Genomic DNA, 62,255 nt, shown 5'->3' on the forward strand with positions numbered 1-62,255 from the left:
TGATGGAGCCGGGATGGGGGAGAGGAGCAGGTGAAGATGGCGTCGGGCCGGGGGAGACGGGGGCGTGGGTCCCAGACACCAAGCGCAGAGAGACGTGGGAGCGGCTCTGTGGCCCGAAGGTGAAGGTCGGGGGCGCAGCCTGAGGGCCACCAGCCGGAGCAGGGAGGCCAGCAGCTGGGACGAACCACCCCCCACGGCGGTCCTACCTGCTGCTGCTCTGCATTGCGGTCACTTTTTTCTAATTCTCACCTGAGGATGTTTTTCCATTGATTTTAGAGAGAGTGGGAGAGAGGAAAAGACAGAGCAAAGCCTCGACCTGGGAGAAACACATCGATGGGTTGCCTCCTGCAGGTGCCCGACCAGGGCCCAGGCCGGGGAGGAGCCTGCAATGGAGGTCCGTGCCCTTGACCGGAGTTGAACCCGGGACCCTTCCGTCTGCAGGCCAATGCTCTAACCTCTGAGCCACACGGCCAGGCTGCATTTGTGGCACCTTTTATTGGACGTCAGCGTCTGGGGGATTTTCATTCCGTTGTGAATTGTGAGCTGTGCCCTGGAGTGCAGTGCGCTCCTGGGTCTTTAAGTTCTGCTCCATGAGCTCCGAGTCTTCAGGCCATAGGCCCCACGGCCGAGGCAAGAGCCTTCGAGGCCTCCTCTCGGTGCCCTGTGCTGGCGTGGCGCCCAACTGGCCCCGTGCCCCAGGGGTGCCCGCCTGGCCCTGTGCCCCGGGGGCGCCCGTGTCCTTTCCCAGCCTCAGGCAGTCTGCACACGCACGTGCTGACCACGGCTCTGCTGAAAATGTCAGGGGACATGCTGAACCCCCACCTTTTGCTTTTTTTATGCATCTCTCCTCTGGTACTCGGCCCTGAAATGCCAGTCACCATGGTCGCCCCAAGTTCTACACTCTGTCTCTTCTCATCGGGGTGCTGCCCATGGAGTCCCCCCATGCCGGAAGCCGGTCCACCCTTGCTGCTTGACACAGTCGCTGCAGGGAAGAAACATCTGCACAGCATGTTTCAAGGGACCTGGCGTATATGGCATACTGTTCTTAATATGTTCGCTCCCCTTTCTTAGTGCTATGTGTTTTAGCCACGGACACCTCTCTGAGAAAGGTTGTTTCTCCAGGTGGAGATATTTCCCTGGAGTTAGGGATTAACAGGACTAAGGAAGGGAATAAATCAGTAAAACCCCTTAACTAAGTGCCAGGTGGGTAGTTAATCACCTTAACTACGAACAATCACGCTTAAGCTACATAATCTTTACTTAGGATAATCTCCTTCAGTTACTTCCTTGTAGCTGAACAGAACAGTAGAGTAGTGACCTAGGAATGGAGATAACTAGCCCTAACCTTTGGAATAGAATGGATAGGATTAAAATCTACAGAACTAGATAGAAACAGGATTTTTGGCAAAGGTCAGATAAGAAACTATGGACATGAAACAAGGAACTGTAGAAGTTTAAGGGAGGACCCAGAACATACCATGATGTAACTATAGAGGCATGCTTATAGGATCAAATGGTATAAATACAGATGTAACAGGAGAATAAAGAGAGAACCTGGCTATGCTGATCATCTGAACACTGTCTCCGTGTCCTTCATTCTTCGCCGACGCCGTCCTCACCTTTGGGAACCCCTGGACCGCTGGGGCTGGACCCCGGCACCCCCTCCCTGTCTTCCCAGGGTGGCCTGGGTTCACAGAACTCACCCGTCGCCTTCCATTCAGGGACCCCGCTGGGCACAGCCGTGGCCTGCGGCCTGGGAAGCACCACGTGTCGTGTGTTCGGTCCAGTGTTTCGATGCCGAGTGGTTGCTCACGGCCACAGTGGAGGCTGCTGCTCCTCTGTCCCCAGCAAGAAGCTCCACAGACCCAGCGAGACGACTCAGACCCCGGGGGAGGCCTGCTGCTCTCCCCGTCGGCCGGCCGGCTCAGACCCCGGGGGAGGCCTGCTGCTCTCCCCCTCGGCCGGCCGGCTCAGACCCCGGGGGAGGCCTGCTGCTCTCCCCCTCGGCCGGCCGGCAGGGCCCAACGCTCACATGGGGCCACTCCACCGCGGCTTCGTGCGGTGACAGCAGCCGACCACTGCTGTCCAGTTTCAGTCCGAGTGCCTGTCGGGTGGGGAAGGAGGGACCAGAGCCCTGGTGTGAGGTCGGGGTGAGTGGCAGGGCTGTGAGTGGAGAAGTGGGACTTGATGGGAGAGCAGGTCTGACCGATGGCGGAGGGTGAAGGGCTGAATGGAGGGGGTCTCTGACCCTTCGCATGGCGGTGACAGACACGTCCACGCCCCGGAGAACGTTAAGTCTGAACGGTCTGTCCTCGGGCCAGTGAGTCATGGTCTGGTTCACACTGTGGGTGGGGCGCCAAGGAAGGAGACACCAGAGGAGTGCTTTTGGGGAGACGGGAAGAGTCCTGGGGTGTAAATGAGGAGGAGGAGGTCAGCAACAAAGGGAGACCCGGGAGCATGACTAGAGGGAGGGCGTCCTCACGGGCTACTCTGGCTCCGGAGGGAGGAGGACAGTGATCCGAGGGGCGAGTGGTGGGCGCCCCACCGCTGGGCCCGGTCTCGGCCGGCCCGGAGCGGGTTTTTGGCCCAGCGCTAGGCCTTTGTCTACCCAATATAAGCACTGCCTCCTGGGGCCGGGTGTGTGTGTGCAGAGCAGACGGAAAACGGGGCCCCACAGGTGGAGGGAGGGCCTGGGGGAGACTGTCTGGTACAGGGACACGGGCCAGGCCGGGGCAGGGACCGAGGCCACTCTGCCCGCCCCCCGCTCCCCATGGCCCCGTGCGCAGCCCTGTCCTCTCCTCACCCCGTGGCAGCTCCGGCCCCCTCCTGGGCCCTCCTGCCCCACTGCCGGCACAGGAGGTGCTTTTTGGTTTTTTATTTTTTATTGATTTCAGAGAGGAAGGGAGAGGGAGAGATAGAAACATCAATGATGAGAGAACCATTGATCGGTTGCCTCCTGCAGGCCCCCTACTGGGGATCGAGCCCGCAACCCAGGCTTGTGCCCTGACTGGAATCGAACCCGGGACCCTTCAGTCCTCAGGCCGACGCTCTACCCACTGAGCCCAATCAGCTAGGGCCAGACAAGAGATTTTAAACAAAGGTTCGAAGGCAATTCATTTCAACAAATGGTGCTGGGGCATGAGCTATCCATATTTAAAACCAGCAACGTCGACTTTCTCATATTGCCGTCTGATGGGTATAAGGGGATCCATGTGATTTTGATGCTCAGGTGGCTGATACGTTCAAGCGTCTGTTTGCTTCTCAGCTTGGGGTTTCCCTTCCACTCGCCCTCGGACCTCCTGCCCACTGGTTTATCGGTCTCGTCTCTCGCTCTCTGACGTACGGGCATTCCTTAACTCTCTCGCTGTTGATCCTCTGCTGCTTTTACTCCTGGCTGGCGTGGCTCAGTGGAGAGAGCGTCGGCCTGCAGACAGAAGGGTCCTGGGTTCGATTCCAGTCAAGGGCACGTACCTTGGTTGCAGGCTCTTCCCTGGCCCAGGCCCTGGTAGGAGCGAATGCATCTATGTCTCTCTCACATCGATGTTTCTCTCTCTCTGTCTTACCCTTTCTTCCACTCTAAGAACCAATGGAAAAAGTCCTCGGGTGAGGATTAAAAAAACAAAAAACCCTCCGTCGCTTTGAAATCTTGCAAACACCACCTCCTCTTCCGTGAGCCGGAGGCCAAGGCGAATTTTCCTGATGACCCAGAACCGAGCCCCAGGACTCCAATAACCACGCACCGCGCAGGCCGCCCGGGCCCACGTCACCGGGGCCCCTCCCTGGCCCGGCGGCCTGCATCGCACCCAGTGAGGCTCCCCGGATCTGGGGCTGCACCCCCCGCGCTCCTCCCAACCAGCGTCCTTAGGAATCTGCTCCGCAGCCGCGTGTAAAACTGTCTCTCACGCTCACACAATCCCAGTTATTTCTTTTCTATTGAACTTACTGGGGTGACGTCGGTCGACAGAACGATGCCGCTTCCAGGTGTGCAACCCGCAGCCCCGCCCGGCAGGTCTCCTTCCGCACCGGCCCCCCCCGCCCCCCCCCCCCGCGTCATCACCGCACTGTCGTCTGCGTCTATTCTAGTTATTATTATTTTAAATAAACTTTTATTGATTTCAGAGAGGGAGAGGGAGAGAGACATCCACGATGAGAGAGAATCACGGGTCGGCTGCCTCCTGCGCGCCCCCCACCGGGGACCGGGGACGAGCCCACAACCAGGAGCGCCCCGACCCGGAATGGAACCGGGACCCTCTGGCCCGCAGGTGGACGCTCTGTCCGGAGCCGCACCGGCCGGGCCAGGGCACGTCTCCCAACAATACACCAGACACGCCGTCCGCCGCCGGGAGGAGCGTGTCCCCGGCCGGCTGCCCGGTTCCGGCGGCGGGGCTCCGCTGCGGCCCACGCTGCGGGTGGCGGGGGGGACATGGCTGCCAGGAGAACCCGCCTCCGGAACGTGGGCGTCCCCCGGTCCGCGCGCCTCTCCCACCCCCACTCCCCACGACTCCCCGCGGCCCCTCGTCCTCTCCCCGGACTCCGAGCGCAGCTGCCCCTCCCGGGGGCGTCTCCACCGCCGAGGCGCGCCCGCAGGTTCGGCTCAACTCAACTACGACATGCCCCGCGGGCTGGGCTTTCGCGGGCGCGGCCTGGCGCGGGCACCCCTCCCTCCCTCCCTGCAGCCCCCGGCACCCCCGGGCCTCGGCACCCCGACCCCCCAAACCCCCAGGCGCAGTGCAAGGCCTCGGCCGGCGGCGCGCGGTCTCGCGGTCTCGCTCGGGGACCCGCGGCAGAGCAGCTTCCAATCGCCGCCGCCCCCGCCCCCGCGCAGGCGCACTCCCCGACGGCGCCACGCCCCTCCCTTGACGTCACGCCGTCCCGGAAGCGGACGGTGGGCGGCGCCCTGTCACGTGACGGCGGACGGCGCGCCTCAGCCCGCGTTGCCACGCAGCGTCTGGCCGAGGCCCCGCCCCGACGACACGTCACCGCCGACGCCAGGCGGGCGCCGCCATGTCCGGGGGCCTCGCCGCGGGCGCGCAGGTGTCTTCATAAGATGCCGGCTCGGCGGCGGCGCCCGGCGTCCCCCCCCCCAAGATGGCGTCCATGCGGGAGAGCGACACGGGCCTGTGGCTGCACAACAAGCTGGGCGCCACGGACGAGCTGTGGGCGCCGCCCAGCATCGCGTCGCTGCTCACGGCCGCGGTCATCGACAACATCCGCCTCTGCTTCCACGGCCTCTCGTCGGCCGTGAAGCTCAAGCTGCTGCTCGGGACGCTGCACCTCCCGCGCCGCGCGGTGGACGAGGTGAGGCGGCGCGCGCGGCGGCCTCCGGGGCCGGCCCCCCGCTCCCGGCGCGGACACGCGGGGCCCTGTGCGCGGCGGCGGCGGAGCGCGGCCCCGGGCCCGGGCGGGGAGCCTCTCGGAGGGCGGCCCGGCGGCTGCGCCCCACGAAGCGGCCGCCGCGCGGGGCCGCGCACGCCGGGGCCCGTCCCCGCCCGTGTCTGCGTCACGCGAGTTGGGGGCTCGGGTTGGTTTCCCCGGGACGCGCGTCGGGTGGTTCCGCGCGAAGGGGCCGAGCGCCAACCGCCGTCCCGCCCCCGCGGGCGTGTCCGCGGCGCTGCCTTCTCGGGGCGGCGCGCGTGGGCCGGTCCGCCCGCCGGGCCCGGGTCCGTGGGCCCTCGGCCGCGCTCTCCCCAGAAACGTCCTCCGTCGACTCGAGCGAGGAAGGCGGAGGGGGACCCCGCGGGGATGGAGCCGGTCCCCCCGCCTTTCCCTCCGGGAGGCGCCGCCGACAGCTCCGCTCGGTCGGGGGGCGCGGCCGTGCGGCTGGTGATGGTGGGTGTGGAGGCGACCGCCGTCTCCTCCGGGGAGTCCGGGGGTCCCGGCCGCGCCCCCCGCGCTCAGTCGCGATGCCCCCCCCCCCCCCGCCCCGGGACCTCTCGTCGTTCGGTAACAGCCTTTTTCTGAGGTTGCTTCCTTCTCTTTTATTTACTTTTTCTCGGTCTGAAGTTTCACACGTCTCCTCCCCCCACTTGACCCGCAGCGCTCCCGCCGGCGAGCCCCGCCCCGTCCGCGTCCCCTCCCGCCCTCCCCGTGGCCGTCCCCGTGGCCGTCCCCTCCCCGCCCCCGAGGCCACGGGCTCTCCCACGGGCTCTCCCACGGGCCAGGGCTCGGGCCGCTCCGCAGGAGGGAGCCCCAGGCGGCAGCGCGAGGGCAGGGCCGCCGACCCCCAGGACGGAGCGCTGGCAGCGGTTAAGAGTGACGACGTGAGTGACGTTTAGAAGCGGGCAGAGCTCAGCGTCACCGAGAACCGAGAACCGAGCGCGACATGTGCCCGTGTTTACCGGTGCGCGGGGGCGGGGCCTGGAGAGACCCCTTAGCTGGAGCCGGGCCTGGGCTCCCCCGCCCCCCGCTTCCCGGGGGTGGGGGGGCGGCCTCGCAGGAACAGAAACCCCCAGAGTCACAGCGGGTGTCTCCGCGGGCACATGAGACACAGCCCGGCACCCGCCTCGGTCTGTTGGTCAAACCATCAGACACTGGTTCCCCTTCTTCTCTCTGGGCCCTGACAACACACACGGGCCCCACCATCAGCCGGAATGGAGGCCTCAGACCACTGGCCGCCGCCTCCACGACCAGAGCACATTGCTGTAGCATCTTCATTCTCCCCTGAAACGTGCCCCGCTGCTCCTCTGCAGCCGGAGGGACTGAGCTAAGGAACCAAAGACGAGTTTCCTCTGAGGCGGGATCCACAGGGAGCCGCTGGTGGCGAGGCCCCTCCCGGGCGGCTGCCTGCCCCCCACGCTCGGTCCGTTTCCGGCGGTGCCGGTCCGGTCCGGCGGCTGGTCCACAGGGTTTCTCTCCGCTGCCTTCCCGGCCTCCTGAGCAGTCCCTCTGGCCGGCACCAGGCGCTGTCGCTAGAGCCGGGACTCGGGGCGAAGGAGCCGCACCCCCACCCGCTTCTCATGCCCTGTGTGCGGTCGGTCTCTAGATACCCCATGTTCTTTCACGTGTCAGGCATGTTACAGGCTGTTTTAGGTGAGTTTGTGATGGCGAGATGGCATCTGCTGACGTCTTACTAGTTGCCATGATCTCCCTGCAGAACCTTCTCTTCCTGTCCTTTCTGTGACGGTCTCTTCCCAGTTACTCCCCCCCCCCCCCCCACGCCAGGACCCCCCAGCATATTGTCTCCTTCTGGTCACAGGAGGCGTTCTCTCTGCACTAGCGAGACAGTGCTCCCTGTTGCTGTTTGTAGGTGCCTTTTATCTGCTTATGAAAATTCTATTCCTAGAATTTAAAAATTTTATTTCAATCATGAATGAGTTTTAACAACTCTGTTGAGATATGTAACTCACGTGCCATACCACGCACCCCTTTACGAGGCACAGTTGAGTTGGTGGTTAGTGTTAGAACATTGCCGTCAGCCCCAGATAAACCGGTGCCAATCAGCAGGCTCCCCACCTCCCAGCCCTCGGCGCCCGCTCTTCTGTTCTCTGGGTCTGGATTCCCCGGGTCTGGGCGTTTCCTACGTGGAATCGCAGTCTGTGGCCTTGGATGACGGGCTTCGGCGGCGGCGCGGTCTTCTCAAGGCTTATCCTGTGGGTGGTGCTTCGTCCTCTTCATGACGAGGGATGTCCCACTCGTTGACCCACCGCTGTCGTCACCAGCCACTCGTCAGCTGGGGGCACGGCGTGTTTCCACCTTCTGTGTTGTGAGAGATGCTGTGTGGAGACTCGTGGCAAGTCCTGGTGGACGTGGCTCTTGGTTTGCACTGTGGACGGATGTTTTCAGTCCTCAGGTGACCCCGGGGGGGACTGTGGGTCATAGGTCACTGCTCACCCTGCAGAGGAAGTGTGGCCCAGAGGGGCGGGCGGCCACGTGCTGACACTGTGGTGGGGAGGGGCTCCGGGTGGGCAGAGTGGCGCTGGGGGAGAACCCGGCCTCCGGGCATGGAGGGGACGGGGCCCAGCCCCGTGTTACCGCGGGGCTCTGGCGTGCTGGCCTCCAGGATCTGTGCTGTCCCAGGGGAGGGCAGGGCCTGGCTGCTCCTGAGGCTCCTGCTAGCGTGGGCGTCTTCTGTCCTGAATCCCAGCACCTGCTGACTCCAGGCCCACAGTGACCTCTGTGCCCTGGGGAGGCCTCCCCAGATGCGGGGCGTGTGGGTCACAACCAGTGAGCATGCCATACGCCTTCCCTGCCCGCCCAGGAGAGACCCGGGCCTGGGGAGTGTGCCAGGGCCGCCCACCCGGCCGCCGCTCCTGTCCTCACCACCTGGGCCCAGCTCGCCACACCCAGCAGCCTCATCAGCAGGCTCCCGAAACGGTGTGGCTCCTGGTGTGACTCGCAGACAGACGTGCGAGCTCCTTGCAGATGCCGTCAGCTTCCAGGGGTGGCCGCGCACGAGGAGCCTGGTGCTGCTGTGGGAGGCAGGGGCGCTGGGGCTGCCCCGCAGGAGAGTGGCCACCAGGCGGTGGGAGCACTAGATCTGAGTGGGCACTGCAGCTGGTGGAGGCTGGGGGGCAGGAGGAAGGGGACCGTGGTTCCTGTGAGGGTGGGCCTGGCAGGGGGCGGGTGCTGGAGAGGCTGGACGCTGCCCTGGGGACCCCAGAAGCTACCGGGAGTTTGAAGGGGCCCCTCTGTGTTTAGAAACAAAGGATGGTGGCCGCACCTGGTCTCTGCTCCTCCTGCACGCACTGCTCAGGGCAGCGGGCGGGCTCCCCGCAGGGCGGGGGCCCCTGAGGACGCCCTCTCCTCCCGCAGATGAAAGGCGCCCTGGCGGAGATCATCCAGCTGGCCACCCTGGACTCGGACCCCTGGGTGCTCATGGTCGCCGACATTCTCAAGTCCTTTCCCGACACGGGCTCGCTTAACCTTGATCTTGAAGAGCAGAACCCCAACGTTCAGGATATTCTGGGAGAACTTCGAGAGAAGGGTATGTTGCCCGTTTGGTTTGTGCTGGGAGGAGGGCAGCAGGCTTCCCGGGAGGAAACGTCTTTTTAAAAACGCACCTGGTCTCTGAGGGCTTCCTGGGCCGCGTCCTGCGCAGGAGAGCGCTGTGTGCACGCACCGCCCTCACGCTGCCTCGGGTCCTCGCGACCATGAGACGAGCCTATACCCGTAGCCTCCCGCCCGCACTTGCTTGTTCGGAAACTTGCTTACTTCTCTTCCTGTTCACACGCCCCCGCAACCCATGAGGCGCCTGCACTGCCTGTTCAGGGGGTGTCGCCAGTGCCTAGAACAGTGCCTGGCACAGAGCAGATAATGCGCAGAAGTGGTGTTGGAAGCATCAGCAGTTCAGTTGTTCAGAACAGGAGCCGGGAACTGTTAGAAATGACAGAGTCTGAAAGGACACGGAAAGGAGAGCCGCTCCGTCCCTCCGCGTTTGGAGAATTAGAGCTGGCGGCCCCTTAACGAGGGAGCCGTGTGCGCTGTGGGCCACGGCCTGACCGCAGCGGCTCCCAGCCCCTGCGCACTAACTCGGGGCAGACGGGCCTCGGAGCCAGGCGGAGGCCGAGGCCGCGCTGAGGCCCCGAGCTGGCCCGGCGGGTACCTGCTCCAGGACTCTAGGAGGCGGGTAGGGTGCCCCTCCTCACTGTGCTGCTTCTGGACGGACAGTGACCGAGTGCGAGGCGTCCGCCATGCTGCCTCTCGAGTGCCGGTACTTGAATAAAAGCGCCCTGACGACCCTCGCCGGCCCCCTCACCCCCCCGGTGAAGCACTTCCAGCTCAAGAGGAAACCGAAGAGCGCCACGCTGCGGGCCGAGCTCCTGCAGAAATGTGAGTGCCGCCCCGGCCGTCTGGGGGAGCGGGAGAGGCCGCGCTGGTCTGTCTGTGGCTTTATTCTTGGCTTCCTTTTCCATTTCACGCTCTAAACGGTCTTTTCAGAGTCCTGCATAAAGTTGGGGTTTTTAGAAATCTTGCTACACTGAACTATGTTCTAAAATCTATTTTAGAAACTTTAGAATTTTCAGGTTTAAGTATCTGTACTCTTAGTTGCAAAAATGAAACTTGTCCCGAGTCCCACGGGCGACGAGACAGGCGGCCTCGCCCAGGCTGTCCCTGCTGCCGTGACGTCGCCTCATTCTCGGTCGGGTGCAGGCGATCTGGGTTTGTCTGGAAAGGTGTTGGGGGTCTTAGCTGACGTCCCAGCTAGCGGCCGAGGGAGTGTGTGTGGCAGGTCCCGGCCGGGACGCGGGGGGCTCCGTTCCTTCAGCCACATAGCAAAACACGGCCTGGAGCCGAAACCGGTCTGGCTCAGTGGATAGAGCGTCGGCCTGCGGACTGAAAGGTCCCGGGTTCGATTCCGGTCAAGGGCGTGTGCCTGGGTTGCGGGCACATCCCCAGTAGGAGATGTGCAGGAGGCGGCTGATCGATGTTTCTAACTCTCTATCTCTCTCTCCCTTCCTCTCTGTAAAAAATTAATAAAATATATTAAAAACAAAACAAAACACACGGCCTTGAGTCGTGTGGCTTTGAGTGGCTGTGGGATGGATATTAACACGCTAAGCGCCACGTCAGTCACCGGTGCAGCCAGCACATCAGTGAAATCGGGGATCACGGGCTAAACGGGAAGGAAGACAAGGCTTGGCGCTTACCGTGTCAGTAACATACGTACATGCCCTGTCCCAGAGAAGCCAAATAAACCCAGCACCTGCCGTGACCTGTGGTTCAGATGGACAGTGCCCCAGGCGAGCACAGCCCCGCGCCACGCTGTCCGCGTGTGGACCCCCGTGCGTGGGCGCGCTGCTCAGAGTTGCAGGCTGCGTGTCTGCGGGAGGACTCGCCGCGCACCTCCTGGTGTGGCAGGTGGGGGGGCACAGTTCCCAGCAGGGGCGGGGCACTCCCAGTGGGGCCCGCTGACGTGCACCCTTCCCCTCGCAGCCACGGAGACCGCCCAGCAGCTGAAGAGGAGCGCAGGGGTGCCTTTCCACGCCAAGGGCCGGGGGCTGCTCCGGAAGATGGACACCACCAGTAAGGCCGTCCCCAGACTGCCCTGGGCTGCCTCTTGCTCAGGCCCTGTTCAGAGGGAGCTGTCCCTGGTGTGTCCAGTGACGACCCTCTGACAGATGCCGGCCGGCGTCGGGGAGGGAGCCATGGAGCCGGTGACAGCCGCTCACCAGGCGGTCAGGAAGGCCGGGCGAGGTGCTGGCTGCAGGGAAGGCCATTGCTGGTGCGGGCTGCCCACGGGGCATTCTTGTTCGGTGTTTTTGGCAAAAATGTCAGAGGTTGGCTGTGATGTCGTTGCTGGCTGAGGCCTTCTCTTCTGAGCAGGTGACCTGGCACCAAGTGCTTGTTCACTGGCCAGAGGAGGCCCCCCCACCCCCACCCCCGTCTCGGGCGCCACAGGGCCATGTGCTCAGGGCTGTGGGGTCAGGCTCGTGCTGCTCAGCACCAGCAGGCTCCTGGGACCAGGGCCTCGCGGGTGAGCGTCGTCCTCTCAGGCACGGCAGCGGCCTCTGGTCCAGAGAGCGCGGCTTGCACGGGCGGCAGAGATGGGCCACGGCCACTGACGGCACCGTCCTCCCCCAGCCCCGCTCAAAGGCATCCCGAAGCAGGCGCCCTTCCGCAGCCCCACGGCCCCCAGTGTCTTCAGCCCGGCCGGGAACCGGACCCCCATGCCCCCCTCGAGGACGCCTCTGCGGAAGGAGAGGGGCGTGAAGGTGGGCGCGCCCCGTCGGTGTCTGCCCTCGTGGCTGGCCTTGGCTCGCTCCACGCCGTAGCTAAGGTGGCCTCTGTCTGTCTTGGCAGCTGCTGCACATTTCTGAGCTGGATACGGTCGGTGCCGGCCGAGAGGCAAAGAGAAGAAGGAAGACGCTGGGTGCGTACCTGGGCCCCCGGGGTCAGCGGAGAGAGCGCTGCCACCGGCGGGGGCTCGGCCCGGGCTCACCCCCGGTGCCTGGTCTCCGTGGGGCTGCCTCTCAGAGAAGGTGTTTCCTCCTCTGCTTGGAAACGGGAGTGAAGGGCAGGCGGGGCCAGCATTTCGGGGCTACTCGCTGAGCTGCTAGAGGGGGGCTGCCGGGGGCACTGACGAGGCTCCGTCCGCAGACACGGAAGTGGTGGAAAAGCCGGCCAAGGAGGAGACGGTCATCGAGAACGCCACCCCCGACTACGCAGCCGGCCTGGTGTCCACACAGGTAGGCTCCCAGCCAGAGCCTCACATGGCCACTGTGCTCCCTCGTCCCGATCCTTAGCCACTGAAGTGTGTTGTCGGAGAATACATATATGTATATACATGTGTGCATACATACATGTGCGGTGTGTATGCATATGGACATGCATATAAGAGGCAGCGCTGGCCAGGGGGCCCCCCTGGCCTGTGCATGTCACGTGACACATGCTGGCGAGCTGAGATCACAGATGTGGCGCCTCGCCAGGCCCCTTTCCTGCGCGGGAGACCGGTGCCCGCCTTGCGGAGTCCCCTGCGCAGACTGTGAGCAGCTGTGGCCTGGAGAAGCTTCTCCATTGTGAAGCTGTCCTCTCCTTTTCCTACTGTGCGCACGTCACCTTCTGTCGTGTTTTCATAAGAAAACCGTTGTTGGACTTTTTTCTTTCCTCAAAGAGGGCTGGCTTGGGGCTCCTTCACCAAACAGGAGCCCAGCCCTCCTCTGCTGGGGCCACTCCCGTGGGGCAGCCCTTCCAGCCGGGGCGGCACATGCCCTGCTCCAGGGCGAGGCTCCTGGGGGGCACGGAGACCCAGGCCTCTCCTGGGAGGGACCATGCACTGTCTTCCAGAAACTCGGGGCTCTAAACAGCGAGCCTTCGCTGCCCTCCACCAGCTACCTGCCTGCCACCCCCAGCGTGGTCCCGGCCTCCTCCTACATCCCCAGCTCCGAGACTCCGCCAGGTAGGCTGTGGCAGCGGGCGGGGGCAGCCCTCCCGAGGCCCCCAAGCACCCACCTGCCAGGGCCCTCCCGCCCTGCTGTGCTGGCTGGCACGTGCCCGGCCCTTCCTGGGGCCACAGGCGGCTGCCTCAGCTGCAGCTCGACTGGGAAGTGGCCAAGGGGGCAGAGCGCAAGGCCGTGGGTCCCCTCCCAGTCCCAGAACTTACGTCCCAGAGGCCTGTGGTTTTACCTGGTCGGGCTCCCCTTTGCCGGCCAGGAACAAGGTCCCAGGGAGAGGGTGGCCAGAGACGCCTCGGGGTCTGCCAGCCAGGCGGGCTCTAGGAGCTGCCTTCCTGCCTCGCCAGGGACCAGGACGGGACTGGCCCCAGCCGGGCGCTGAGCAGAGCCCGGGTGTTGTCTGGAAAGGCCTGAGGCCTCCGGTCCAGGGCAGGGCTCTCTGCAGCCTGTGCCCACCCAGGCGGGGGTGCTGCTCGTGGCGCCTGCCCGGCTGCGGGCCAGAGGCCCCTGAGGGTCCGGGAGCCTGGGGAGCCCAGGTCTCAGGGCTGACCATTGCCCAGGCCAGACAGTGTGGGCAGGACAGTCACCACCAGGAGGGGCAGGGCCGGCACAGGGCTTGGGGGAGGGGTCCCCAACCTCCTGGCCCCTCAGCAGGCCTCACTGTGCTTACAGCCCCACCTTCCCGGGAAGCCAGCCGGCCCCCCGAGGAGCCCAGCACCCCGAGCCCTGCCCTGCCAGCACAGTTCAAGCAGAGGGCACCCATGTACAACAGCGGCCTGAGCCCAGCCACGCCCACACCTACGCCTGCGGCGCCCGCCTCGCCTCTGACGCCCACCACACCCCCAGCTGTCACCCCTGCTGCCCAGGCACCTCCAGTGGCCATGGTGGCCCCACAGACTCAGCCCCCTGCCCAGCAGCAGCCCAAGAAGAATCTGTCCCTCACGGTAGGTGTGCCCGGCAGTGGGGGTGCCAGCGGTGCCTGGCAGGGCCTGTAGGTGGAGGGAAGCAGGACCTGGGCTGCGGTCCAGACACTCACCCCCCTGCCTGCACTGCAGAGAGAGCAGATGTTCGCCGCGCAGGAGATGTTCAAGACGGCCAACAAGGTCACGCGGCCCGAGAAGGCCCTCATCCTGGGCTTCATGGCCGGCTCCCGAGGTGGGTTCGTGTGGCCGGCCCAGGCGTGGGGGGCCCTGGGCCCTGCAGGGGTGGGAGGGTCAGGCTCCTTGGCCCCAGGACCTGCCCAGCAGCCCGCGCCCTCCACAGAGAACCCGTGCCAGGAGCAGGGGGACGTGATCCAGATCAAGCTCAGCGAGCACACGGAGGACCTGCCCAAGTCGGACGGCCAGGGCAGCACCACCATGCTGGTGGACACCGTGTTCGAGATGAACTACGCTACAGGCCAGTGGACGCGCTTCAAGAAGTACAAGCCCATGGCCAACGTGTCCTAGGGTCGCCCGCCACTGCTTCCGCCGGCGACAGGCTCCGAGGACGCGGCTCTGGCTTCCGAGAGCGGCAGGCCTCCGCCATGCTGCCGAGCCCCGCCTCGTTCTCGGGGTGTTTTAGACTGATTTTTTTAAGTTTTAAGATGGGTTACTTTTTGTGTGATCTAAGTCACTTTTTTGGATTCAATATTACATTTTTGAATGTTAAAGTTAACCAAAAAAGTTCTAACTTCCTAATTTTAGTGACAGCTCTGCCTGTTATAGACTTTTACTTTTTTATTTTTCTTAAATTCCATTGCCCTCGAGGTTGAGGGGACCAAAGGGGGGCCCAGGCGGGACTGAGAACAGGGTGGGGACAGGCTGCTGAGGCCGAGCCACACTCTCCGCCCACAGGTTTTCTACAAGTCTTTTGTACAGTTGTGAGCATTTGAGACCAGCCTCCGGGCACCTGTGTTCGTTGTACAAACTACCTGAGTGATTAAAGTTTAGCTTTTCTACAGGAAGCCCAGGGCCATGTTTTGGGGGCAGCGCCCCCTCGGGGGTAGGGGTGGGGTCATGGGAGGCTCTTTAGAGGCGGGAAGAGCCAGCAGCTCTTCCCCGCTGACCACATCACCTTTAATGGGGACTTGCAACAACTTATTTTTTAAATTAAAACACACACAAACGTCGTTTCAGTCAGCTCTGCACTTGCTGTTCTGATGTCTCTTAGACTCCCTGAGACCAGCCTCTCCCCCTCGTCTGAGGCTGGGGCGTTGGAGGGCGTGCTGGGCGCCTTGCAGTGACAATTCAGACCAGAACTTGACGTTGCCTCCCATATAAAACACGTTTAAGAAAAAAGCCTTTCAAAGTTTTTAATACAAAAATATTCATACACAATTTGCCGAACACAACTTTTCATTTTAAATGCGATTGGCAGTTCCCACGTCTACATTTCAGTATATCCCCCCAGAGGTGAACTTCAAGTTTCTGAGTCTGTCAGAACCGATAGCACCGATGTTCCTAAGAGAAGCCCGGTCTCGTCCGTCAAGTCGTCCGTCAAGTCTAGACGCCGGAGGCAGAGGCTGAGGTTTAAGTTCTGATCGTTTCACATCCCAACGGCACGGACGCTCACGTGTGTCAGACACCGCACCCCTGGGACTGAGAACGCGGCACTGACTCCGTGGAACAGGCTTGCCTTCCGCTTCTGACAGGTCGTCCTGGAAGACGGGACACGGTTCGACGCCAAGATCAATACTTCAAAGGCGTCAGCACAGACCTGAGAGTGGGGCCCGGGAGGGAGGGAGAGCGAGCGGACAGACCTCCACGTGCTGGGGGCCAGGCTGGCCTCCCAGTGGTCACTGCTGAGGCGGACACGCTCCTGGGCCTTGCAGCTGGTGAGGCGCCCACCTTCCCGGGCCAGTGCCAGCCGGGCAGCTGTGACCACACTGGGCATGGGCTCCTGACACCAAGGAATCCTGAGGCTGGGCCGTTTTCACTTTGTTTCTGCTTCACATTAATGACAAAAGGGCTGGAACATGTTTGGAAAAACTGAAACCCCACCTCTGAGGCGAGCGCCCCAGTGGGAAGGTCCTCCAACGGCTGCGGCCCTGACCCAGCGATGGTTTTCTAATGTTCAAAGGTAGTGTTATCTGCTCATTTGCTTAACAGTTTGGGGGAAAAGGGCAGCCATATTGAAAATAATGTTTCTAGTATTTCCTTCAAGATGGTTTAAAACTTGGGAATATCAGTGACTCAATCACAAGATTTTACTGCTGTCAAATGTGGAAATAAGTTAATCTGCTCCCCAAAGTGCACTGCAAACCCAAGTCGGCCCTGACGTAGACGCCCAGCAGGAGGCAAGGATGGCGGCCTCTGCCTGCGCCACGCCCACGGCAGCTGCAGCCACCGCCCAGACCGCGGACGCCGCCAGGACGTAGGAGGGAAATCTGAATCAAGCCAGGGTTTTCTCAAGACAATTTAAAAGTTATGAACGAAAAACGCTCCACAGTCCCATGTCGGGCAGGTGGTTTCCATGAGAACCAAACCCCACGTGCAGACGTGGTCGGGGCAAAGCTCTGGGCTTCCCTTTCGGTTCTGTGGTGACTGCCCAGGGTCACGAGCGAAGGCCGGGCGACCAGCCAGGAAAACCACCAGTCAGCCTGGAGCCACATGGTCTCAGCCTGACAGGCCCACCCCAGCTCTAGTCACAAACCCGGGGGTGGAGAAGGGCCCGGGGAGAGAGAGGGCCTCCCAGCCATGCAGGACCAGCTGCGAACCCTGCAGAGCACGGGCCTTCGTCAGAAATGCGCCCGCTGCGTGTTCCTGCCCCGCCACGCCGGGGGCAGCAGGCTCTGGCCACACGTGTGCCTGGCGGATGCTCCCTCTTCTTGGGGGGTTCTGAGCCCCAGGGTGGAGAGGGACTCCAGGAAGAAGAATCGCATCTTGCAGAGAATGCAGTACTTTCCAGAAGTTTCTCCGGGGTCGGCAGGTGGTGCCCTGGCCGAGCACATCTGACCGGCACAGCTGTGTTCTGTGAACAGACCCACAGAGCGAGGAAGCGGCCACGACTCCGCGTGCCAGCTCTAGCCTGGCCTCTCCTCAGGCCCCGGAGAGGGCCTCCCCCGAGGGTCACCACCAAGCCACCACGCGGCCGCACCCGCCAAAGCCACACCTTGGCCGGGAGGACTCAGGGTCGCGTCAGGAAATACACGATTCAGTCGGTGGTAATTGTGAAACAAGTTTAGCAAAAATATATTGAGAATAAAATCCAGACACGTAAAGAAACGCCAAATGAAAAGAATGTACAAAGTCTTTCCCCAGGTGTTGGTAAGAGCCAGGGTGGTGGAGACGCCAGCAAGCCGGGCTCCGAGGAGGGAGCTGCTCTCTGAAGGCTGACAGGGCGGGGACCTTAGTTCAAGTCCGCAGAGAGCAGACGACCCGGGGAGCTAGCAGTCCCATCGCCACCCTGGGCCAGCTGTGTGCTACGATGAGAAGGGCACTTGGAGGGAAATTTCACATTAGTACAATTCAGCTGGTTCATCAAAATCACGGATTCCGAGGACTCTGGGGTCTGAGCCCCAACAATTCAGAATAAACTATGCTACAGGTTTCGGGGGAGATAAAAACATTTCATCTGTCAATCATAACTTTAACCTAAAACCAGAGGGAGGGAAGTCGACATTCTCGGCGATTCAAGTAGCTGTAATGCTGTGTCGTCCTGGGCGTTGGTCCCAGGCGCTCCGAGCCCCGCGGCTCAGGCGGTCGGTCAGTGCAGACGCAGCGGGGCTGCCGATGGCTCAGTGGTGGAGACGCTCCCTCCCGAGAGGCCTGCGCTCCTGTCACGGCTTTGCCCCGGCCCCGAGCCCACCAGCTCGGCCCACCCTGGGCAGGCTGGCCTGGCAGCCCTGGCCTGGCCACACCAGGTGTTATTTGCCCTCCGTGACCCTCCGCCAGCACCTGCGCCGCCTCCTGCCCTGGGGCCTCCTGGGCGCGGGTAAGGGGCTCTGGGCCTCGGCCCCCGAGTCGTGCTCGCAGCAGTAGGAGCGCCCGTCCGCGGTGGAGCGCCAGGTGGTCCCGTCTTGGTGCTCCTTGCAGAAGGAATTGGGGCACAAGTGGCAAAAGGAGGCCGAAGGTTTGCCACACACGTCACAGTGATGCCAAGGGCACACCCACTTCCCTGTAAGGAGACGGCATGTTACCGGACAGGCAGCCAGTGGCAAGTCCCACACCCCTCAGCCGACTCCCTCCCACCCGAGAGCGCAAAGGCCAGCTGCCCAGGGCCTGCCCCCGCCTGCTGGTGCCTTCTGCTGCCCCGCTCTCCCCAGCTAAGGGCCTGGCGCCAGGCCTCTCTCCTGACGCTGTCTGCCAACCTGCTTTGTCATTTCCCATCTACACGTCTGTTTTTTACAGGCGTCTGACTTTCACAGCGCTGGGGGCTCCTGGTTTCCTGCCGGGGTCACAGCTCTGCTCCCCCCACTGCGGGCCCTGAGCCGCCGGGCGGGACGCACCGAAGGGCCGCTTGCCCAGGCCCAGGCAGGACAGGTGGTAGGCCTTGGTGCAGGACTTGCGGTCACACAGCACCAGCTGCCCGCCGTCGCCGCAGCGGAAGCACTCGTCCTCCGACTCCTTCTTCCCTTCGCCTTTGGTCCGGCGCCTCCGGCTTTTCTTCTTGGTCTTTTTGCCCTTTTCCTCTGAAGACAGCACAGTGGAGGTCTAGGGGGGAGAGTGAGGCACGGTCCGTGGGAAAGAGCAGCAGGCTGAAGCTGCCCGCTTCGGGGCTTAGCAATCCCTGCGGCTATCCCAGCATCGAAAGAACGGGGTTCAACACGGCAAGCGGCTCCCTGTGCCTGTGCTGACGCCCGTGCGGAGCGGGAAAGTTGCACACGAAGCAACACAGGCATGAGCCCTTAGCGGCTGAGGCCCAGATGGCCAGACCTGCTGATGGGCAGGACCAAGGACACGGGGCTCTGCCCGACCGGAGTTGTGGTGAACATGAGAAAACTAGAGGCTGGTGCAGGAAATTCGTGCACAGGTAGGGTCCCTAGGCCTGGCTGGCGATCAGGGCCCATCTGTGGGGCGACTGGCGGGGCGATTGGGGGGCCCCCACTGGCACCGGCCTTGGCTGGCCTGGGGCTTGTGGGCTGGGGGCAGCTCCTGCATTGAGCATCTGCCCCCTGGTGGTCAGTGTGCGTCATAGTGACCAGTAGTTCCACCATCATTCTGCAGTCCAGTCGATTTGCATATTAGGCTTTTATTATATAGGATGAGGGCAGCAGGGACCCCACAGCAGGTGCCTGTGTCGCCCCAGGTCGTGTCCTTCTGCCACCTCGGGGGGGCTGTGTGTGGAGAGGGTCGTAGCGGAAGTGCGAGGGGAGGGGAGGGGAGGTCACATGGGGCAGGGGCCCTTAGCAGAGGAGGGACACCGACATGGAGGCCGTGTGACGAGGGGCTGGGGCTGGGAGAGGCCGCTCCCCGTCCAGGACGGCCAGTGGCCAGGAGCAGAGGCAGAGGCAGAGGCAGGGGCAGCCCGGGACCCGTGGAGTCCCCGGCTGGGCGCACGCGGCCTTTACCTTCGGTCTGTCCCCGAGGAAGCCGCTGCAGTTGGGGGCGCCGCACCGGCACACGGTCTTCTCGTTGCCCAGACAGTCGAGGTTGTAGTTAAACGTCAGCTCTGTCCCTGGTGACGGCAGACGAGCCACATGGAAACACTGTCCGTTTACCATCTGAGCCTCCGGCCGCCGGCGTCCCCATGGCTGCCAATGCCGCCTCGCACCAGACACCACCTCCAAGCGACCAGCGCCCCCCAGGGCCCTCCGACGCGCGGGGCTCAGGCCATACCTGCAGGGATGTCACACATGGCAAACAGGCCCACACGTGTGTCCCCGTTCACCGTCCACTTGAGGGTCTCGCAGTTGGGCTGGCAGCTGTGGTTCATAAACCTGGAGTAGTTGCCTTTGGGGCCGGCGTCGATGATTCGGTCCTGGAGGCACAAAGTAGGGTTCAAGTGCGGCCAAGGGCACCCGCCGGCCGTCTCGCGGGGTCCCCGGCACGAGACTTGCGGACAGCCAGTGTTGTACTGGCAACCGTGGTCTCCTGCGTCCACTCGGGCAGGAGCCCCCAATCCAGTCCCGTTGCTGTCGCTCCCGGAGGGCGGGTCAGGACCACGTGGATGGGACCAGCCCTGGGAGCCGGGTGGGAGCCGAGGCCTGGTGCCCCTTGGCAGGCGGGCACCGAAGGTTGGCACCAACAGCCCCAGATGTACAGAGCGCAGCCAACAACTACAAACGGGCCCAGGACGCAAACACGGCTCCGAGCAGGAGGGAAGATGCCCGCACTCTGAGCAGCCGACCTAAGCCCTCGTCACGGTGGCGCTGACAGTGCCGTCCGTGGTCAGAGCCCAGCCGGCGGTCAGCAGCTGGGGCAGCCCTGCTGCCACAGGCCTGTGCTCCAGACCCCGCGTCCCTGCGGCAGAACCCAGAGGTGAGGGCTGCCCGGCAGCAGGGAAGGGCGGGCAGGCCCGCTGTGCCGGGAGCGCCAGGCAGCAGGCACCGAGCGCCAGGCCACATCCAGGCCCAGGCCCAGCGAGGGACACAGACACGCCAGCTCCCCTGCCACGCGCCGTCCGCACGCACCCACTCTCCACGGCTGCACAGCGGACACCTCACACCCTGTGTGGCTCACTCACGGGGTCGTGGCGGACGGTCCCTGATGCAGTGCAGGGTGCACACCGTCCCGGACCCCGCGAGCCCCGCAGGCCCCGCCTGTCCCCACCGCTCTCTCGTGTTCAGATGGTCTCTGTGCCTGAGTAAGTGCCCGGCTTCCTCACAGGCGTGTCGGCGTGTCGGCGGCACAGACCGCTGCTCACTCAGAGCGTCCTGGTCTTGCACAGCGACCTCCCCTCCTGGCTGCAGCGCGTGCCCACATCTGTCCAGGTCTCCACCGCCAGCCTGGCCTGGCCCCTGCCTGCCGGCCCAGCCCACCCCCTGCAGGGGCCTCACTGCAGGCAGAGGGGGCGGGGACTGACGCAGGTCACGGGACCCTGGCCAGGTGGTAACGAACTCCCGTGGCCTGACTTGGGGGAGATGTGCACTTTTCCAGGCTCCATCTCTCGCGTGCCTGCACCTCCGTCCCCTGACCTCTCCCCCGCGCTCGCCCTCACCCAGCTAACAGCTGTCCGACGCCCTTAACCCGCCGGGTGCGTTCCAGCCGGTCCCCAGGACGGCTGCTCGGGGGCCTGGTCCCCCGGCCTGTCTGGGTCTCCCCATTTCTAACACGTGCTCTGTCTTCCTCAGCGTGGTCGCCTCGTCTCGGGCTCTCACCCACCTTAGCCTTCTACTGAGGGTCTGCTCATGCCCCCGTCCCCCAAACGCTGGGGCAGGGCTGGTCTGTTTCTATAAGAAACACTGAGGGTGACTGTTTATTCTCCCCCCGTGTGGGGCAGAGCCGGCACCCCAGCCGCTGCCCGGGCGGCACCAGGCAGGAACCAGTCTGTGTTACAGGAGTGGCTGGCGCTGTGCACAACACAAGATTAAGTTCAGGCTCTAAAAACTGCCAGGCCCCGGCCCCGCTTCCCCGACCCGGGAGGAGGGCCTGGCCCGGAATGCGTAAGCTCGCTCGCTGCCTTTGGAGCGGCTGTGGTCACCAAAGAAGTCACCCCGGAAAGGGCAGTGACTGCGCCCCAGACGCATCTGCCTCCCCTCCCCCTCCCCCCGCACTGACCACCGCAGGCCCTCCTTCCAAACCAACCAAGTCAGCTCCCTGTGCCGGGGGCATCACCCCGACCCGGGCCCTCCCGCTTCTCCCTGACGCCCAGGAAGAGGTCAGCGCCCCTCACACCAGTGAGCACACGAGGCCCCAGACACTCGCACCGAGGGGCAGTCGCCCCCCCGCCCCCCGCAGGCGGCCACCTTGTCGATGGTGAGCATGTAGAAGTGTGTGATGTCGTTCTCCTGTGCGTGCTTGATGCGGGCCCTGCACTCCTCGTCGTCGATCAGCTCGCCCACGTACTCGTTCACGAACTCCCCCTGCGGGCGGAGCACAGGCTGGAGGCCGCCCTGGGCTGGCGGCCCTGCCCACGGCCCCCCTCCCCGCAAGCCCCGCCTTCCCAGCACTTGGACAGGTAACATCGGTCACGTTTCACAGTATCCAACTGTGGTAACAACCCCCCGCCTGGACGGCCCCCATGCGTGCCCAGCGCAGCTCCGAGCCGCGGCCCGGGGGGGGGGGGGGCAGACCTTGCGGATGTCCCGTGTGGCCACCAGGCCCCAGCCCTTGCCGTCGGTGCGCACGATCTTGGTCTCGGGGTACTGGCGCTTGCTGAAGCTCTGGTTCTGGCAGGCCTCCCCGGCGGGGCACACCTGCGGGTGGCACTCGAACATGAGCATCCGGTTCAGACACTCCGAGTCCAGGCCGCAGGGGCTGTCGTCCGTGGGCTTACAGTTGCACTTGGGGATCTCGGAAATGTCGGCCGTGTAGATCTGCACCTTCCCGTACGGCTTATTCACCTGCAGGGACAGGTGCACTGCCTCAGCCCGGTGCCCTGACGCGACGGCACCACCCCACCCACCAGCCTCCCTGGCCAGAGGTGCGCAGCCCCCGCCGGTCACGGGGCCCCCGCCAGGCTCAGGGAGCGGCCGGCCTGCCCTGGGGCTTCAGAAGGTGCCCGCCCCACATGCTCTGTGGCAGTGCGAGTCCCGTCTCCGGGACAGCTGGCACACAGGCTGCCCGCACCCCTCACTGCCCACAAGGAGCACCCACGGTGCCACCTGGACGGGCGGGCTCAGGGCGCAGCCTCCGCCAGGGCCTGCTCACTGTTCATGGAGAAGAGCCCCCAACAGGGAAGCAGCACAAGCGGGAAGGCAAGTGCAGCGAGGAGCGGCCGGGGAGGGAGCCTGCGCCTGGCACAGGGGCCTCCAGCCTGGGCAGGCCCTCCGACAGGAGCCCCCGGGACTGGCCAGGGAAGACTCGACACCGAGGACTACGGGGCTGCCTTCGCCAGGACCCGCCACGACCAGACGCAGAGAGGAGCCTGGACCGGGGCCCGATGACCGCTGCCGGGCTCCGGCGCCTGGAGCAGATGCAGGGCCACGGTCAGCTCTGGCCCTGCTGGCCACGCCCTCGGAGCGGGCACCGTCTTTGGTCCCTGGGTGCTGGCTCAGCCCTGCCTGCCCCTCCGTCCTGGGCACAAGGACCGGCCGAGGCCACGCGTCTGCTCTCCCTGCTGTTACTGTGCATCTGCGCACAAACCGCCCCGCGCTCACCTTGATGTGCTTGTAGGGCGGGGGCTTCCGCTCGCTCTCCTGCGTCTCTCTGGCTTCCCGCTGCAGTTTGATTTCACGGAAACGAGCTTCCGCTTCTTGCAGTGCTGAAAGGTCAACGCGGTGGGAGGACAGCGCTTGGTCAGCGAGCCCACCTGCCCTTCAAGCTCACGGTCCCCTCCCGCGGCCCCGGACCGGACCGGCGACACCCCACACTCCGCATGGAAGTGGGTGGGCGTCTGTCCCCTGCGCTCGAGGCTGAAGCAGGCAAGATCCCCCCACACCTCCCTCTTAGTAACAGCGGCGAGAAACTCCTGCAAACCAGCACTCGCACTTCCCCGAAGACAGCGCAACGCGTGCGCGTGAAAGGAACCGCACCCTCAGGTCACAGGAGTCCAACCCACTCGGGGCCCCCACGGGCCAGGGCCTCTACGGAAACCACTTTCACAAGCAGAAACCAGGGCCTGCCCCGCGCCCCTGGCCTCACGGCCCCGGCAACGTCCGTACCGTTTTTGAAGACTCTGCCGATCCCGCTGACCCCCTGGTAGCGGCTGCCCCGGTCCCCCTCCATGTACGGGAACACTCGAGCCTGATGCGTCCAGTAATAATCTTTAGACCCAAAGAAAAACACAGGGAATTCTCCAATCTCGTGCTTCATTTTCTGAATATTTGGGGGGACATTTTTGGGATGGCAAACTTCTGCCGGCCACCATCTATTATAAATATTAAAAAGAGGGTTCACAGACTCTTCAGAGAGCGCGGCGACCGCTCCACACTGCAGCTCTGCAAAGCAAACACACGTGAGGGCGGGGGGCTCCGGTCCCAACCTGTAGTTCCCGAGTTTGACCCACACGATGTCCTGGTGGTGCAGCCTCTTCCCCGCCCGGCAGTCGTTGCAGAACCAGCTGCCGTCCGGCATGTCGATGCTGAGGCAGTCGGGGTGGAAGGCCGCCGGGCAGGACTCACAGCACAGCAGGCTCCCTCCTGCAAAGGGGGCGGCTCAGCCTGGCAGGGCCCGCGGCCACCCCCCAGCTCCCGCCCGGACAGCGCGCAGCACCGGCAGCTGCACCTGGGCACGAACAGGGCCCCTCACTACAGCCAGCACCCGCGACTGTGAGAGCTCCCGCTGACTCAGGTCAGGGTGCCCCGCCACCCGGAGCGCGGGAACCGCCAGCCTCACCTTTGGAGCACACGAAGCACCAGCTCACGTTGACGTGGGCGTGGTGCCGCTTGCCCTTCCGGGCGGTGAAGTGCGCCGTGCAGACAATGCTGTGGGATGAGACCACCAGGCAGCCGGCCGCCAGGCAGGCGTCCCCGCCGTGGTAGGCGACGGGGCAGCGCAGGCACCGCATCATTTTCCCTGGGGGCAGACGGGAAGGGCCGCCGTGAGACCGCCATGCCTCCACCCACGGACACACACGGCCACGACGGACGAGACACAGCCAGCACGTGAGGGTGAGACTACGTAACAGAAACACGTTCCGAAAGACGCCCGAGGAAAGGGCCCAGCATCGAAAACGCTGCGCTCTAGCCCTGGCTGGTGGGTCAGTGGTTAGAACGTCGGCCCAGGGACTGAAGGGTCACAAGTTCGATTCCCGGCCAAGGGCAACTACCTGAGATGCAGGTTCAATTCCCGCCCCACGTGCGGAAGGCAACCAATTGATGTGTCTCTCACACTGAGGCTCTCTCCTCTCTCTTCCGAGCCCCGTTCTTATACGAAAACCACCTGAGTAAGAATTAACACACCATCAGAACGGTTCCAAGGGCCCCTCTAGAACGAAGGTCTGTAAGGTGACAGCCGGGGCGAGACGGGGGAGCGAAGGGGGCTGGGCAGCTAGTCCTTTGCTAAGAAAAACCCTGACCCAACCTGTGTCGGTCAGTAACAGGGCACGTGACCCCAAGCAACGCGGCCACCAGCCCACCCTCCATGCGCCTGTGGGGCTGACGCAGACCCACCTTTCGTGGCGCGCGAGCTGGAGGGGTGGGAGGCGTGGCAGCTCACGCAGCCGTGCAGGGGGCACCGGAAGCCGCGGCCCTCGAACACCGTCAGGGGGAACCTCCGCACGCAGGCCTCGTGGTAGAACTTCCCGCACTGCGGCACGGAGCAGCGCTTGGCGTCCGCTGTGCTCTCCTTGCACACGAAGCACGGGTGGATCCCTAACGCGAGAAGGGGGGGCGGGGCGAGAACAGGGGTGAGCGGGAGTCCCTGAGCCGCTGCAGCCACAGCGCTGGGAGCCGCCAGGCTGCTTCCCGCCACGGGGACAGCCACGCCAGCTTCAGCAAGTCCCGCCTCACCTGCAGGACCGGGATGTGCAGCAGCCAGGTGGGCGCCACTCAAGTGAGCGAGAGGCGGGGGGGCGGGGAGGGGTCTCAGGGGAAGGCATCCCTCTCCCGCGGAGAGGGGCTGAGCAACTGCGTGAAGAGCCACGCAGAGCACTGGCGCCCAAAGGGAGGCGCCCAGGGGAGGCCACAGCCTGGGGGTCTCCCGGGGAGACGCAGTGTCTCCAGACTGAGGGCCGACGAGGACAGAAGGGAACAGTGACCGCTGTGCTGCCCCGTCCCACCCGCCGACTGTGCTGGCGAAGCCCAACAAGAGCAGGGGCCGCGGGGAGTGAGCCGCACGCAGCCGGCAGGACTCCAGGCTCCTGTGTCCTTGAGGGGCTGGGTCGCCGGCACCCGCTGTGGCTGCCACTACAGCCACCTCCACAGAGCCGGGCCCACACTGCCCACGGGACCACTGCCAGTCCCCAGACCAGACGAGTGACACTGTCTGACAGCAGTCACCCCGAGCGCCGAGGGAGGCGCCGAGGGAGGCGCCGAGGGAGCGACGGGCCCTCTGGGTGCAAGGCGGGGCTGGGGGCGTCACAGGACAGCGGCCTGGGCACTGCCCGGGGTTTGGGGCCGGGACGGCACTTGCCTGAGACACACTCGCTGCAGACGAAGCCCCCTTCCGGCGGCCGGGGCAGCCCGAGGCAGGAGAGGTGGAAGGCCCCGCAGCAGGCGCCCTCGCAGAGCAGGAGGCGGCCGGGCTTCTCGCACAGCTGGGGGCGGAGAGCGGGTGAGCCCTGCAGCCCAGCTCCTCCTGGGAGCGCCCCCGTGTCCGCTGACCCACAGGAGCACGAGCCTGCGGGACGTCCCGGGAGACGCCCACACCCTCCCCAGACGTCAGGCTCGCCCCCAGGCGCATGGCGCCCAACGCGCTCAGGGTGCTGGGCACACAGCCCGTGGTGACCCGCTGCCCGTGTGCGCCAAGGGGACGCCCGGCAGCTCCCGCCTCCTCCCACGCTCCCCACCCCAAAGCACCCGTGTCCGTGGGCGCCTCACTCACACCCGGGCCGGGGCCGGCAGGTGGCTGGCGCCCAGCGGGCAGAGAAGGCGGCAGCGCCCTCACCTGGCACACGTGCTCCTTCCTGGCGGTCAGGCCTCGCTCCGACTTTTTTGAGGAGACGGACACTTCGGTCTGAGTCTCGTCGGCACTTTCGTCCGGGGACTCCGAGGGCTCGTCGCCCACGCCGTCCGAGACCTGCAGATGGAGGAGGTGGACGACAGTTCACTAGTCGCAGGAACTCCAGGGACAGGCCCGCCGGGGCTCGGTCCACGTGCACACACGTGGTACACGCATGGTGCGCACGCACACTGGCCTCTCCACTCGCCTGCGCGGCCAGCTCTTCTCAGCAGACGTGGTCACCAACTGGTTCTCTGATGACAACGTGGAGAGAAGCTGGACAGAAAGTCAGAAACGGACTTCCTCCCAGCGGACGTGCAGGGCGTGTGCACACGTGTGCGCGAGGGAGTCACACGCCCCGGCGGCCTCCGACAGGGCGTGTGCACACGTGTGTGCGAGGGAGAGTCACACGCCCCGACGCCTCCGACAGGAAGCGAATCTGTGGGAGGCAACGTGCTCGCACAGGTGGCCGCAGGCGGGCTTTGGGACGGAGGGTCCTGGCCTGTCGCACCCGGTGGGTAACGGTCCGGCTACTTTAAGAGGAACATCAGTGCCAGCGAGCTTCTGAAAGAACCAACGTGCGGTCGGAATTCGAGCCTTCGCACCGCAAGCCGCTCGTCTACACCCGAGCGAGGCTCCGTGTGTCAGTCCCTGCGTGTCCTCCTCCCACGGCGAGGCCGGAGCGGCCTGTCAGCCGTGGGGCTGGGTGACGGCCTGGAGGCGGGGCTCCTCGGGGCTTCCCTCCCCTGCCTCTGACTCGGCATCCTCTGCCTCTGACTCGGCATCCCCTCCCTGACCAGCAAGACTGTGTCTTTAAATAGAAACCAATCGAACTCCCATTAGGAAACTCTCCCGTTAGCAGTTGGAGACTTTCTTAAATTCAGTTCTCAACGGAACAGCAGACGAATACATCTCACGTCCAGTAAACGTTGAGAAGTGAATTTTCAACTGAGCAAACCTATGAGCGGCACTTCCTGCCCCAGGAGCCATGGGCACGGACGTGTCCCCAGCTTGCTGTCCGCCCGTGGACAGAGCGAGGAAGGGGAAGAGGCCACACTGAAAAAGTCGCAGAAACGAGTGCACGGCCCACAGACAACGCCCTGTTCTGCAGCCTCATCAACGACCTTTGTCGAGCGTCTAGGCCAGTGATGGCGAACCTTCTGAGCTCGGCGTGTCAGCATTTTGAAAAACCCTAACTTAACTCTGGTGCCGGGTCACATCTAGAAATTTTTTGATATTTGCAACCATAGTAAAACAAAGACTTATATTTTTGATATTTATTTTATATATTTAAATGCCATTTAACAAAGAAAAATCAACCAAAAAAATGAGTTCGCGTGTCACCTCTGACACGCGTGTCATAGGTTCGCCATCACTGGTCTAGACCGACATTCCCGTGAGCACACACCACTTGGCGTGAGAGGGCGGCTGTCGGAGGGACCCAACGGATGGTGTGGGGCGGGTGACAGGTGTGTGGCCACTGTCCAGCCTCAACACGCTCGTGTCTGACACCCATCACCTCAGTCTTAAGAGAAAGGGACCTTTTAACCGGTTTCCTCGTGTTTTCCAGGAGGACGGAAGCAGCAGGCGAATGACACGTAATTCCGGTCGGTCACGTGGCTGCCTGGAGGGAGGCGGGCTCGCAGCCCTCCGGACCCCCGCCCTCCTTCTCTAGCACCGACACCCCAAGAAGGCAGCCTGAGGGATGCTCTGAGCCACGCTCCACGCCACCCGCCCTTCAGATACGGTCCCCACCGGGCCGGGCACTGGAGACGGGAGCGCAGGGCTGGCGGCCGGGGCAGGGCCACACGGGGGCCTCCCCGCCCCCCGCGTCCCCCTCAGTGTGGCTGGAAGGAAAATGCAAGGAGAGAAAGACAGAAGACACAGACCAGTCCTGGGCAGAGGAAGAGCAGCACCGTTTATTTCTGGTTACAGAGAAGGGAGCAGTTTCCACGTGGAGCTTCCCGGGGACAGCGTGTGGAGGGGACACGGGGTGCACGTTCAGGGGAGGAGCTGTCGGACACAGAGGCTGTGTCCGGGGGGTCTAAGGTGCACACAGAACACACACCTGGCATCACAGTCCATGCAGCCCGCCGCCCGCCCGCCCGCCTCCAGCACGCAGCCCGGCACGGGCTCGTCGGGGCCAGCGGAGGCCCAGCCCAGCGGCCCCCACTCCAGCCTGGGCAGGGGCCACGTTTGTGACAGCGACATCCCCTGTATGGGCCCAACAGCCCCAGCTCCAGCCCCGGCCCGCGCACCTGCGTCTACCCCACACCCGGGAGGACGCATGCGGAACGGACCTGGTGAGGCTGACCAGACGGCCGGCCCGACCCCCGCACTCGCCGGGGCAGCCTCTGCTCGCCTGCGGGCCTGAGAAATGCGCTCCTGCACGTGGACGCAGCCTCCACACAGACAGGTCCAGGTGGCACCTCGCCCACGCTGGGACCCGGCGACCGTGTGTGAACCAGCTCCCGGGAGCCGTGCAGTGTGTGGGGGACACTCACACCAGGCAGGTCCCCGCCGGTCGGGCCTGGAGAGCAGCTCCGGCCCCACACAGGGCGCCACGCAGGGGGAGCTGTGACTGTGGCAGCAAACGCCTTCACGGCTGGTGCCTCGTCGCTGCAGAAGCACCGGTGCCGGCTCCACACGGCCTTTCCGTGAGCCTGTTCCCGTCACCCAGCGCGGGGCCAACAGGTGACAGGACCGGGCTCAGCAGGTCTGGTCCACGTCACAGCAGAGACTGGTCTCACGGCCACAGCGAGGCCAGTGAACACAGCGACCTTCAGCAAGCCCTTCGTCACCCTGTGCCACCGTGCCTGCCAGCTCCCATCCAAGCAGCCCTGAGGCCTCGCAGACGGGAGCCCTCTCGGCTGCTGGCCGCCAGGGGGGTGGAGTCGCACCCTGTGCCGGGCCCGGCAGAGGCGGTGTGGCCCCAGGCCCAGGGCCAGCCCTCGTCACAGACACACAAGCCTCTAGAGTTTCCTACCAGCCCACGCGCCCTCAGCGGGCGTGGGCCAGCGCGGGGCCTGGAGAACAGGAACAAAGCCCACCCCAGGCCGTCAGCACGTGCAGGGAGCAAGCCCCACGCGGGGCAGGGCGGGCCACCCCCCTCTCAGCCTCGACAGTCAGCTCGCCTCACGACACATGCTGGCAACCGACATGCAGTGACCCAACAACTAGATTCGGGCCAGAGAACCCACTCGTGCGGGCCTAACACAGAACCACCGAGGCGCCAAGGTGCCCGAGAGGCGCGGCCGCCGGGTCTCAGCCTGACCCTGAGCCTCCCAGGAGGCCGGAACCCTGCATCAGGGACAAGCCCACTTCCCACCTAGGCAAGCGCGAGGATTCCAGCTCCAGCAGCAACACTGCGCACGTCAGAACCAACGTCACTGACCCAAACCCCACAGAGCGGACTCGGCACGTTAAAAACACAACTCGAAAGCCAGTGCGGGGCTCGGAGCCGGTGAGAAACCGTTCCCGGTCAGAGTGACGTCTCCATTCCGACTGCTTTTCACGGCACCACGTGCCTACGGCACAGCCAGAGGCCAGAACCACCCGGAGAACGAGGGGCCGTCTCAGAGGCGTTAAGTCAGGAATCACACGAGGAAGAAGTCCGTCCACTTGTGAGCTCCCGCCTTCCCGCTTCCCTGTCCTGTCAGACGGGTGATCGAGGGACATAACCCAGGACACAGGCTCCCCCTTCACCCGACAGGGCCCTGTGAGGGGGCCCGTCCCTCACGTACACACGCTGACGCCATGACGACAGACACAGCACAGCCGAGCGCCGCCGCAGGGCCCAGCGCACACCAGGCCGCGGGCGCTTCCGTCACCTGCCTCACACAGGCCCGTCTCGGGCTGGAGCTACGCTAACCTGGTCTTCCCTTCTCAGGCCATTTCTACGACAGACGCAGTAGGTGTGAGCTACCCCCGTGAGGACCTGCTGGCTCTGCTGTGCCCTCAAGCCTGGCCGTTCTCGCTGCTTTTCGTCACCCATCTTGGGGAGCGGGCCAGAGGCCGAGGCGCACCCCGCCTGGTCCTGCCGCCTGCAGGGCTTTCTCCCCCTTCTCTGCGCTCAGCTGCTGCTTCGGCCTGTGGAACCCGACACCTGAGCACCCTTGGCTTCCAGAAGCATCCTCTCAACCCTGGCTCTTTCCCGTTGGGAGGAGTGGCCGTGACAGACAGGACCCCCCCACAGAGCACCAAGCACCCGGCGCCTGCACCTCGATCCACAGCTGCAGACCGGCCGCCTGCTGTCACCTCTGAGCAAGGCCCTCGGGACACAGGCGCGTGGGCACAACCACAACCACCACTGCCACTCGCACTCGGCGCCGGAAGAGCCGACCTCCTGCCAGGACGGGAGCCGCACGCAGGGGCGGGGCGATGCGAGGGGCGGGCACTGCATGCAGGGGTGGGGTTGGTGCACCCAGGGGCGGGGCCTGTGCCCTCAGAGCGGCTGCCTCAGACCCTGGCTGAGGCCTCCGGCCTGAACCCACCCACTCAGCACATGGGTGGCACAGCTAGGACAACCCTGTGCGGACACTGTAGTGCATCCCGACAACAGGCAGCTCAGCCGCTGGGGTGACAGCCACCAGGGGAGCCCATGCCCCGTTCACCCCTCTGGAGCCACCAGGCCTCACAGGGCGTCCCTCAGCGAGGCCACCCTCGCGCTGGCGGGGACAGTTCTGCCCGGGGAGGTGACGCCTCCACCTGCCCACTCGCCTCCCAGGTCCAGGGGACACCCCAGCCCTGCAGCAGTGCACACCCCATCCGCGTCCCCACGCGCCCACGTCCTCGGCTGAGGCCAGCAGTGCTGGTCCCTTCTCCAGGACACGCAGAGAGCACGGTCACTGGCTGGCCGCTGGCTCGCCCGTCAGAATCCACCAGGCCACGATTCGAGTCTTTATCTCCGTGATGGTATCCGAACTAGGGCCATCTGAACACCACCAGTTTCTGACACTGTGAACTCAGGGCTCACTTCCTGGGGAGCACGCGTAACTGCTGGGCTCTTCGTGGCCCTGAGGAGGCACAGCTCAGGTCACCCGGAGGCCGTGGCCCTGCGCCCGAGCAGAGCCGCCGCCGCCCCGGACTGCCGTGGCCCCAGGAGCCCAGCTCGCCAGGTCTCGGTTCAGTCTGTCCCACGTGCAGGATGCAGCCCAGAGGAGCCTCCTCACGCCCACATAGCATTTAGCTCGGGGTAAGGATGGAATGGCGGGAATAGTGTCATTTTATTGTTATAACCACATTGTCACAAGCGAACCACTGCGTCCTTGCGAGGAGCCAGGCACCCAAGGGCTCTGTATGCATGACAATAAGTAATGGCTCAGTGCATATAAGCATAACCCATGGACACAAGCCACTGGGGGAGGGGGGCCGGGGGAATGTTGGGGGGGGGGGGCATATGTAATACTCTTTGTAATACTTTAAGCAATAAAACAAAATTAAAAATAAAAAATAAAAGATTTTGAAGCTATGGCCCCCCCCCAAAAAATAATAATGGCTCAGGACACACACGTGGTCAGAAAACTCCACGAGGAGTAACAGGCTACGGAGGAGTCTAGGGCAAACAGTGCGTGCTGCTGGACCGTGAGAACACGGAGGCCCTGCCCTCGCCATGTGGGCATGTGACCCTGGGGCTCGACGCCCAGTGGCCCCGGGGGAACTGTTCAATACTGCAAACGGTGTTTTCTTCCTGTAAACTTACTCTGTGTAGTGTCATCGTAAAACTGTTTAGTAAAAAAGACAGAATCAAAACCTTCCCGCCTTGTACGCTGGAAACTAGCTGTGTCCACAGCAGCGACTGCACACGGCTGGCGGGCGCGGCTCAGTGTGCTGTCTGTGCAGTTCCCGGAGCCCCGATGCCAATGCTGGTCAGTAAAAACCCAGGAAGTATGAGCTGCAGGACAGGACTGAACCTCAGTGTGTGTCCCTGTCACAGGCCCGGACACCTGGCTGAGGGCAGCCTCCAGCCTGAGCCTACAGTGACCGCTGGGCTGCGGATGTGTTTCTGTCGTGGGATAAATGTGACTGGTTAAATGCCTCGAATAGTATCTTACCTCGGTCTTAAAATGTGCTGTTTCCTTCCTTGTATGCGTTTATTAACACCAACATAAACAGCCTGCCACTCATCCTCCACGGGGTGACCGCGGAGCGCCACAGGGTGCGCGACGAGACGGTCCCCCCGCCCCCCGCCCGCCGGCATCCTGGACACGGCGCCGGGTCAGGGGCAGCACAGGGCAGCTGAGCTCAGTCCAACTTGACGGCTGTGGGCTCCCACAAAAGCTGTCACCAGTGAAGGCGGAAACAGTAAGGATTTGCTCTACTGAGGGAATGAGAAATGCAGTGACAGCATGGGACTCCCATCCACTCTGAGGCTCTGTCACGCGAGGGTCCCCCCATCCTGTCTCGCCAGGCGTCGGGGACGGTGCGGGGACCGTGCGTGTGTACACTTGGCCGCACACGCCCTTCTGAGAGGGACTGAAGTGTAACATGACCTGAAACGCCTTGAAACACCCACCCTCTCTGGTCCCTTCCTTGGGTCGAGGGGGAGGGAATGGGCCGGTGGCCCGAATGAGGGCTGGCCTGAGCCCGGCACAGGGCCCGGTGTCGGCTCCCGTGGGGCGACCGGCGGGCTGCGGGGGACGCCGTGCCTCACATGCTGCAGGCACTCAGCGTGGCACGTGCTGGGGGTGGGCCGTGTGCGCTTCAGTGACAGCCAGGCTCCGGGCCCCCTGCAGCGGTCGGGGACTCTATCGTTCTGTGACACCAACTCGGAGGGAAGATCGGTGTCAGCCACGTGGCCAAGGGGAGGCCTATGGCTTACTTGTTCTACGTGAGGAGCAGAGGCAGACCTGAACCTCACCCCCAAAAGGCGAGGGGGGTGGGCGTCCGCGATACAGGTGTGTCTGACAGCCTGTCCGTTTCCGAAGTAAAAGAACTGACGGTCAACTACGTCCAACAATGAGAACGTGCTTCCCCAGTTCCTACGAACGGCTACGCCGCCCAGCTGCAGCCCAGCCTCGGAGAATGAGCGTCGGACCGCCGGCTTGTCTAACGGGGCGCCCTCTGCACCCACCACGCCAGCTCCCCTCGTCCAGGCCAGGCCCAGGGCAGGGACACAGGCAGGAAAGCAGCCTCCGTGTCTGCCCCCGCCTGTGCCCCACAGGAGCGCGGGACGAGGCGTCAGGAAGGTCCCCGAAGCCCTGACCCAGAAGGGCAAGCACAGGCCGGGCCCTGGGCCTTGTTTCGACTTGCGGGCCCCTCTCCATAACTCTAGGGCCCAGAGCTGACGTGGACAGGAAAGGGGAAAACTCTTATACAGGACGAGCCTTCTCTCATCTCAACAGGCTCCTGGGGTTCGTGAGGAACTCTGCTGCCTCCGGGGGCGCCCGGTGTAAGAAGGCCCAGCTTCCGCACACAGCGCTGGCGAGGAGGCCTGGACCGGCCCATGGGGCAGCCGGTCACCACTCTGAGCAGCGGGAGCCAGAGGACCGGGCAGCGAGCTCAGGCCCCCTGCACCTTGGCAACTGGAAGACGCCCCACACGTGGAAGGCCTGGCCTCGTCTATGGGAGGAAGCAATGAGGCTGGCGGAGAGCTGAATGCCCGCCCGCTGGGGCCACGCCAGAGACAGCGCCACCTTCCAACACAACAGGCTGAGGAGCTGCCCGCCCGGCCCCACTGCCCTGTCCCGAAGGCCCAGGGCTCTCTCCTCACAATTCTAGGAACGGGGCTCCTGTCGACCGTGAGGAAAGGAGAGCGACGGGGAACGAAAGACGACGTGAACCCTGAACTGAGCTCCTTGGGCACCTGAGTCCTGAATCCCACACGTCCCCTGGACGAGCGCTGGCGCATCTGCCCGAGGCTGGCTCTGCTTTCCTCACGATGGCAAGACCAGTCTGCGATGCCGTCCACGCGCCACACGACAGCGATGGTTGCGCCTCACACGCTCTGCAAACCCAGAGAACAGGCGCCACTCCACCTCGATGCTCAACTATCGACGAATATGCCACCATCGAAAGGACCAGAGAGCCACAGACACAGCCACGGCCCCGAGCCTGGGTCCAGAAGCCACGGGAGTCGGAAGAGGTGTCCCATCCTTGTCGGGACGCGTGCCCAGTGACCACGTCAGGTCAGGACAAAGCAGCCTCCTTTCACACAAGCACAGAGATTTCGGGAATTCAATGCATCGGCCCTACAGCACGACTACATGCGTTCACACAGACGCCGTGTGCGCTCAAGCAGGCAAAGGCGGCTTCTTCCCACTCCGCGGCTCCTCCACGTCCAGAGCGCCTCCGCCTCGCCCACAGCGCGGAGGCGCCACCGGACGCCGACCGAGCCTGGCCCGGCTCAGGAAAGGGCCTTCGCGGGAATGTGTTTTACCTCGTTCTCAGTTAAGGAGGCAGAGGGAGATGAGCTCTTGCTAAAGGCGAGTGCAGAGGGCGTGGCTGCCGCTGTCCGGTTCCGCTTCTTCAGCGGTTTGCACGCATCAGACAGGTGTTTTGTTGCTGCAAAGTAATTTGAGCCCATGAAGTAAAGCTTGAACCTTAACCCCAGTCCCTCTCCTGTGTTAGAAGTGCCTCTGGTAACGGAGATGGCTCCGTCGCACCACGGGCTGACGTGTCTGTTGTGGGAACATCTGCAGGTGGAGGAAGGCAGACACGCGCACCGGGAGCTGCACCGTCCCCGACCATCCCCGGGCCCTGGCCCCGCAGCGTGGCCCCACAGCCCTCCAGGCACTCTGCACCAAACCCCACACCACCGCGCCCACAGCCGGTCAGCCTCTCTCTGAAACTACGGTGAAACACAACTGCAACCCCACTACCCACTTCACTGCAGCATCTCTCTTCATCATCACACGCCCACTCTGTGCCCACCTGCTCACGCAGGTCTCGGGGCTGACGGGCTGACTGACAGCCAGGACAGCACCTCAGAGAGCGAGGGCGCCAGCGCCGTCTGCAACCTGCACTACGACTTCTCCTGAACCTTGCGTTCCTTCCGACTGAGAGCTGGAGCTGGAAGCTTCCTGTCGTAAACGGCCAGACAAGCTCTGGCTGGTGTGGCTCAAAGGTTAGAGCGTCGGCCTGTGGACTAACGGGTCCTGGGCTCAATTCTGGTCAAGGGCCCATACCGGGGTTGCAGGCTCCTCCCCAGTGCCAGGCCAGGGCGTGTACCAGAGGCAACCAATCGATGTCTCTCTCTCATCGATGTCTCTCTCCCTCCCCCCACCTCCCTGCCACTCTCTCTAAAAACCAATGGAAAAATATCCAAATAAAAAATAAACGAACAGAGAAGCCCCGGCCGCGTAGCTCAGTTGGTTGCAGACTCCATCCCCAGTCAGGGCACATACAAGAACCAACCAGTGAACAAATAAACAGGTGGAACAACAAATCCATCTCTCTCTTCCCCAAATCAATCAATCAAAAATTTATTTAAATAAATAAACCACCAGGCAGACCCCCCAGAGAAGCCGTCAGGATGGCTAAGGTGTCTGCCCGGCACTGTCCTGACAGTTACTTTTCACAAACGTCTAAGCTCGTTCCGAGGCACCGACGCCGGATCACACGCTGGAGTGGGGAGCTGACCGCGGCCAGCACGGGAGGGAGCCCGCTGGCCTGCTGGGGCCCCTTCTCCAGCAGAACAACACAGCCTCGCAGAGCCCACAGCAGTGGCTTCAAGAGACCTAGCTGAGTCGCTGAACACTGACCACTAAGAGGGTCTGCTCTTCACGTGCACGGAGCCGTCCTGGCACCGGTCCAGCCTGACTGTGGCTCTGACCCCTGAAGGCTCCGGTCCCTCCCAGCCCAGCCTCCCGCCCACCCACCAGGACAGAGGCCGGCCTGTCTCCACCCGCCCCCCATCTCCCAGGCCCACCTTACCTGCCTGGCTCTTCAGGGAGGACAGAGCCTCTGCGGCCTTGCAGGATCCTGTGCGGGACGTTCTGTCTGCAATGGTCTCTCTCTGTTATTAAAAAAAAAAAAAAAGGAATGAAGGAAAAGTAAAGTATCTCCTAACGTGAACTAGCGGAGGCTGCTGAAAGATGTGTGACCAAACTTCTTCCTGGGAAGCGTCTGGCAGGTCACCAGCAGCCCAGCCCCCGTTCGCACACACGGGCTCGCACGCTTGACTAACCAGGGTGTGGGGCGTGGACAGGACCCTCTCCAGGCTGCCCAGCCCCTGACGTGGCACCAGGTTGTCAGTGCCAACCTCCCCACAAGCCCATCCTCTGCAGGATGTCACGCTCGCAGACAAGTGCCACACAAACCTCACGCTCACATACGAGCACATTTCATAGCCGAGCATGTGGCGCAAACCAAGCAGGCACCGTGAGCATCTGTCCAGCCCTCAGGAGTCATGTCACTGAAACCACCGTGCGGGCGCCGTGGCCAAGGCCTCCTGCCACCCTGCACTGCACCGCGCCCACCCGCCCAGCGGGGCAGACACCGCCCTGCCGTCACATGCGGTTTCCTGGGCGGCGCGTTCTAAGACGTGTCTACCCAGCCACTCAGTGTGAATTCTGAGACTTTAATGTCAGGGCCGTAGCTTGGTAAGTCACGTATACGAATACTTCAAAGCACTGTGTCAGACAGGCTGCTGGCAGAGCCAGGGCCCGGAGCGGCGCTCCTGCCTCGCGCGCAGGAACCGCCTGGGGCCCGAGCACGGCAGGGCCAGCCCCCCAGAGCTGCCAGGACGGCTTCACAGAAACGAAGTGCAGGTACCAACTGTGCACACGTCCGCCGTGTGTGACCGGGCCTCTGTGTGTGGACAGAGCAGAGAAACGGAGCACCGCAGCGGCACTGGCCACGCCTCCTGAGCCACGCGGACAGGCCGGCGCAGCACCGCGGGGCCCTACAGACACCCCGAGCTCCTGACACTCAGTGAGCTCGTGAGAGCCGCTCAGGGCCTATGCGGCCGCCACACCTGTCGCTGAAGCAGACCCCGCGTCTCCGGAGGCTGAGCTGTGACAGCGCCGTCAGCAAGCCCCAGAGACCCGGGCTCCACGCCGAGTGCCGCTCAGAGGGTCGCGGGCTTTTCTCTGGCAGCTGCTATCGGGCTGGTGCTCCGGCCCCTGGCAGGTCAGAGCTGCTCTCGGCAGCGGCCTCCGCCCAGGTGCCGGGAGAGCAGCCCACGGGGTGGGGAGGACAAGATGCCAGGGGTCAGGGTCGCACAGCACGGGGTCCAGTGCCGGGCAAACCTGGACGTTACCTTCCGAAGGCCCTGCTTGTCCGTCCTGAGTCTTTTCCTGGGCGCCTCTTCACACTCAGCGTCTCCTGTGGGGCCCGGAGTCCTCTTCGGGTGGGTCCTTTTTCTCCCATACAGGTTACCTAGGAATGGGGACGGGGAGCTTACATGAAAAAGGCTGCACAGCCCGGCCGGCGGGGCTCAGTAATTGAGCATTGACCGATGAACCAGGAGGTCACAGTTCAATTCGGTCAGGGCACAGGCCCGGGTTGCGGGCTTGATGCCCAGCAGGGGCATGCAGGAGGTGGCCAATCCATGATTCTCTCTCCCTCTCCCTTCCTCTCTGAAATCAGTAAAAAGGTATTGAAAACCAAATAAAACAAAAAACCGCTGCACTGAGCACCACGGGGCATGGGGGTGCAAACCCAGCTGGGGGGGTTTCCTGCCGTCCTGGCCCCAGGGCCGAACGTCACAGACCCAACCTCTGGGTTTTGTGACCTGCAAGGACTGTGTTTCCGGTCACATCAAATTCTGAAAAACCCTCATCTAATCTAGGTTATTAGATTGGCATTCGCTACAATTACATTTTAACGAACTATAACATTAAATTTAAGTATATGTATGCGTGCACATAAGCCTAACCACTGGACACAGACACCGGGGGGTGGGGGCATGAGGGGGGTGGAGGGGGACAATGGGAGCATAAGGACACATATGTAACACCTTAATCAATAAAGAACTAAATAAAAGTTTAAATATAATCCAGTACTTTTTAATCCTTTACTTACTAACATTCAGACTAGTGGAATTTCAGTTGAACTTTAAAAACCCTACAACTTGCTACGTTTTATTTGTTTCCTTAAAGAAGCAACTCCGTTTGCACCTGCAAGTTCAGGGCTGTCTGCGCTCCACACCGAGGTCCACAGGGGCTCCCAGGGCTCCCGCCCACCCAGGCCTCGGGGCCCAGAGGACGAGAGGCAGGCTCCGGAGGGACACTAGTGTGGGCCACAAACCCGCCTTCCCCTTCGCACGGCCACTTCAGACGGTCAGGGTCCATGCCTGGACGCGTCTGACGCCCCCTGGGAGCGCAGTGTCACCCTCGAACCTGACTCCCGGTGGCACAGAGCACTGTGCCCAGGGCCGAGACGAGCCCTGGCCTCACGCCGGTCAGGCCCAGCCTGCCGAGCCGCCTCGTGGAGCCCACTCCAGGCCACAGCCCCCAGCTGCTCACGGCCACCCCAGGAAGAGCCTGCGGAGCAGTGCGGGGCATCCGTCCAAGCTGCCTGTCAGCAGGTGTTCACGAGGCCACAGACACCTGCTTTGGCAGCCAACTGGGCACCTCTCCCCTCCTCTCCTCTTCCGCTGCCTAAAGCAAAGGAGCCGTTGTCTGTTTCTAGCCTGAGGCCGAGGAGGAACCAGGACCCCCAGGCCAGCTCAGCCGCGTCACCGTCCTGTGAGCTCTCCACTCGGGCAGAAGCACGGGGCCGCAGGCCAGCTCTCAGGACACGGCGGGAGGCCACACGGACAGCAGAGGTGCCTCAGTGACCATGCACTCTGGTGGCCAGGCCAGCACAGCACCGCGGGTCAGAGCTGAGCGGGGCCGCCCTGCAGTCCCCAGACTGGCCACACTGCACACACCGCATCGAAGCGCGTACCAGAGTCTTCCTCGGAGGGGGACGCTGCCCGGACCGCAAACTTGGTGTTGTAGCGGGCTTTCTGCTTCTCGCTCAGCATGTTCCACTGTGACCCCAGCAGCTCTTCGATCTCCTCCCGGGAGGCGTCGGGGTGCTCAGCCATCACCTGTGAGCAGAGGGAGGAATGGTGAGGAGGCCATCCCCGAACACCCACTGGGCTGTGCTCTGGGCCTGCGTGCCTGCGCCTCGCCTGCCCCGGGAAGCGCGGAGGCCTCTCCCTGCGGGGACACGCGCTGGCACTCACACCTGAGAGCGAGGCTGGAGCAGAGGTTCGCTGTGACGCAAACACAGGGCGATCATGGGAAGAGAAAGTGTCCTTTTCCAAAGTCATCAAGTTGTTAGGAAGCTACAATTTCTAGGTGCGTTCAAAGATCAGTTCTAGGAAAAGTCAGGGGGTGAGGTCTGGGCCGGCGTCCTGTTGGCCGGAGCACCCACGGCACCTTCAGGGACCCGCTCTGGACAGACGGCATGAGGGTGGGTGCTGAGGGCGCCCCTCAGCCCCGTCCGCCCCAGCGCAGGCAGCACCGATGTCCCGCCCGGCCGGCACCCCAACACTCAGGCGGCACCCAGACGCAGCCCTCAGCCCCAGGCCTGCCAGCCAGGCCCTGGTTTCGCGAGGTCCCCAGGACTCCCGGCACCCTCCACCCACCACCCGGGGGCTGGCCTTGGCTGCTCGCTGATCACCGAGTCTCACCATCTAGATTCTAGAAGGTGCAAGTCCTCTCAAGACCAGTTCAGCCCGGGGCCTGCACCAGCTGGTAGAAGGTTCCCCTGGGTTTCTCGTGGGCATTGAGCTTGAGAGCCAGCGACAGCAGGGGAGCAGAGGTCAACAAACTCTGACCCTCAGGCCAAACTGGCCGACAGCTGTTGCCCATGCCCATGGACTAAGAATGCGTTTCACTGCTTGGATGGGCCGGGCAACACTGCAGGGCATGCGAGGGCACAGCTGGCCACCGCCTCAGAGACCGCGCCGCCCGAGGCCCATTCAACCAGCGCAGAGCGCGGGTGGCTCCCAGGAGCCAGCCTGGCTGGTGGGGGCTGCTCCGGGGCAGTTCTGTAAACGGGGCGAGTGGAGGGGTGTCCCTGCCCCCGTGACAGGGGCCACGCTTCGCCGGGCAGTGACCAGGCACCACCGTTAATGCCGGCCGCTCACCAGCGCTGCCGAGACCTATCACCACCCACACCTCACACCTGCCAGCCCACACTGGGAACTCCGCCCCCACGCAAACCCCTCCTCGGCACACGGCCACCTCAGACAGCGTGTGCCCACCCTGTGTGTCCTTCCTGGCCCTGGGGCACCGTGTGCTGGCGTCACGGGCCTCCTCTGCAGCGTGGAGTGCACCCGCCTCCAGTGTCCGCATGTCCCTCTCAGCGGCGTCACCCTCACCCGGTGCTCCCAGCAGCCCTCAGCCAGCAGCGCTGTGCCCTGCCTGCCGCCCTCCCTGTGTGAGGGGTGAGTGAGCCGCCCTCCACACGTCAGCCTCCAGGGTCCAGACCCTCACCAGCCAGAGTCCTGGGCACCGGCCCCGGAACACTCCACCAGTCCTCACGTGTGTGCGCTCACCACAGACCTGCAGCCCCAAATGGTCACCACGCCAGAGGACCATGCCCTTGAATGAAATGACCACAGCAGGGTCCCAGCTGCTGAGCCAGACAAGACTCCCAACCCCAGTCAGGCGGGCCAGCTCCACGCGAGCACCCTCGTGTCCACCCCCTGCCTCTGCCAGGGGTCAGCAACCGGTCTCCTGGCTCCTCCTGTCCCTCAGCTGGGGACACGCCAGGCAAAGATCCTGCCTCAGCTCTGCCACCACGGTCCCTGCCACCTGGCAGCACCTGCCTCCCCGTCCGTCCGTCCGTCCGTCCGTCCGTCCCTCCCAGCCCTCTGCAACGCGACACCACGGCCCGGCAGGCAGGGCCAAGCGCTGCCGCCCTCCCCCACCGGCGCCTCCAGGCTCTGCTGCCTGCACTCGGGCAGCACTGCCCAGCCACAGGCCCCTCTGGGGCTCCCCTGTCACCTGTCCACGTCTCACTCCTCAGAGTCCTCAGGGGGCAGAGCACCCGCCTCCCCCCACCTGGCCGAGGAAGCCACGCCGCTCACTGGAGTCTACATCCCGCAGCAGGGTGGCGCCACGGTGACCGTTCTGCCCACGCACAGTGAGGGTCAGGTCCCAGCTCTACTCCCTGCCTGTGCCGTGTGTCCGGCGCAGGAGCGACCTCACGCAGGCCCCTGGGCTGCGGCCGTGGCTGCAGGACGGAGGACTCACTCGATCTCCATGCCGCTGTGAGAACGCGCACCGCCATGCACCGGCCGCGCCGCAGCCTCCTTAGTGGCTGCCTCTATCTTCGTCATAAAGCACGTCAGGCTCACGGGCAGCACGGAGCCCGCACCCGCCATCCCACACGCCGAGGACGCCGTGACCAGCAGGGACACGGCAGAGGCGCCCGCCTGACCCCAGAGCCGTGCCTCCCACGGAGCAGCCCGAGGTGCAGGGATAGGTCGCCGGCCGCAGGGCACAGGCCTCCCTCAGGCCCCGCGGGCAGCACCTTGGAAGGCCCTCCACCTGGTCAGGCCCGAGGGGACACAGGCCCGGCCAGCAGCCTGTGACCTCACGGAAGCCTGGCCCGCGGCACCGTGAGACACGCAGGGTGTGCGGCTGCTGTGAGCACCGGTTTAGGGGGAGCTGTTACCTGACAACAGGCAGAGGGCACAGCCCCGCCGCTCAGGCCGGGAGCACCAGGAGGTGAAAGGACCTTCCAGTGCAGACGCTGAGTGCGCACTCCCGCGCCGACCCTGCGGCTCCCGGGCACCTCCCGCCGGGCTGTGCGCCCCGCCAGGCTCTCCGCGAGGCGAGGCCCGTCCTGCGGTCCCTGCGGCCAGCCTGCACCTGCCCCGGCCCTGCCCTGGGCTCCAGGGGCATCACAAGGCCCTGAGCCCGGCGGTGGCTCCGGCGGTGGGTGCGTCCCACACACCAAGAGGTTGCGGGTTTGATTCTCTCACAGAAACAGGAGCTCAGCAGATGCGGAGGTCAGGAACACACGGGGTCTGTGACGCGGACCCCCCCCAGCGCAGCACAGCCCTGGAGAGATGCCCCAGGGCCACGCTGAGCGCGAGGCCAAGTTCTAGCACAGGGCAGCCTACGAGAGCCACAGCCGCTGCCCTGCACCTGCTCGCCCGCAGGAGGACACGTTCCCATCACGGGGTTGCCTGTCAGGTCTGAACCTGCACAGGGCTGGGGGCCCCTGGAAACACTGAGAAGCAGGCACTCCCCCACACGCACACGCACACGCACACACACACGCACACGGCACCCACCTCGTCCCGGTGCCTCTGGCAGAAAACCAGGAACTGGGACGCAGCGTCGCCCTTCCTGCTGCGCAGCGTGGAGGCCGCGGCCTTCCTCCTCCTGGGCGGAGACCCCGGGCCTCTTGGGGAGCCGGGCTCAGCCACCTTCGGAGGAGCCGTTGTCCCCGTCCCAGGGCCACCGTCCTGGCTCTCGGGAGCGCGACCCAGCCTGGCTCTCCGCCGTCTCTTGACAGGGCCGCCCTCTGCTCTCCAGGACCCGGGGTCCCCAGCGGCTCCTCCCTCAGGTGCCAGCGCGGCCCCAGGCACCTCCACAGCCAGGCCGGCCTCCCGGGCCGCGTGCGGGTTCAGGTGCAGCTGGCCGTCCACGTACAGGAAGGTGAACTTGGCTCTCCGCTCCTCGGCCGGCATGGCGGCTGCGGCGGCCGCTTGCAGGAGGCCCATCTCCCACTGGGCCCTCAGTTTCCCTGAAATGGGTTTCAGCAGCTGAAAAGAAAAGCACAAGACACTCTAAGCTTCACTATAAAAACATAAAAATCGCCCACTTTAAAGGATACTTTCACAATTTCAGATAAATTTAGAAATAAAAATTATAAAAACCAATTAACTTGAAGGGTTTACAGAGTTCAGCTCCATATAACTGCTTCTTTACGCTAGAAATGAATTTTAATCACATTTCACTAATGTAAACACGCACAGATGCACATATTATATATGATATTACGTATTTACATATCCATAAAGGAAAATACAGATTACAGAAGAAATGGTCTCTGGGAGGCATCACATGAGTAAAAGAAACGTGTGATGTTTGGAAAGAGCATTCTGTGGCGACTGAGCAGCGACGGATACAGGAGCCATCACACCCTCTCAAGCCACTGCAAGTGCAACACCGGACCCAGCTCGGTCTGCGCTGGCCCTGGGGGCACCGTCACCTTGACTTTCTCCGCCTTCGTGGGCGCCTGCCTGGCACTCTCCTGGCACAGCTCCTCAAACTGCCCTTCTCCTTCGAAAGCCGCCAGGCTCTTCTCGAATATCCACGCCCTCTCGGGGGCGTCGCCGAAGAACTGCACGTGATACTGGCGGGCGCTCTTCCTCTGACCTGGGTTTGAAATGAAAGGTGAGGGCCCGAGGGCCGACAGTGGGACGTGAGGAGACCAGCCTGTTCCTGCACTGACCCAGGGCTGGGCCCCTCAGCCCCGCTCCGCCAGGGAGGGACCCGGGGAGGGTCAGAGTCCCTGGTCAGAGAGCTGACTACATCACCTTCACCGCCTCCCTTCTCAGATCCACTTTAAAAGATACCAAATGAACAAAACAAGAGAGCACATCCCAAAGGGCCCTTTGACAGAGGGGACCAGGCAGCCGGGAAGGGGCACGGCTGGTGTCGGACGGCCTGGGCGCAAGGCCCAGCCCCACCACCTCCTACCAGCTGGCAGCCTTGCCAGCCACTCAGTCCGGAGCTCAGAGTGGGGAAAGGGTAGCCAGGAGGCCAGAGTGACCCCACGATATCCCAGGGGTGGCTCTCAGCAGACAGGAATGAGCCACACCCTACAGCGCAGCCAGAGGGACCCGGGTGAGGAAGAGACACCTGGTCCCAGAACCCGAGAGAGGGGATGCCAGGCCTGTGCCCTGCCTGGGAACTGAACTGTGACCTCCTGGCTCAGAATGGACCCTCAGCCACTGGCCACAGCAGCCAGGCCACGTGGACATGTGTATGCGTGCGCTCTCACTTTAAATCGGCTCAGACTCAACACAGGCCAGTGACGTGTGTCTCCCTCCGTCACGGTTCTGTTTTGTCAATCCTCCCCAGGATATGTTTCCATTGATGAGAGACACATCGATTGGTTACCCCCACATGCACCCTCTCAGCGCCAGGGACTGAGCCGGCAACCGAGGTACCCAGGATGCTTCAGTCCTCGGGCCGGTGCTCTATCCACTGAGCCGAACCGGCTAGGGCACACTTTATTTTTTTAAATACTCACCGAGGATATGTTTTTATTGATTTGAGAGAAAGATCGACGTGAGAAACATCAATCAGTTGCCTCCCCACGCACCCGGACCAGGGACTGAACCCTCAACCTTTGGGTGTACGGACGCCGCTCCTACCAACCCAGCCAGCCGCCAGGCTCCTCCACGACCCTTCAGTATTGGAAGAACTTCCCTTGGGCATGAGGCTGAGCACAGGTGCATGTCAGAGCGCCGGCAAAACCAGGACACGCTGCTGCACTGTGAGCCAGGAAGTGACGTGAACTGACGTCGTTTTTAACGAACAGCTCCCGACACCCTATGCTCCCGACACCCTATGCTCCCGACACCGGGCAGAAAAGCCAAGAGGAGTCTGTACGGGATCTTAAATTTGTAAAATAAATGTAACATTTTTTTAAGTCCTTGTCTGCCTAGAAACTTGGTAACAATGTCACCTAATTACCTCCTAGTTAAACGGGTCTCTCTCACCCATGAAACCTACTGGAGCCCAAGCTGGGAGGTCAAGTCTGGTTTTATTTCACATGATTCACCAGGGGTCCTGCCTGTTTGTGAGGCACCTTCCTTTTGGGCCAGTTTCTGAAAGTCACCAACCATGCTGTCGATCCACACCTGTCACTCCTCCCACCCACACCTGTCACTGCCTCCCCACCCACACCTGTCACTGCCTCCCCACCCACACCTGTCACTGCCTCCCACCCACACCTGTCACTGCCTCCCACCCACACCTGTCACTGCCTCCCACCCACACCTGTCACTCCTCCCACCCACACCTGTCACTGCCTCCCACCCACACCTGTCACTGCCTCCCACCCACACCTGTCACTCCTCCCACCCACACCTGTCACTCCTCCCACCCACACCTGTCACTGCCTCCCACCCACACCTGTCACTCCTCCCACCCACACCTGTCACTGCCTCCCACCCACACCTGTCACTGCCTCCCACCCACACCTGTCACTCCTCCCACCCACACCTGTCACTGCCTCCCACCCACACCTGTCACTCCTCCCACCCACACCTGTCACTCCTCCCACCCACACCTGTCACTGCCTCCCACCCACACCTGTCACTGCCTCCCCACCCACACCTGTCACTGCCTCCCACCCACACCTGTCACTGCCTCCCCACCCACACCTGTCACTGCCTCCCACCCACACCTGTCACTGCCTCCCACCCACACCTGTCACTCCTCCCACCCACACCTGTCACTGCCTCCCACCCACACCTGTCACTGCCTCCCACCCACACCTGCGCAGAGAGCCTGGCCCACCTGGGCCCAGGTACCTACTGGCACTTCGTGCCTGTCCTTCATCACGGCCCCTGACCCCCTGGGCTGGCCTGAGCCCATCTTCCTCCAGCACCGAGAGCCTCCAAATGGACAGCAGCCATTCACGTGTGCACAGGCCACCTCGAGCGAAGGGCAGGGAGGAAGGGAAGCCCCGCATGCAGACAGCCAGGCGCCCGCAGAAGCAAGGCCAGCGCCCAGGACGGGCAGCCAGATGCCATGGAGAACCCGGGTCTCCCAGCCAGGCTCCGAGGGCACCAGCCCCGGACAGGTCAGGCAGAAACGGACCAAACTGCAGGTAAAAAAGCACCCCTGTCACAGGGAGAGCGCCACACGTCTTGGCAGCTGGTAACAGGCAAAGATAAAGCCAGGAAGGAATCTCGTACCAAACAGCCCAAGGCTGCGGAGCTCAGGAGCAAGACAGTGAAGGTCTCACTCCATAAAGCAGAACAAGTGGTGACAGAATCTCCGAAACAGGAAATTACCCGATTCCAGACCGCTTTCTAAGAGAAGACGGTGAGGACGCGGCCGTGCCAGGGAGACGTGACCCACCGACGCGGCAAACCCTCCGGCCGCAGCGCACGGCCTAAAGCACGCTAGGCTGCTCTTTCCAACGCAGAAGCGCGGTCCATCGGACGCCCGCCCCGGGAGGCCGCGGCCAGGACAGGGCTGCTGCTCCACATCACAGAAATGCTAGACTTCCCCTGCCTGATCCCCAAAGGAAATGCACTCGTGGCTAAAAGCACGTGAAAAAAATTTCAACATCACTGATCACCAGGAAAATGCAAGTCAAAACCACGGGGAGCAGCCCTGGCTGGTGTGGCTCAGGGGAGAGAGCGCTGCCCTGCGGACTGACGGGTCCGGGTTCGATTCCGGTCTGAGGCTCATACCTCGGTGGCGGGCTCCTCGCCAGCCTGGACCCTGGTGGGGGTCATGCAGGAGGCAACCAATCCATGTGTTTCTCTGCCATCGATGTCTCTCTCTTCCACTCTCTCTAAATCAACGGAAAGATATCCTCGGGTGAGGATTAAAAAAAATAAGTATGTGACTCCAGAATGAAAGAAATTATTAAAAACAAAAGCCATAGGAAGCGGAGCAGAGGCTGGTGCCCGGGACTGGGGCAGGAGGGGGCGGGGCAGGAGGACTTCCTGAGACAGCGGTGCCAGCTGCACAGCACAAGTGCGCCTAACATCACCCACTGTGCACGTGACATCAGTTAAGATGGCACATGTCACGTCACGTGCACCTGAACACAGGAAGCAGCACAGTAGGGCTCTTCATGGAAGAGGGAGAGGTGACGGGCAGGAGAGAGGACCCCGCGAAGGCGCACCTTTGAGCTTGGTGTAGCTGTGCAGGAGCGGGTCAGCGGACACCATGCAGGGCCACCAGGGGTAGCCCGACACCTTGGCCCACACCAGGTCGCCCACGCTGTATCTCAGCAGCTGCTCTCGGTCTCTGCCGGTGCTGGGGCCGGGCTCTTTCTTAGCTGGAATCTGAAAATGAACAAAAGACATCTACCCCTCAGTCCAGCCTTCCGGCCACAGAACACTGAGGGTAACCAGCTGGAGGCTCCACACCGCCCGCCCCCCCCCCGACTGTTTTCAAATCGCAGCCCTGGCATCACCCTCGGAATCGTGCATCTCGTGCCCTCAGCTGAGGGGCTGCCCGCACTGCGCGGCCACAGGGGCGACCAGCTCCTTCCCGCCTGACGGTGCTTATTCTCACGGAACTCACCCCGGCACACGTGGCAGCAAGCCTCAGCCCCACCCTCGTGGCCTGTTTCTCCGTCAAGGAGCCCAGGTGTTCAGGGGGCCACCTCCTCCCAGCACCCTCACTCTGGCCTCCAGGGGACCAGCAGCCGGCGGCCTGACCTCCTTCTGAGTGTGAGCTCCTGGGCCCCGGAGACCGCAGAGGGGGACGTGCTCACAGAGCAGGTGCGGGTGCGGGTGCTGGCACGGGGCTGCCATGTCACACTTTCAGGAAGGGGCTCTGACTAGTCCTCAGACCCAGCCTTACGACAGCCACGAGGACCAAGTCGGAGGTCAGCAATCGGGGCTTTACTCGTCCTAACAAAACCCAGCGGCGGGCTGGGAGTCACCACCAGGGCACTGCCAACACCACACACCAGCCAGGCCTCTTAGAATCCCACTGTTACATCATATTAGCGAGACCTGGACAGCCCTGAGCACTCAAAAAACATGTTTCAACCCTCAAAATTCATTATTTTAATAATTTCAAGGAATTTGGCCACTTCCTCCCCTATCTGTGGAAACTGTAAATAGAATTCCTTGAGTAAAATTTTAAACAAAATACTCCTGGCCTCCCTCCCACCCCTCACTCCTGCAAGAGGACCGCCTCAAGATCACCAGCTCCTGTGACAGGGGGTGGGGGCTGCGGCACTCTCCCCATTCCTCCGGCCTCAGAGAGGCTCCTGGCTGCTGTATGGGGCTTACACTCATTTAAGTGGGGGCTACCTGGAGAGCCACTTTAAGACGTGGTGACGTGAGTACCGAGCCCTCTCGGGTATGTCAGGGCTCTGCACCTGCCTCTGCGCTGAGACGCAGCCCGGGCCCCGGTGGAGGAGCCAGGTGAGGGGAGGGAACCGGAGGCCTCCGACAGGAGCCCTGAGCCGAGCCAGGCCGAGGCCTCTGCAGAGGCCCAGGAAACGAGCTGCCTCTGGGCCACTGTAACCTAGAATCCATATCTGACCTCTCCAGGCCTCACCCGCTCCGCAGGGCTGCGCAGCCTGAAGGAGGCAGTGCCGGGGCACCCGGGAGCCAGGCCTGCGCCATGACCCAGCTCCCCGCGGCCCCTGCACGTGGCGGCGTCCTCGTGGGGTTCCCTGCGCGGCCCCGACCCCAGCCGTGAATACCTTTCCGTCGGCGGGGCTGGCGGCCTCGGCCCCCACAGCGGCTTCGGCGAGGCCCGGCTCCAGCGCCGAGTCGTACTTGATGGTCCTCTTCCTGCTCCTCCTCCCCTTACTCTCTGGCTCTTGTCCGTTTCCTTCCGGCTGGGCCGCCGCGGCAGCGCCGTCTCCACAGATGGACGACTCGAAGAGCGGCTTCCCGTTCATGTAGGTCTTGGTGATCTTCAGCTTGATCTCCGGGGAGCCGTTTTTGATGGGGGTCGTGTGAGGCGGCGTCTCGGCCCCTTTCGTTTCCTGGGGCTCAAAGCGCAGTTTGGCATCGTGAGCCCCAGGCTCTCCGTTGAACACGCGGGAGGTCAGGTCCTTCAGCCTCTCGGCCGGGAGGAAGGGGAGGGCCTCGTGCCCGTTGAACTTCTGCACGACGCCCTCCTGCAGGCCGGCGGAGAGCGGGGCCTTGCCCAGGAACACGGAGCACTCGCGGCTCACGTCGCAGCCCGGGGGCTTCCCCGCAGAGCCCCCGAGGACTTCCGGCGCCTGCTTCATCCTTACGCACTTGACAGCTTTCTGCGCGGGAAGGGGGCCTTTTCTGATGCTCAATTCCATGCGGTGCAGGTGCTCCGTTCTCGGACGCTACACTGTTAGGAAGACAACAGGGAGAGACCTGTCACCTTTAGGACCGCAGGTGAGCGGGCCCCATCTCTACAGCGTGTGGGCTGGTTCCGGTGTTTGCAGTCAGTGTGTGCCGTACTGTACAATGGCTTCAGTCACAGCAGGCAGTCCCAATGTCACAAAAATGACAAAGTCACAAAAGAACAAAACTAAAAGAAAAAGAACGAGTAGCCTTTAAGGAAGAGAACACAAAAGTCAGGCCCGCCTCGCACAAGCCGTGTGGCCGTGCACACACCACCCGCTGCCCAGGACAGGGGCCCACGCGGCCGACACCGGCCTGGCACAGCGGGGGGCCTCCCGGGCAGAGCGTCCGTGACGTGCACACGGTCACTTGGTCAGTCAAGTTTAGAACCAGACTCTCCACCACCTGACACACCGTTAGTGCCAGGCTGACGAGGAAACGCCGAGATTCAGAAAGCGAGCCCGCGGCCTGGTCAGTCCTGTTGTGGGCCTGGCCAACACCCCCCTCCCCACCCCCACCAGCCCTGCCCAGGCCCAGACCACAGGCCATGACGAGAGCGGCCAGGGATGCACCCGAGTACGAACATGCGGGTGACCGCCGAGCCCGAGCTTGCATCCGGCGCAGAGGCCCCTCTGCCTGTGCTGCCGAATGCAGGTCTCCGCCGCACAGCGCCCACCCCCAGGGGGCAGCCAGACCAGGTGCAGGCGGGCACCCGTCCCAGCGGAGGCCATCCGCCCCGAGTGCCCTGGCGGCCGCTGTGAGGTGCGAGGGAGGCCCGGGGACACCACGGGCACCCGGCAGCTCTCAGGGAAGACTGGGCCCTCGTGCGCCTGTCTGACCGTCACCACTGGAGGCTGCTACTGGAAAATGCTGGCAAAGGTCAAGGACGCTGAACACCAGCACCCGCGGGCAGCCCCTCCGATGAAGGACAGTCTGGCCGGAAAGGACAGCGTGTGGAGGTGGAGACACCTGTGGGCAGCCTGCAGCCTCCACAGCAGCGACGGGTGGGCGTGGACGCTGAGGGCTATTAACAACAGCCAAGACACAGAGCCACCTGAGTGCCCACCAACAGGTGGTGGATAAAGCTGTGGTACACGGCCCTGCCAAGTAGCTCGGTTAGCCAGAGCACAGTCCCGATAGGCCAAGGTTGCAGGTTCGATCCCCGTCAGGGCACATACAAGGATCAACCAATGAATGCATAAATAAGTAGAACAATAAATACTTTTCTCTCTCAAATCAATCAATAAAAGTTTTTTCAGAATATTCTGCCATCCTAGGTAATGCAATAAGACAAGAAAAAGAAGTGAAAGGCATACAAAATGGGTAGGAAGAAATAAATCTTTTGTTGTTGTTAATCTTCACCTGCGGATATTTTTTCCATTGATTTATAGAGTGGAAGGGACAGAGAAGGGGAAGGGGCAGAGAAATATCGATGTGAAAGACACACATCACTGGTTGCCTCCCACGTGTCCCAACCAGGGCCAGGGATCGAACCTGCAACCCAGGTACGTGCCCTTGACCTGGAATCGAACCCATGACCCTTCATTCAGTTCGTGGGCCGATGACACTCCAACTACTGAGTCACAACGGTCGGGGCAAAATAAAACTATCTTTTGTTCACAGAGAACATGGTCACTCACATACGCAGAAAATCTGAAAGAATCAAAACATTCGACCAGGCTGGCGTGGCTCATCGACCTAAGAACCAGGAGGTCACAGTGTCATTCCCAGTCAGGGCACCTGCCCGGGTTGCAGGTTTGATCCCCAGTGTGGGGGGTGTGGGAGGCAGCTGATCCATGATCCTCTCTCATCATTGATATTTTTCTCTCTCTCCCTCTCCCTTCCTCTCTTAAATCAATAAAAGCATTTATTTTTTTAATACATATTTTATTGATTTTTTACAGAGAGGAAGGGAGAGGGATAGAGAGTTAGAAACATCGATGAGAGAGAAACATCGATCAGCTGCCTCCTGCACGCCCCCTACTGGGTATGTGCCCGCAACCAAGGTACATGCCCCTGACTGGAATCGAACCTGGGACCCTTCAGTCCGAAGGCCGACGCTCTATCCCAGCCATGGGCAAACTACAGCCCGTTTGAAATGAATAAAGCTAAAAAAAAAAAAGACCGTACCCTTTTATGTAATGATGTTTACTTTGAATTTATATTAGTTCACACAAACACTCCATCCATGCTTTTGTTCCAGCCTCCGGTCCAGGTTAAGAACCCATCGTGGCCCTCCAGTCAAAAAGTTTGCCCCCCCCTGGGCTAGAGACTGAGCCAAACTGGCGAGGGCAGCATTATTTTTTTTTTTTAATGTAAAATAGCCCGGCCGGTTTGACTCAGGGGTCGGGCGTTGGCACAGTCAGGGGCACAGGCCTCCTGCCTCGATTGCAGGCTCGATCCCCAGGTTGGGGCGAGTGGGGGCGGTGTGCCAACTAATCAATGTGTCTCTCTCACATGGATGTTTCCCTCTCTCTCTCTTCCCCTCCCTTCCACTCTCTCTAAAAATTAATGGAGAAAATAGCCTCAGGTGAGGATTAACAGCAACAACAAAAAAGTAAAATAGGAACTGCTTATGACCCAACAATTTCACTTCTGGATATTTAGCCAAAGAAACCCAAAACACTAACAAAAAAGTATGTGTAGCCCTAGCCGGGTTTGCTCAGTGGATAGAGCATCAGCCTGCCCACTGAAGGGTCCAGGGTTCGATTCCAGTCAAGGACACATGCCCTGATTACCGGCTTGATCCCAGTGTGAGATGTGCAGGAGTCAGCCAATCAATGGTTCTCTCTCATCATTGATGTTTCTCTCTCTCTCCCTCTCCCTTCCTCTCTGACATCGATTATATATATATATTTTACACACACACACACACATATATATATTACACACACACACACATATATATATTACACACACATACACACACACATATTACACACACACATATATATTACACACACACACATATTTTACACACACACGCACATATATATATTACACACACACACATATATATATTACACACACACATATTTTACACACGCATATATATATATTACACACACATATATATATATATTACACACACATATATATATTACACACACACATATATATATTACACACACATATTTTACACACACACACATATATATTACACACACACACACACATATATATATATTACACACACACACATATATATTACACACACACACACACATATATATATATATTACACACACACACACACATATATATTACACACACACACACACACACATATATATATATATATTACACACACACACACACACCCCTGGCCAAACAGCGAGTTGGTGAGAGCACCGTCCCAAGGTTTGGGGTTCAGTCCCGTCAGGCACATACAAGAATCACTAATGAATGCATGTGTAAGTGGGGCGACCAACATGTTTCTTTCTTTCTCTCTCCCCCACCTTCCTCTCTCTCTAAAAAGTCCGTTTTTAAAAGACACCTGCACCCCTACGCTCACGCAGCATTATTTACAATAACCAAGACATGGACACAACCTAAGTGCCCTCCAACGGACGAGTGGATAAAAAGCTGGGTGCGCTGCCCTAACCGGTTTGGCTCAGTGGATGGAGCGTCGGCCTGCGGACCGAGGGGTCCCGGGTTCGATTCCAGTCAGGGGCACGTGCCTTGGTTGCGGGTGAATCCCCCGGGGGGTGGGGGGGGTGCGGGAGGTGGCTGATCGATGTTTCTCTCTCATCAATGTTTCTAACTCTCTATTCCTCTCCCTTCCTCTCTGTAAAAAATCAATAAAATATATATTTTTTAAAAAGCTGGGTGCGCATACAATGTACTCAGCAATGAAAGAATGAAATCCTGCCATCTGCAAAAACACGAATGGCCTGAAGGGTGCTATGCTAAGGGAAGTCAGTCAGACACAGAAAGACCATGCCGTGTGATCTCACAAGTGGGATTTAAAAAACAACAACTATGAACAAACAGAACAAAACAGACCCTGAGATACAGAGAATAAGCAAACGGTTGACAAAGGGGAGGGGTGGAGAGATGGGGAGAAGAAAGAAGAAAGAACCTTGCGGGCCTCACGGACACCTCTCCCCCATCTCATACCCCAAACCGCAGGCTTCCCGTGAGTGCAGACCCTCCTGCCCAAGCCTGTCGGCTCCCCCACCCCCCCGCGCCCACCACCACCTTCTCCCGGGCTCGCACCAGCCCCTGGCAGCAGCCGTCCCCCCTGCTGAGGCACAGAGCCAGGTGAAGGGCTGCCCAGGCTGAGGGCGGGCCTGCGGATCTGCACTTCCCACCCGCTCCCAGGCGCCCAGCCTGGGGCCACTCACTGGGTGTGGCAGCAAGCCCCAAAGCCATCACGTGGACTTGGCTCAGCCCAAGGGGTCCGCCGGCTTCCACAACTAGAGACAGAGAGTGAGACAGTCGTCTCTTCCAGCTCCAGGCAGACGGGACGCCCCGGCTCACCGCCCCACACACATCACGCGGCCGCGGCCACAGCAACACCAAAGCGGGGACGGGGAGAGATGCCACCGGAACAGGGAGTGCCCCAGACCGGGCTCCTGGGCCCGCTCCTCACTACCCATCACAGCTCGACAGAGGACTGACACCACAGAACAGACAGACCCGCCTCTCTCTCTCTCTCTCTCTCTCTCTCTCTCTCTCTCACGCGCACACACACACACACACACACACCGCAGGACCTCCCACCGCTCTGGGAGGAAAGCCCTAATCCAGCCTGGAGGAGCCGCCCAGCCCTGCAGCAGACCTACTAGGTGCCCCATCTTCCCTCCTGGCTTCCTCTGTTCTGCAGAGTTCTGAGTGCACAGGACGGTCGGCAGCCGTGGCAGAGCCCCGAGGACAGTGCACCAGCGGCCAGGCCAGTCAGGACCCGTCACACACTCACCGCTCTCCTCGCGGACCCAGAAGCAAACCCAGGCGGCGTCTTGTGTCATCGGTAAAGATCTGTGTGCGTCTCTAAAAGGGACAGGTGCTTTTCTTAAACACACGAACCTCTACGGCAGCCCCTCAACAGCAAGCCTAGTGCGTGTTCCCGTTTCCAACGCGGCAGCCGCAGCGCGTGCAGCCGGGTCTCCGCTGCCTGGACCTCCCCTCTCACCCACAACCCCTTTCCCGCGGATGAGACCGAGCTGGTCTCGGTCCCGTGTCTGCTCTGCCAGCGACAATTGTGCAGCGGGTGGTGAGCGTGCCCTCACTCCCGTACGTCCTGTGAATGGGTTGTTGGCAATAAGATTCAGGTTCAATTATTTGGCAAGACTGTCAACAGGCTTTTCAAAAAGGTGTCTTCTGTCCACTGGCTCTCCCTGTTACCCCGCCAGCTGGTCCTGTAAATCCCCTGGGACCAGGGCACAGGCCTGACAGCCAGCGAGGGTAGGCCGCGGGACAGCACTGCCCTGCACACACCAGGGCCCACCTCCTACTCCAGGACGGTCTCCTGAGTGCAGAGTCCGAGGGAGGCTCAGCCCAGGGCGGGGGCTCACGGACCACCTCGGGGTACCCGTCTACTGCTGAGAGGAGGCGAGGAGGAGAGGGAGGTGCAGCTCAAAGCCATCGAAGGAGAGAAGCGCCACAGAGGCGGCCTGACTGCACATCTTTTGGGAGAAGCAACAGAGAAGCTGCTTTCTTCTAACGTATCTTTTAACTAGTACTTCTAGGAATTCACATTATTTACGAAACAAAAATCTTTAGGAAAACAGAAGACTCGAAAGCTACCTCCACTGTTAACTTAGTGCCCCTGGCACTGCCTGAGCCCAGGAGACAGTCAGCGGGTCCTCGCATAGCAACACTCACGACCTAGCGAGTCCACAAGCACAGCCTGACAGGCCCAGCATCACACAGAGACCAGTGCAGCCCACACGCACGGGCCCAGCATCACACAGAGACCAGTGCAGCCCACACGCACGGGCCCAGCATCACACAGAGACCAGTGCAGCCCACACACACGGGCCCAGCATCACACAGAGACCAGTGCAGCCCACACACACGGGCCCAGCATCACAGAGAGACCAGTGCAGCCCACACGCACGGGCCAGCATCACAGAGCCCAGGTTGGGTTGGGACAGGAGCACAGCAGCGCCCGCCACACGGGCACAGCCGGGGACAGAGCGCGCTCCCCCCAGCGGCAGCAGCCCGACAATGAATCTCAGGGAAGCAGCTAGACCAGCAGCCAGGACCACACAGAGCTGCGGGCCCAGGGCTTCCGCTCCTGGGTGAACAGCACAGCACTGCTCGGCCCACAGGTGAGAGCACAGCTTTTCTGGAAAGAACAGAAGTGGAGGAGAAGCTGGATCCCCCTTCCCTTTCCATGGTCCACAGTGAGACAAGAGCAGCACCCTGTACTACTCTCTGCAGACTGCGAACCCCAGAATTCCTGGGGCCCACTCTCCCCATGGGAAACCCCACGCTGACCCAGCCCATCAATGCCACCCTCTCTCGCAGCTGCCACTCCTACCCCAGCCCCTGTGCTTAGGAGGCCACGGTCCCGGAGCCACCCCTCAGGCCTCCGTGGCCAGCCCCTGGGGAGGTGATACCTTTCCAACCTCACACCAGGGCCAGCATGCCCACTCCTGTCCGCCACCCCACACCCCTTCTGGGATGTTACCCTCCAAGCCTGGCACGAGGCCGAGGGCCCCTTCATTCAGAGTCACTGTGAATGACAGTCCCTCAGGCACCCTCTATCAGGGGGTAAGACCGTCCTCGAAGCCCTTACGGACCCCAGTGCCATCAGGAAGACGGACAGGTAAGCAGCGCACGGCACATCAGAGGACCGTGTCAGAACGGGCGAGGCAGCAGGGTTGTCGAGGAAGCCGCCTGAGCATGGAGCAAGCCCTACAGCGTCCATAGGAGACTCCAGCAGCCGGAGGCCACGTGTGGCTGTGGGCAGCAGCAGGCCAGGGGCAGTGGCTGGAGCAGAGAGAGCATGGACGGTGCTGACGGTGGCTGGGACACCCAGAGAGCCTCCTGCAGCAGGCAGGGACGCGGTGCTCTCTAGGAGGGCGTCCAAGCTGAGAACCAAGGAGAAGGAATGAACAGGAAGAGCCAGCCACGCCCACACTTGCAAGGGGTTGGGAGGGGCGTGGGGGGAGGTGCAAGCTGGCCATGCCAAGGCCCGGGCGGAAGCAGGGGAGCCAGAGGTCAGCTGGGAGGCCAGGAGAGGGCGAAGTAAGACATGCAGTGACCGCCTCGTCTTGAACCCCAACGGGCAATGGACTCCCTGAGGAGGGGCCTCACAGGGTCGCACGTGCCTTTCAGAAAGAGCAGGGAGGGTACAGCGCGCGCTGGGGAGAGGAAACCTGGAGTCAGAAACACACTTTCTCCGACACGAGTGCAGACACGTGTGAAAAACTGGTCAGCATGTGAGGAACAGACATAAATTACCCTTTAACCAACTTTCCATGACACCCGGTCAACACAGAACAGGGTCCCAGCTCCTTCTGCAGGACAGACACCCTACGCACCCCTAGCGAAGGCGGCACTCGGCCCAGCCGGCTCGCAAGGCCCGCCCGGTGTGTTTGTTGAAGCCGTTACGTATCGCAGACATTAAGATGCTCTGAGACGCGTCGCGGGCCGCCTGCCTTTGGGAAGGCAGATTCAAGGACGACACTGCTGAGGTGTGTCTTGATGTCTTAAAACTAGCAAACCAAGTCCATCCGACCCGTCAGCTGTAACCATTGCCGACGGCCAGATGTGGACGCGTCCCTGGGCAGCAGGGGCAGCCTCTCCCTCCTCAGGCCGCTCGCTGTGAAGAACCCGTCCTGAACAGGAAGTTCACACGTGGCGCGGACAGTCTGGGAAGCATGAGTCGAATCCTCAGGCGCGTCCTCGACCCCCTTGCGCTTGTATTTGGTAGACTCGACGCTCTACCTGCCAGGGGCCCTAGACGAGCAGAGGAGCCATCCCTGCTTGCCTCAGCTTAGGCAGGCACAGGTCTGTCTGCTGCTGTGCTTGCATGTTTCACAACTGTTTTTACTTCACGTTTGAGTTAGCTACGCTGAGAAAAGGAGAAGAAAAGAGGCAAACACGGTCCTGGCTTCCCCATTAAAGGAGGGAGACCTGCGGCCAGCCCCTGACTGTCCATACTCGGCTTCTTCCAGAGGGTCCCCTCCTGCTCCAACATGACTATTGAAAAAGAGAGGCAAACAGGCCAGGTGCTGGCGCTGACACGGGTGGTGGGTTTACCCTGCGCTCCATGCCCACAGATGCAGCCTTGACTGCGTGCCTGCGTGAGGGCACAGCAGGGCTCTGCATCTGCTCCTGCCAAGAGCTCAGCCCAGGGGGAGAGGTCACGGACGGCCACTAAAAGGCTGGGTGCCGGGCCCTCGCCGGTGTGGCTCAATGGCTAGAGCATCGGCCTGTGGACTGAAGGGTCCCGGGTTCAATTCTGGTCAGGGCACATGCCCGGGTTGCGGGCTCGACCCCAGGAGGGGGTGTGCCGGAGGCAGCCGATCCACGATATTCTCTTATCATTGATGTCTGTCTCTCCCTCTCTGGAATCAATAAAAACATATCAAAAGAAGAAAAGGGCTGGGTGCCTGTCCTCGGAAAGGCAGGGCCAGCAGCAGTCCACAACCAACACCCAGGCCTGGAGTCCAGCCAGAGAAGAGCGAGGCTCAGACAACTAAGATGCTCGTTCAAAACGGCATACATTTGCCCTGGCCGGTGTGGCTCAGTGGATAGAGCATCGGCCCATGGACAGAAGGGTCCCGGGTTCAATTCCGGTCAAGGGCACCTACCTCGACTGCAGGCTCCATTCCCGGCCCTGGTCGGGGCGCATGCGGGAGGCGACCAATCGCTGTGTCTCTCTCTGTCTCTCCCCCTCACTTCCACTCTCTCCAAAAACCAATGGGAAAATACCCTCAGGTGAGGATTAACACACACACCTGCCGTCAGGCCGGCCGCCACACAGAAGCCACAGCCCACAGGCCGAACCCGAGTCCGAAGCCTGTATCTTCAGTTCCTGCCACCAAGGCGGCTCCGGGCAGGCTGTGTGTCCAGGTGACAAGGCAGGGACCCAAGTGTGGGTGAGGAGCTCCAGCCTCACTTCAGCACCAGGGCCCTGCAGCTCACCTCACACACGTCTCCTTAGTGTTTGCTGTCTTCCCACCAGAAATCCAGCTCCACTCACTCGCACGTGCTTCGCTCGGGCACCCAACGTCAAAGAGGAAGCAGCGGACGGGTTTTAGTTCAAGCTCTGCCATACAAGCAAACCTTTGGAGGCTGAGCTACTGGGAGAGGGGAGGAGGTCGCCAGGCGGAAGGCTGGCCCGTGTGAAGCCCGGCCGCCGGGCCTCGGACCCAGACATGCTGACCCCTCCTCGTTTGCTTCAGCCAATCAGATGCCCAAGAAAACAGGGCCCGTGGCCGTAGCGGGCAGCCTGGACCTTGCCTGACTGTGGGGCTCCAGGAGCGTCTCACTGGGTCAGCCTACACATGGCAGCCTGTCCCTCACGCACACAGCATCCCGCCCGTCCTCTCTGGAACCGGTGACCTTCCTTATCTGCTGCCCTCCCACGGGACCGGACCGAACCGGACCGGGACCGGAGGCCGCCTCGCAGGAGCGGCAGGAGGGGAGGGGAGTACCATGTGGCGGGAGCCCTCCCGTGAGCAGACACAGGCCCCAAACCCGGGGCTGCAGGGCGTCTGAGAAAATGGAAGGAGAGAAAGGAAATGACTCAAAGGCATCGTGCTTGCGGCGTGAGTCCTCGCTCCAGCCGGCGGTTGAGATTTGGGCGGCGGGGGCGGGAGGGGGGGGGGGGGGCGGGCCTGTGCGGCCCGGCCGGGAGGGAGGGAAGGCCCTGCGCCCCGCCGCCCGCCCGGCCCCCCGCGGGCTCGGAGCAGCGCGGCTTCCTACCGCTCCAAGGTGCGCCCGGCCATGTAAACCGTTTGCGGAGAGAAAGGGGTTCCCGTCCCAGCCGCGACCGGGCGGCTCGCTCTCCGGCGGGGTCACCTCGTGTCCACACACCGGCCGGGGCGCCGCACGGCCGCTCCGAACGCGAGGTCTGTAACGCGGTTAGAGACCGAGGGGCGGGCGGACGCCGCGGCGCGGAACGCGCTCCGAAGCCCAGGCCTCCGCCGGCGGCGCGCGGCTGTCAGCGCGGGGCTCCCCCAACCGGCTCCGCAGGCGCCCGGCGCGCCGGTCCCGCGGGGCGCGGGCTCCGTTAACCGCCGGGCGCCAACGACCTGCTCGAGACACCGAGGGTCCACTTAAATGTCAAACCCGCGGCTGTCGGCGTCCGGGGCCCGGGGAGAGGAGACGCCGGTGGCCGCGGTCCGCCTCCTGCCCTCCCGCCGCCCGCCCGGCGCGTTTTAAATGCCGGCGCTCACCGGCCCCCGCGAGCGTCTCCGCGCGTCCCGAGGCCTCAGGGCCCCTCGTCCGCCCGAGGACCGGGGGGAACCGGCAGCGCCGGGAGCGACGGACGCCCCCAGCCCAGCGGGTCCCCACGTCGGCCCCCGCCGCCACCTGCCGGGCCCGGTCCGGTTCCGGCGCCCGCGCGCACCAACGGCCGGCGCCCGCCAGCGTCCCCGGGACCCACCGCAGACAAAAAGCGCCTCCCGCCGCCCCGCGCGCCCCTCCCACTGCCCGGCCCCGGCCCGGCCCGCGCCTCACAAAGACCGACCGGCCGCCCGGCGCCGCCGCGAACAAAGGCCGCCCGGCCCGCCGGCGGCACAGGTGCAGCCGCCCGAGGCCCAACATGGCCGCGCCCGCCGCCCCGTTACCGCCGCCCGCGCCCCCGGCCCGGCCCCCGCCCCGCCCTCGGCCCGCGGCCGCCCCAGTGACCTGCGGTGCGTCGCATCCTCCGGCGGCGAAGGCTCTCGGGGCGCGGCGCTCGGCGCGGCGGCGGCTCTCGGGGAGGGGGCCGGGCCGGGGGCGCGGGGGGCGGCGGCGGGCGCGGCCGGCCAGGCCCAGGCTTTCCGCGCGCGGCGCCGACCCCGCCCCCGCGCCTCCCGCCCGCCGCCGCCGCCGCCGGGCCGCCGCCGCCGCAGAAGCCGCGGGAAAGTGCGCGCCGCTGATTGGCTGCCGCGCTCGCGGGCCGCGGCCGGGCGGTTCAAATCCGCGCCGGGCGAGCGGGGCGGGGCGGCGGCCGCGGACGGGGCCGGGGGGCCGGGGCCGGGGCCGCGGGACCCCGCGAGCCGCCTGAGACCAGCGCCGAGCGCGCCCCGCTCCCGCTTCTCGGCCGGGCGCGCGCCAGGCGGCGGCGGAACGGAGAGCTCGGCGCCCGAGGCGGCGGCGGAGCGAGCGCGCGTGCTGACGTCACGGCCGCGCGTCCAATCGCTGCCCGCGGCGCTCGCCCCCGCCCGCCCCGCGCCCGGCTCTCGCACCGCCACGCGCGGGAGGCGCCCGGGCCGCGGGGCGGGAAGAAGGCGCGGGCTCCGGCGCTGCCACCGGGGCCGGGAAGACGGCGGAGGCTCCTCTGCCCCCGCCCGCGGGCACCTCGCCGGGCAGCCGAGCGCCCCCCACGCCTGCGCCCCCGAGCCCCGCAGGACAGCCTCGGGGTGAGGGTCCCCGCAGCCACAGGAATGGGGGACGGTCCGGCCGCGCGGGGTGCGTCCTCCGGCGGGATCTGCGGGGCGCGGGGCCAGCCGTGCCCTCCGTCCCGGCTCCGGGCTCGGGGCTCCGGGCTGGCCTGGAGCTGGTGCCGTGGGGGCCGGTTCGGAGTCAGGGGCCACAGCCCCGCAGTTGCTGGGGGAGGTCCCCCCTGGAGGGTCAGCCCCTGGTCAGAGTCCGGCCGGGGGAAGGCGCTTGGCCTGTGGGGAGGACGTAACTGATGGTGGACACGGAGGGCCGCCCCGGGCCTCCTTTCCAGGGTCTTCCTCCCCGGCCTCCAGCCGCCGGCTCTCCTCTCCGGGGTCGGCCTCCGCAGCAGAGCGCCATCTCCCCGCCAGGCTCGCCCTGGCTCTGGCCGGGGTACAAAGGCCTGGCCGGCTCTGCCAGCGCAGGGCTCTAGGCAGCACTCGCCAAAGGGAAGTTGGCACTCGGACCACCCCCTTGCCAGCTGCCAGCTTCAGCTGCTTCCCCCCACCCCCACCCCCAGCAGGGACGGGCCCGGGCTCCTCGCTGACAGGGGTGATGGACTTGCTCACCTTCTGTCTGGAAACTAGGGCGAGGCCCTGCTGTGTGCTGCAACCGTGCAGGGTGCGGGGTCCTGAGCCCCCAGAAGAGACACCCTGGCCACTGGGCGCCCCTGGCAGGCGGCCAGCTGGGCTGCGGCCCCTTCGCCTTTGCATCTTGTCCTATCCCTCCCGCCGGGGGAAGCTGGGTGCCCTCTAGCACAAGAAAATGCATGCCCCGCCCCCCCCCCCCAGAGCACCTTTGAAGTCCCTGCAGTACAAGATAAACACCAACGTATCTCATTTTATTTCACAGATTAGGAATGAAGGCTCCTTTCCCAGGGGGGAAAAAAATCTTAGAATAATGCAATCAGCATGTAAATTTTTAAATATATTTTTATTGATTTCAGAGAGGAAGAGAGAGAGAGAGAAATGTCAATGACGAGAATCATTGATCGGCTGCCTCCTGCACGCTCCACACGGGATCGAGCCCCCAACCCAGACATGTGATGTGCCCTGACCAGGAATCAAACCATGACCTCCTGGCTCATAGGTCAACACTCAACACTCAACCACTGAGCCACGCTGGCCGGGCTCAACATGTAAATTTATTCGGAACACGCACGTGTGTGTGTGTGTGTGTGTGTGTATTTTCTTGAAGAAGGGTATTTGGGGTGGGCCTCCCTGGACCCAGCTGGCTGCCTCTCAGAGGTTCTGAGGTCTTTTCAGCAAGTGTGGCAGGCGGGACAGCCCTCAGCCCTACACAGCCCGGGGCCTTGCC

At 62.9% G+C, this 62,255-nt stretch overlaps 2 protein-coding genes and 1 non-coding gene across 7 annotated transcripts; 1 reads left to right on the forward strand and 2 right to left on the reverse strand.

The window, feature by feature from the left end:
* The first annotated feature begins 4,974 nt into the window (after positions 1-4,974).
* Positions 4,975-14,775, forward strand: NELFA (negative elongation factor complex member A). 4 transcript variants are annotated; one of them, XM_070400431.1, is made up of 11 exons: positions 4,975-5,298; positions 8,752-8,923; positions 9,607-9,768; positions 10,873-10,962; positions 11,521-11,651; positions 11,740-11,809; positions 12,037-12,125; positions 12,724-12,835; positions 13,503-13,774; positions 13,886-13,985; positions 14,094-14,775. In XM_070400431.1, exons 1-11 carry the CDS (start codon positions 5,089-5,091, stop codon positions 14,276-14,278), a joined length of 1,593 nt encoding a protein of 530 aa, XP_070256532.1. In that variant the 5' UTR covers positions 4,975-5,088; the 3' UTR covers positions 14,279-14,775. The 4 variants fall into 4 exon arrangements, with proteins under 4 accessions (XP_070256532.1, XP_070256548.1, XP_070256524.1 ...); XM_070400447.1 differs by lacking the exon at positions 4,975-5,298 and adding an exon at positions 5,603-5,829; XM_070400423.1 differs by lacking the exon at positions 4,975-5,298 and adding an exon at positions 5,902-6,260.
* Positions 14,776-16,975: 2,200 nt separating this feature from the next.
* NSD2 (nuclear receptor binding SET domain protein 2) lies at positions 16,976-60,247 on the reverse strand. Of its 2 annotated transcripts, none has more exons than XM_070400413.1 (22): positions 60,204-60,247; positions 48,767-49,395; positions 47,225-47,387; positions 43,559-43,725; positions 42,636-43,109; positions 39,284-39,428; positions 37,653-37,771; positions 36,326-36,407; positions 34,830-34,954; positions 26,399-26,530; positions 25,925-26,048; positions 24,964-25,164; positions 24,188-24,367; positions 23,835-23,991; positions 23,515-23,720; positions 23,011-23,114; positions 21,985-22,254; positions 21,658-21,774; positions 19,589-19,730; positions 19,321-19,427; positions 18,259-18,463; positions 16,976-17,927 (listed from the first exon to the last, which is right to left on the reverse strand). In XM_070400413.1, exons 2-22 carry the CDS (start codon positions 49,361-49,363, stop codon positions 17,677-17,679), a joined length of 4,068 nt encoding a protein of 1,355 aa, XP_070256514.1. In that variant the 5' UTR covers positions 49,364-49,395; positions 60,204-60,247; the 3' UTR covers positions 16,976-17,676. The 2 variants fall into 2 exon arrangements, with proteins under 2 accessions (XP_070256514.1, XP_070256507.1); XM_070400406.1 differs by lacking the exon at positions 60,204-60,247 and adding an exon at positions 56,805-56,845 and having other exon boundaries at positions 47,225-47,408.
* Positions 19,820-19,941, reverse strand: LOC139001407 (small Cajal body-specific RNA 23). The gene has a single exon (XR_011469998.1). It is a non-coding gene; the product is annotated as a small Cajal body-specific RNA 23 (non-coding RNA).
* Positions 60,248-62,255: the final 2,008 nt, after the last annotated feature.

The sequence above is a fragment of the Myotis yumanensis genome, unplaced genomic scaffold, assembly GCF_028538775.1.
Source record: "Myotis yumanensis isolate MYYU_CA2020_CCGP unplaced genomic scaffold, mMyoYum1.0.hap1 SCAF_1, whole genome shotgun sequence".
Lineage (NCBI taxonomy): Eukaryota > Metazoa > Chordata > Mammalia > Chiroptera > Vespertilionidae > Myotis > Myotis yumanensis.

Excerpts from the sequence above, each read along its gene's own strand:
- NELFA (XM_070400423.1), top strand. The coding sequence starts at position 5,904 with ATGCCCCCCCCCCCCCCGCCCCGGGACCTCTCGTCGTTCGGTAACAGC. Across the intron at positions 9,769-10,872 it reads GGCCGAGCTCCTGCAGAAAT|CCACGGAGACCGCCCAGCAG; the intron begins GTGAGTGCCGCC and ends TTCCCCTCGCAG. Across the intron at positions 13,775-13,885 it reads AGAAGAATCTGTCCCTCACG|AGAGAGCAGATGTTCGCCGC; the intron begins GTAGGTGTGCCC and ends CCTGCACTGCAG.
- NSD2 (XM_070400406.1), bottom strand. The coding sequence starts at position 49,363 with ATGGAATTGAGCATCAGAAAAGGCCCCCTTCCCGCGCAGAAAGCTGTC. Across the intron at positions 23,721-23,834 it reads GTCAAACTCGGGAACTACAG|ATGGTGGCCGGCAGAAGTTT; the intron begins GTTGGGACCGGA and ends TATTTATAATAG. Across the intron at positions 22,255-23,010 it reads CGCCCTACAAGCACATCAAG|GTGAATAAGCCGTACGGGAA; the intron begins GTGAGCGCGGGG and ends CTGTCCCTGCAG.